This window comes from Rutidosis leptorrhynchoides, chromosome 2 (assembly GCF_046630445.1).
Source record: "Rutidosis leptorrhynchoides isolate AG116_Rl617_1_P2 chromosome 2, CSIRO_AGI_Rlap_v1, whole genome shotgun sequence".
Classification (NCBI taxonomy): Eukaryota; Viridiplantae; Streptophyta; class Magnoliopsida; order Asterales; family Asteraceae; genus Rutidosis; species Rutidosis leptorrhynchoides.
In genome coordinates, this window is record NC_092334.1 from 30,374,204 (window position 1) to 30,446,292 (window position 72,089).

The following is a 72,089-nucleotide window of genomic DNA, read 5'->3' on the forward strand; positions in this document are numbered from 1 at the left end:
TAGCTAAAATGAGAAAAATTATCCAATCTTGTTTTACCCATAACTTCTTCATTTTAAATTCGTTTTGAGTGAATCAAATTGCTATGGTTTCATATTGAACTCTATTTTATGAATCTAAACAGAAAAAGTATAGGTTTATAGTCGGAAAAATAAGTTACAAGTCATTTTTGTAAAGGTAGTCATTTCAGTCGAAAGAACGACGTCTAGATGACCATTTTAGAAAACATACTTCCACTTTGAGTTTAACCATAATTTTTGGATATAGTTTCATGTTCATAATAAAAATCATTTTCTCAGAATAACAACTTTTAAATCAAAGTTTATCATAGTTTTTAATTAACTAACCCAAAACAGCCCGCGGTGTTACTACGACGGCGTAAATCCGGTTTTACGGTGTTTTTCGTGTTTCCAGGTTTTAAATCATTAAGTTAGCATATCATATAGATATAGAACATGTGTTTAGTTGATTTTAAAAGTCAAGTTAGAAGGATTAACTTTTGTTTGCGAACAAGTTTAGAATTAACTAAACTATGTTCTAGTGATTACAAGTTTAAACCTTCGAATAAGATAGCTTTATATGTATGAATTGAATGATGTTATGAACATCATTACTACCTTAAGTTCCTTGGATAAACCTACTGGAAAAGATAAAAATGGATCTAGCTTCAACGGATCCTTGGATGGCTCGAAGTTCTTGAAGCAGAATCATGACACGAAAACAAGTTCAAGTAAGATCATCACTTGAAATAAGATTGTTATAGTTATAGAAATTGAACCAAAGTTTGAATATGATTATTACCTTGTATTAGAATGATAACCTACTGTAAGAAACAAAGATTTCTTGAGGTTGGATGATCACCTTACAAGATTGGAAGTGAGCTAGCAAACTTGAAAGTATTCTTGATTTTATGTAACTAGAACTTGTAGAATAAATGAAGAACACTTAGAACTTGAAGATAGAACTTGAGAGAGATCAATTAGATGAAGAAAATTGAAGAATGAAAGTGTTTGTAGGTGTTTTTGGTCGTTGGTGTATGGATTAGATATAAAGGATATGTAATTTTGTTTTCATGTAAATAAGTCATGAATGATTACTCATATTTTTGTAATTTTATGAGATATTTCATGCTAGTTGCCAAATTATGGTTCCCACATGTGTTAGGTGACTCACATGGGCTGCTAAGAGCTGATCATTGGAGTGTATATACCAATAGTACATACATCTAAAAGCTATGTATTGTACGAGTACGAATACGGGTGCATACGAGTAGAATTGTTGATGAAACTGAACGAGGATGTAATTGTAAGCATTTTTGTTAAGTAGAAGTATTTTGATAAGTGTATTGAAGTCTTTCAAAAGTGTATAAATACATATTAAAACACTACATGTATATACATTTTAACTGAGTCGTTAAGTCATCGTTAGTCGTTACATGTAAATGTTGTTTTGAAACCTTTAGGTTAACGATCTTGTTAAATGTTGTTAACCCAATGTTTATAATATCAAAAGAAATTTTAAATTATTATATTATCATGATATTATGATGTACGAATATCTCTTAATATGATATATATACATTAAATGTCGTTACAACGATAATCGTTACATATATGTCTCGTTTCAAAATCATTAAGTTAGTAGTCTTGTTTTTACATATGTAGTTCATTGTTAATATACTTAATGATATGTTTACTTATCATAATATCATGTTAACTATATATATAACCATATATATGTCATCATATAGTTTTTACAAGTTTTAACTTTCGTGAATCACCGGTCAACTTGGGTAGTCAATTGTCTATATGAAACCTATTTCAATTAATCAAGTCTTAACAAGTTTGATTGCTTAATATGTTGGAAACATTTAATCATGTAAATATCAATCTCAATTAATATATATAAACATGGAAAAGTTCGGGTCACTACACTTCATTCGGGGTACAGGTCTATTGTGTCAAAAATTATGCGGCTAGGTTATTATTGGCCCACTATGTACGCAGATACCGCGCGAATAGTTACGCAATGCGAATCTTGCCAAATACATGCACCTATCAGCAGGGCACCTGCGCATCCTATGATACCAGTCTCCTCACCATGGCCATTCTACAAATGGGCAATTGACATAGTCGGACCATTTCCAAAAGGCCGAGGTAATATTATCATTTATTTTATACCATATGATATTTACGTCAGTATCTTACGCATACACTGCACACGCAGGAAACATCAAATTCTTGATTGTTGCAATCGACTATTTCACTAAGTGGGTTGAAGCCCGCTGGCAGCAATTTGAGGAAAGAGGGTGCGAAATTTTGTATGGGAAGACATTGTTTGTCGATTCGGCATACCAAATGAAATCGTTAGTGATAACGGTACACAGTTTGCTGGGAATCCTTTTCGTAGTTGGTGCGCGGAGCTTAATATTAAGTAAACTTTTACTTCCGTTGTGCATTCGCAGGCGAATGGTCTGTGCGAAGTCACCAACCGGGATATAGTAGCCGGAATCAAAGCTAGATTGGGTCATGATCGAATTGGTTGGGTGGATGAACTGCCAAAAGTTTTGTGGGCGCATAGAACAACACCCAAAGCGAGCACTGGTGAGACTCCTTTCAGTTTGATCTATGGATCAGAAGCTGTTGTACCCGCAGAAATTGGGGTACCAACGTTCCGCATACAGAATTTTGACGAGGAAAATAACTCAGAAGCTTTGCGGGAAAATCTTAATTTGTTTGAAGAACGCAGACTCTCTGCTGCGGTAAACGAAGCCAATAATAAGCAGAAAATCGCAAAGTACTACAATCAGCGTGTGCGTTCGCGCTCTTATAAGTGCGGGGACTTAGTTTGGCGTCAGAACGACGCAAGTCATGCGGAAGATACTGGGAAATTGGGCCCCCGTTGGGAAGGTCCATATAGGGTAGCAAAAGCAAGCAACACCGGGCATACCATCTCGAGACATTAGATGGAAAACCCGTAAAACGCACTTGGCACGCGACATTGTTGAAAAAATGTTATATGTAGTTGGATGGACCTGATCACTCCTATTTATTTTAGCACATTATTTTTTCTTTGTATTTTCCGTCCGTTTGGATGTGTCGCGGTTGTAATCATTATTAATGCCAATTAAATATTTACTCGCGCATACTTTTGATGTGTATTTCTCTCTTTTTTATATGCGTTTCCTGCCTACTTAAGGGGTGTCCTCTAGCCCCTGTGCGGCAGAAGCCTGTTTGGTTACAAGGCTATATATTAACAGTAGGCGAAGGGAATTGGCTTTCCCCTAGCCAAGCGCCACGCAGACTAGATGGCTCCCAAGTCGACTTAAAACTACAAGCATTGGTTTGCTTGTGCGTAATTACTCTCGCATTGGTTTGCTTGAGGAACTCTCAAGTATAAAAGCATTGGTTTGTTTTTAGTTGTGTTGCTTACCATACAGCTAAAGTGCACCTCTAGCACATGACAAAGCAACAACGCAGTAGCTTTTGAGTCTAAATTATTAAAGGTAAAATTGCTAAAATATTGGTTTATTTTACGCAGTACCTGCGTATTCGCATGAGTTTTGGTTAACTATGCGCATAGGCATGCGGTCCACCATTTGTTTTGATTCGCGATATATAAACAATTAATACACAACGCATGCACAAAATAATATCATATATTACAACTAAGGTTATTACAGTCATTGTTTAACATGCCTGCCCAACACGGGACTTAGGGCGCAAATAACGTAATTACAATTGCCTGCCTAAGCATAGGACTTACGGCGCAAATGATTACAAACAAAATCTAAAAATCCTCCTTGAGAAACCCATCAATGGGCATATTGGGATCCACAGCGAACGCGTCTATTAGGGGGATCGGGATGGACTGGATGGCCTGCTCCGCTTCTAGGAGCGCCTCAGCTGTACCCTATTTCAAATGTTTTCGCACAACCTCAGGGTACAGTAGCGTGAGGTCGCAGCCTTTGATCATCTCAAGCATGACCTTGTTATTTTCATGCTCTTTCACCGCATTGACATAGGCGTTGAACTTTTCGGTGACGGGTCCCGAGTCCATTACCTTCTGCGCGATGACGGGAAGGGAGGTGCGAAGCTTTGACAAGTATGCCTCCGCTAGCTCGCGGCCAGTCACCGTATCATCTATCTCCCTGCGCACCCTTTTCAGTTCCATCCGCAGGCGCTCCGTCTCCCCCTTAGCCTGGTCAACCGCCCCCACTAGCTCGCGGTTCTTTTTCCTTTCATCAATCTGCGCGGCCTTTGTCTCCGCCGCAGTCACCTCCACTGCCTTGCGTGTTTCTTCCACGGCATCCCTGTCTTTCTTGATCTGGTCAACGCCCGCTTGCAGCAGTCCCAACTCTGTTTCTTTCCGCACGGCCACCTGATACAAATTGGTGGAGCGGCGGGCCTGATCCGCAAACATACCAAAGAACACAAGGCCGTTCTGGACGAAGGCATTGAGCGCTTGGTGAAAGGGTAGTGCGACTAGCTGAATGCGGAACTCAGTCGGAAAGATTTGTTGCAAAAACGCACACTGCTCTGCGGCATTCTCGGCGAAGGACTGGTGAGCTACGCCAGGTTTGCCAATCGGAAGCTACCGGGCGGTGGGACTAGCGTAGAATCAGAGTCAAGGTGTATCGCCCTGTCCCTGAACGTAGCGGTAGCCTCCAGTTCTGGATTTGCCTGCGGCGGCGCCTGCTGCGTCTCCTCAATATGCTCTGCATATCAGTAACTTGTTAGCACGTGAAGTTAATTATATGGTGTTTACGAGAGAAAAGAGATGCTTACCGGTGATAGGAGGAGGAAGATCTGCGGATGCTGGATCGACGGGGACAAAGTTGTCATTCCGCATGTCCTCCTTTTGTTTAGGAGTTAGCTTCTTCTTCTTCTTCTGCTTGGTCTGGGTGGCTTCAGCAGCCTTGCACTTGTTGCCCGAGGTGGCAGGTGCTTCCACCTCATTCTCGCCAGTCTTCTCTTGCTCAAGCGGCTCGTTAACATTTTGCTTGCGGAAGGAGATGGCCGCAATCTCCTCTGCGGTAAGCACTTTCTTCATCTTCATCTCTGCAAGCATATGTGCAATATTAAACCATGTATGTATACGCTAGTGGTTAAATATTCATATGCATTTATACTATTCCTACCCTTGCCATTCGGCGCGATTATGGCTGGACGCATGTTCTCCTATGGCCAGTGCGCGGATATCCTTCCCAACCGCAGCATAATGTTCCCATAAGGCCGGTGCACAAGCTGTGTGTTAGCGCACTCCGCTAACAGCTTCGTTTCCTCGTCATCAAGGACGGGGGTTTTGTTTACGTCCTTGGCCATGCTTTCGCACCAGATAAGCGTTTGCGGAAAGTTAGCTCCAACAACAGATTGGTCAATGAAAAAGAAAGTTTCTTTCCAGTAACCCGCATTCGATTTTGGGGTTTTGGTGAAGTTTTGATGGGCGAAGAATGTGAACCAGGATTTGTGGTGGTTGGCTAAGCGGTATAAATGGCAGAACACCATAACTAATGGCACCTTGTTGAGTGCAACGCACCACATCTTAAACAGTACAATCTTCCCTATCGCGTAAGGGTGTAATTGCCCTAACCCTACGCCAAAATGATCTAAAACGCCCAAAAAGAAGTCAGAAGGGGGCACCCTAAAATTGTCATGCTTAAACGCATGCTCATATATAGCTACCTTGTTCTCCGGTGGTGAATGAGCACGTTGATTAGACTGGGAGGCACCGGATTATACTGTGCCAACGGTGGGTATTGTTTAACTAAAGAATCAATATGCTTCTGCTCTATAATAGACACTACACTATCTACATATGTCTCGTTAGCCTTAGTCATTTTCTATGAGTAATCGGAGAACGACTAACCTTTAGATGTTGGCCGGAATGTTGGAATTTGATCGGAATTCAAATAGGCAGCGTATTGAGGAAGCTTGAGGTAGAAAAATGGAATTGTGGGAGAAACAGGTCTATTTATAGTGCAACTTGGGGGTCATGGGGTGAAACGGGTTTCATCGTGGCTGTACACGTGTAACGCAATCAACGATTGATGTTTTTTGCACGCGTGTGGGCGCCAGTTCGATGTGTCCTGTGTTGAGCGCGTGGCTCACACGTGCCTGCCAAGCTGCCACTTTACGTCTTGTCAGCCGAATGGGTTTCTGCGACAGTGATAGGCATTTAATGACATCGAAACGCACGCGGAAAATTAAATGCTAGCCGTTTTCTTGTTTTTTCTTTTTCGCTTAATAGTTTGATATCATATGTCTTGCGTCATATAACATCAAACTGGGGGGACATAATGATACCGCAACCCGCATGCGCATTCCATCCGTATGCGGGCCCTTGATAGCATGCGAATGCGTATACCTTGTATGTGGTATAAGGCATGCAGTTATGTATCGAATGCCTTTGTTCCCGGTACGGCAGTTACTTGGTCATCAAGTCAATATCTTTTCCATAATTATATTCGTGATTCGGGGGAGTTAGTTATGGACGAGATTATCATTATCTTAGATGATTCTAGAATTAGGGTTTGCCTATATATACAAACCATTATTATCATTCTAAGGACACAATCATGTTACGTAACCATCATCTGCTACACGTCTTACGTAACTAGCATCATCTAGCATCTTCTCAAGGTTAACATGTTAGTTTCTCGTTAACTAGCACCTACGACCTTACTTGGGGCTTTCTGATTGACGATCGTTATCGAAGGTGGACTTAATCACTTGGCCACCCCGCCGACATCATCATGTCGGCCAGGGTTATTCACGGTAGCCGGACCGGAGAGCCTTGTTCTAAGATCCTTAATCCTCACTTTAAGCATTGAACATGCATATTAACCCTATGGTTAAAATATGCATGATCTTTGAGTTAAGGTTTTTCCATGACCAAATCGTAAGGGTGCAAATACCGATCACGACCTATTTTCACAATGTTGGCTCTATTTTCGAGTTAACAGCAAACGTCGATTTATTGGCGTATTGAATGCCGTTTAGAGCCTAAATTGAATACCAGACATGATTTAAAACTCATGAAAATTTGATTCTACCATTTTTAATGGCGTCTATTTTTTTTAATTTTATTTTACTACGGAGTATTTATTTAAAAAAAATCTTACTTATTGGACGGAGGTTATGACACCCTGCCAAATTCTCATATGACTGTGTGTTAATCATCAGATCCCACAATAGTTACGTTAAACAGAAAAATAACAGAAAAATGAAAGGAGGACACAAGAAACCGATGAGTTTGATTGTAAAATAATTAAATTTATTATTATTATTTATCGTTAAATCTTAATATAACTAGTGAAATGACCCGTGGAATCACGGGTTTGTTTAAAGGAAACATTTTAATGATATATTTTAGGTATTAAGTGAATTTAAACGCTAAAGTCATTTAGTTTAATGACCCGACGGATTCCGCCTAAGAAACTTCTCGCTGTTTTTACAGACACATTGATGTACTTAACTTGGTCGGAATAAATTAACTACACATATTCTCTCACCATCATCTTTCAATTTTCATCACAATTACTATTTTTCTTGTCATAAAAGCCTACATAGAACCTTTTATTGAGCGTGTATTTCGCATACATATATAACATAATTAATCTCATAAAGAGAACTAATGTTTGAATTTGAATTATATTGAATAATAATAATTAATGACCGACGAATTCCAACTAAGAAACTTCTCGTTGTTTTTACAGACACATTGATGTACTTAATTTGGTCGGAATAAATAAACTACATATATTCCCTCACTATCATCTTCCAATTTTCATCACAATTACTATTTTCTTTGTCATAAAACCCTATATAGAACTTTTTATTTAGACGTGTATTCCGCATACATATATAATATAATTAATCTCGTAAAGAGAAGTCATATTTAAATTTGAATAATAATATAATAATAATTAATGATAGTGAATTTTTTTTCCAAAAAACATGAAATAAATAAATAAGTAGATTTAATTTAATTAGTCATTACTTAATTAATAACATCACCTTAAGGGCTTAGATTTTTTTCTTTTCTTTTTTTAATTTTTTCTTAATAAAGGAATTAGCCTAATAATGATATTATCATCATTTTAATTGAAACTATAGATAATAATCATAATCATAAATCTTAAATAAATCTTCTATATTACTAATCCGGTATGATAAGTCCACGTGGCGCTTCCTGGTTACTCCTCAGCATTTATAATTTTCTCAGAATTTTGAATTAAAAAATTCAATTTTTATGTGGGACTGACGCGTGTCTAGCAGCATTCAATTTCGTTTTAGGGTTTTAACCCTTTTCATTCTCCTTCAATTGAAACATTCAAACCATTCTCCTCTCTCTCTTCAAACTATCAAACCGTAATCAGATGCAATTCAATCACAATTGAAGATTCATCCATCGTTTGAATTATGGCTTCCAATTTCATAAATAGATACGTTCTTTTTCCTTTCATAAACTGTTGATGCAATCGGTTGATTTAGGGTTTCCAATTTCATAAACTGACGACGTAATCTCTTGAATCTCATATGGAGATGTTGAATCGGTTTGAAGGTACCAATATTACAACATAATCGTCAACGATTATTAGGGCTAATTCCATCAGTTTCATCGGAACCGTCAGTTCACCTCTTAAACCCTTCACTTCACCCATCGGATTACAATTTGTTTACACGCAATCCAAAGTTGAGTATCCATCCAATTCCAACAAATTCATGCGTAAGTTTAATTTATGCATACCTAGGGTTATAGGTTTTGTTTAATTGTTAGCAATTATAATTATAGTTATTAGTTGTGACTGTTTAGTTATGCTTCTGTTCAATTTGATATATATTATGACAAGTGATGAATGCAGGTAGATACCTAAATTGTGTAGTTTTTATTGATTTTGGGAACAAATTTGGCGAATTCAATTCCTGGTGAACCCTAATACATTGAGTTCAATTGTATTTAAATCGATTTGAATAATGATTACATCAGCTCTTGATATCTGACATAAGAAGTTTAAAAGACTAGGAAAAAACATGATTTAGCTTGATATTAAAATGAGAAACTTTATACTATTCAATCTCTGCATTAATATGTGTTGTAATTTTAGTTCATGTAATTCGCTGCAGTTAAATGTGGCAAGTAAAAGAGGGCAAAAGACGATTAACGCTGGCATGTATCTGTTTTTTCAGGCTTTTGGTGATCAAAGGTATGAAATTTATACAAATGATGCTATAATTTTAAAGGTATGACGGTTATGATCTATTCAGCGACTTTCAATCAACCTTTAAGCTTGGTTCTGAAAAAATTTCCAGCTTGACATATCGATTTGTCCGTTGCAAGTATGCACTGTTTTATATTTCTATGTCAATTGTTGTTTTCTAATGTGTTCAAAGGTGAGTACATTAAAAGATATGTCCCGCTTTATAAATATTCTTACACTTCTCATTATGCAAAATTTGAATTTGTATACGGGTTCGGCAGAGTAATGAGTCAACTTGAAGAAAGCCGTTATTGGTGTAGTGTCAAAGTGGGCGGGGTTGGTGACGATTGAAAAAGTTTTGATTATGATTTTTGGTTCGGTCGAACTGGGTCAACTTGAAGAAACCTGCAACTTTTTCTACCGAAATTTAATTTATATAAAATACTATTATTCAAAATTTTCTACCAGAAGTCAATAAAGGTCGAATTTAATCGACTATTTTTGTTAACTTTGTATACAAAAACATTTATTTTTTGCAGCAGCTGATTGTGATTTGTTTTAAGGTTAGTACATGGACTTTACTAATGAACCAATACAGATCACCATATAAAAGGAAAAAAATGTTTTTTGCTCTGATTGTGATCAGCCCTAAAGTTGTTTTGTATTTTAGCCCTACAGTTGGTTCAAAATAAAATTATTATTTTTTCCCTACTAATGGTGATAAGCCTTACAGTTATTTTTTACTACAGTTAGTTCAAAACAGATCTAGGACGAGAGACAACTGAACTTAAGCCATCTACAGTTATTTCTCATTGATATTTGGCTCAGTCCCTCTTTAGTTGTTTGCCATACTTACATCAGGTCAGTCCTTACTTTGATCTTTGTGTACTACTAAATATGGCTGTTTCACCTCTATATTAATGTCTGGGTCCCATTTGGTTATACGGAGTACTATTTTCGAACGGGTCAAATGGGTAAAATAGAAGAAATTAGTGAAAAAAGAGATTATTGGTGAAATGCGTTGTGCACGTTAAATGGCCTGCAAAATACTGATAATCGTGTTAAATTGTTTTATTCAAAAACCTACATTATGAATGTGATTATATGATTTTCACTAATTAACAAAGATTTTAACATACTCATATCAACAACAAAAAAAGAAGTTAAAGTTAGCTGAACAAATGGTTATATGTGTCTTACGAATAAGTGTCCTACCATCCTATACTTACAAATGGTTATACTCACGTGTTTAGCATTTCCAACCATCCTATACTTAGCGAAAGATGTAAACCTAAGTTTGATCAAAAAAATTTTAAATGTTCTCACCATTATTAATGTACGTAATTTTTTTGAAATGTTCTCACCATTGGAGAAAAGAATTTAACAAGGTTAGTTTTAAAATCCGAGTATTTAGTCACTTTCTTTAGTTCTGTTGTGTTTTGTCCTAGATAAATCACCGAAGGCTTTCATGTTACCAAGATTATAAAAAATTGGCCAATCAGTTACTCAATTAGTATAGGAGTATTACTTAGTCGTTTTTGATTTTTTCATGTTATGCGAGTTGAGTCTGGTTACTGCAATTTCATACAATGATAGATAGATTATGATTTGTACTCTTATAGAGATGGGGACCTTTCCACTTTGGATACTGGTGAAAACCATAACATTTTACACGATCCGTATTTTAACGTCAAGGGTGGCAGTAGCTGCAACAACAAATGAGCAGAAGGAGTATCTAATTATTGGAGGTAAAGTGGGCGGGTTAAGATGCTATTTTTTAGTCAATGTAGGTGTATAGTTGGTGTTGGATGGTTACAACACCTATTTTGTAGCTTACTCTATTTCTGATAGTTCACGTTTTGGATACTAATAATGGCCCAAAATGACTGACTGAATGTTAGGCGAAGTTCGTGGATGTAACTCGTGGTAAAAAAATGTGATAAAGACAATATTAAACCTTATAGTTTTACCTTAGCATTTTTAAATCTTTATACTATTGAACAGTTGGTGTGCGTTAGTTAATATACTTTGAGATAGACATTATATATAGGTTTTGTTATTGTATGTTTAGAGTTAGGTTAATTTATAGTTGTTTTCGAATTACTTGTTACTTGAATGTTAGGTTCTTTCAAGCTTATACTGTCCTGTTAGATAATAGTGCTTCGGTTTCAGTGTTTCTTGATAGATAGTTCTTTGAGGCATTTTTTTCAAACAGTTGGTATACTTTAGCTAATACATATTTTTTTTTAAAAAAAATGATAGGGTTAAGTTACTGTGAAGGAAGGGAAGACATGGGAAACAACTCCTCTTGACATAGCGAAAGAGTTATCGGAAAGCTTAGCTTCAAATGCATTGATTTCTAAGGTTGATGGAGTGTTGCGGGATATGACAAGACCTTTGGAAGGCGATTGCGAGTTAACAATCTAAATTTTCTATAGTAATGAGGGACGTGACACGTTTTGGCATGCGAGTGCTCATATACTTGGGCACGTAATTGGCTTAAAAGTTAAGTCTGTTTTCTGAGTATAGAATGGATGGTTAATTTAACTGTATATCTTTTATTTTTTTGAACTAATTGTAGGCTCTCGGAATGACATATGGCTGCAAATTGTGTATCGGGCCATGTACTACAAGAGGAGAGGTACCTTCTTATTTCTCATTTAATTGATTTGCTAATTTGAAGTTAAATGCACAACAATCTTTTTTTTTTTCACTTAAGGGGTCTTACCTTTATTGTGATAATATTTCACTTTTAACTATGGCTTTAATGGGGGTTGATTATGTTTAAATAATGTCGAGGTCATTGTGTTTGGTTTTTCATGGAAAATTGCAATTAGCAGCAACTATTTTTCACTTCATACATGATTTGGTTCTTTTGTTTACAAATAAAAATTTATTATGAAAAGATTGTAAATTACAAATTTTGTTACTTTGGGTCAATTCAACCAAAGTTGTTAGAATCTTAATGAAGTTGGACGTTGTTTATCGTCTATTGAAGTCACGCTGTCCCTTATGCCGGTTTCTCATGAAATTTTTATTGTGACAGGGTTTCTACTATGATGGTTTTTACATATTCTTCTACAGAATATACTGTTTAATATACTTTTTGATTTATTTGTTGTAAATCCATGACATCATCGTACTCATTTAGTCTAGAAATGCTTAAATCACTTGATGATGAAGTGATGTTGACTTTGAGAATGAAAACTTGATTGTGAGTGGTACAAGCTTTCAATTCCAGGATTCCTTTGTAGGTATTTATTTTGTGTCTCCAATGGTAAGTAATTTTCTCATGAGACTTTTGTAGTTATATAAAAGATTATTGATGATACATTGATCTCCTTCGGTGAGATATTATGGTAAGTAATCTTCGTTGTATCTCTTCTCCGTTATTTTCTACGTTCTTTTCTCTCCATTCATGCTTTGCCAATTGTTTTTTAAGTGTTGCTACTAATGTCTTCGACCGCTATTGATTATCAAAGCCTAACTTATCCAACACTTGAAAATTTTCAGGGAGGCAATTCAAGCGAACACGGAAGTTTTAGTACGACACTTTAGTTCGAAATTTGAGCTAGCGTATACAATTCAAGTTTGAAGTTTTTGAATACTGATATAACGGATACGATACAAGCGTTTAAAATTCATCGTGTACTTTACAACAAATCATGTTTACATCAATACGTAACTTTATGTTTTGTAACCAATCTATGTATGAACTATAATTTATCAAAGTTTTATTAATGTGTGTTGTTTACAAAAAGATATTTTACTAATTTAACCACAACACTTTTTTGATAAAAACGTTATTTCATGTATAAGTTTAAAACCAATAATGTTTGCGGGTGAGTCCCCGTGCATCGCACGGGCTCATAAATCTAGTAAAGTTTATAATTTACGTAAACGCTTAATAAACTCATTAAAGAAACCGACCCGGTTGGTATATCTGCTCAGCTTGACAGCTTTGGCCTCGCGTCATGCCTTTTACGCTTAGCTGTCCTGTCGACTGCACCTCAAATAAACAAAAGTACTCCCTGTTTATTTTCAAGTTTATTAAATTTGATTTCTGTTATAAAAGTAATAATTGGATGATAATTTTATTATTATTATAGATATTGCATAGTATATTTTTTGAGTATAAATAGGTGTGTTGAGTTAGAGTTTATTGTATGTATTTTTTGGTTAACAAAAACACTCTCTCTCTCTAGATTCCAAATGCCACCAAACTCTCATTGTACATTTTTCTATAAATAAAAACCAATTACTCATACCTTTTGTTCAACCTTTGTTTTCTCCGTTTTACAGTATCTCTATCTCTATATACCTTCTACAATCAAGAACCACTAAAGGTAGTTATAAGCCTACTGAATTATAACACGTTATCAGCACGATTATCTCAACATTTATACTAAATATGGTTGGCTCTGCCACCTAACTAATATATGGTCGGTTATACCACCTAAATGATATATGGTCGACACTGTCGCCTAATTTACATTTATGTTATCTAACATTTATTTATGTATACTAACATTTACATTTATGTTATCTAACATTTATTTATGTATACTAACATTTACAGTTATGTTCACTAACATTTATATTTATGTTATTTAAGTTATATATGGTCGGTTATACCGCCTGAATTATATTTCTGTAATCTAACTTTCATTAACTTCACTAACATTTATATTTATGTTATTTAAGTTATATATGGTCGGTTATACCGCCTGAATTATATTTTCTGTAATCTGACTCTTATTAACTTCACTAACATTTATATTTATGTTAATAAGACCTCATGATTGTACGCAACACGTCATTTGACAACACGGTACTTTATGTACGCAACACGTCATTTGACAACGCGGTACCATGGGTCGAGATTAATTCCGATCAATACGAATACGATGGGGTCTTTATATGTTATCTATCATTTATGATTACTTATGCAATTAATCATTATTTATTTCATGCATACTAATGTTTATTCTTAAAAGTAAATCTTAAAAGTTAAAAATAAGAAAAAATAGTTTGTATTTTTATTAAAAGTAAATCTTAAAAGTTAAAATAAAAAAAAGTAGTTTGTATTTTTATTAAAAGTAAATCTTAAAAGTTAAAATAAGAAAAAGTAGTTTGTATTTTTATTAAAAGTAAATCTTAAAAGTTAAAATAAGAAAAGTAGTTTGTATTTTTATTAAAAGTAAATCTTAAAAGTTAAAATAAGAAAAAATAGTTTGTATTTTTATTAAAAGTAAATCTTAAAAGTTAAAATAAGAAAAGTAGTTTGTATTTTTATTAAAGGTAAATCTTAAAAGTTAAAATAAGAAAAGTAGTTTGTATTTTTATTAAAAGTAAATCTTAAAAGTTAAAATAAGAAAAAGTAGTTTGTATTTTTATTAAAAGTAAATCTTAAAAGTTAAAATAAAAAAAAGTAGTTTGTATTTTTATTAAAAGTAAATCTTAAAAGTTAAAATAAGAAAAAAATCTTGTCCTTTATATTACTCATACGCGTTTTGATATAGTGACTTTATTCGTTAACGTCAACTAACGACGTTACAACGGTCATATATACATAACGGTTGTTAACGTCAACTGACGACGTTACAACAACTATATTTTTCAAATATAAAATAAACATCTCCGTTTTCACATTTTCACAAATCAATCTTCATTTTTCAGATTACTACTCTCAAAAAAGTTTTTGTAAAAATGATTCACACAAGGATGATTTTTTCTATTGTATTGGTCATATTAACTATCATCATTATTGCTAATATACCACCGGGTGAACCTATATTCTATCCTGCCCTTGTGGTTTTATTATTTGTAATCATACCATTATTCTGTTGTTTGCTGCTTATGAATTTAAAATGATTCTAATTTCATTTTATTATTTGTCTATGAATAGAAGTTGATTATGATTATGATTTATGTTATTCATCTTTATGATAATAGAAAATGTCGAATTTGAAAAGGCTTAAATTTGCTCATTTAGAACAAGTGGGAACAACTACTTAACATGGGTTATGAATGTAGAAAAACATCTCGAATCAAACTGTAATTTAGAAACCCTGAATGAAAATAACAATTATTCCGAACAAGAGAAAGCAATAGTAAGTATTTTTCTTAGCAAACATATTAACGAGTCCTTAGAATCTACATATTATATGATCGAAAATCCAAGTGTATTATGGAAAATACTAAAAGATAGATACGATATTAATTATCAAAAAATAAAATAAAAAAATAAAAAAAAATAAAAAATAAAATAAAAAATAAAAAATAATAACAGTGATCCATGAAAGAATAAAATTAAAGATATTAGTAGACGCTCTTATAAGAATTCCGGAGATTCTTATTAATGATCTGGTAACGTGGATCACCAGTCTAGTATTTCTTGAATACATGAACATCTTGTTTAGCTCTACAAATAAGTCCCAAAAGAAAAGAAAACGAGAGTGAATCTGTTGACAAATCTTGATTAAATTAACCCTGAGCTACCTTGAGACTTGAATGGTTTGAATTTTCTAAGATGCCTAGTTTTTTTTTTTATGTATCATTCATAAATAAATGGTTTTAGACCATAACGCATATGTTTTATTAAGTGTTATCTTTTATGTACTTCAGATTATAACTTGTTTGCAGGTAATATAATTTGATTATCTTGCTGAAATATAACTCATTATTTGCATATCTTATTTGAAGTTTTAGTATGAATCCTGCAGAAATACAACATCAATTAAATGGTAAAGACCTATGTATTGCAGATAGTAGTAACATACACACTATGATCAAATCTAAGAAATATTTCATTGATTTAAATCAAATGAAGGAATTATAAATACTATATCAGCTCTTGCAAACTTGATATAAGAAACGAAAAAGGCAAAATTTCATATTACCAAATGGTACGAATTTTTTGGTAAACAATGTCTTGTTTTCTCCCAAATCAAAGAGAAATTTGTTAAGTTTCTCTGATATATATCATAATGGATATGATTATCAGTCAATGATAATCGAAAATGAGAAATATCTATGTAGCACCGAAAAGCGCATAGGATTAAAAGCGCATATGATAAAAAGCGCATATGATGAAAAGCGCAGCGCATATGATTAAAAGCGCATATGATAAAAAGCGCATATGATGAAAAGCGCATCGCATATAATTAAAAGCGCATATAATGAAAAGTGCATATGACGAAAAGCGCAGCACATATGATTAAAAGCGCATACGGTGAAAATGATATATGATGAAAAGCACATATGGTGATTAATGAAAATCACATATAGTGATTAATGAAAAGCACAAATAGTGATTAATGAAAAGCACATATAGTGATTAACGAAAAACACATATGGTGATTAATGAAAATCACATATGGCGATTAATGAAAAGCACATTGAGAAATAATCACCAATGTTTCTTGAAAGAATTCAAGGGTATATATATGGACCAATTCATCCATCATGTGGACCATTTTTCCAATAGACGCATCTAACGCATGGTCTCATGTTTGTGTGTTATCAAGCCATAATATGGCATTTGCAAAGTTTCTTGCACAAATTATTAAATTAAGAACACATTATTCTGATTACACCATTAAAAGGATGAGACTTGATAATGCTGGTGAGTTAACATCTCAAGCTTTTAATGATTATTATATGTCTACAAGGATTGTTGTTGAACATCCAGTTGCTCATGTGCATACACAAAATTGGTTTAGCTGAATCAATAGATAAACGCTTACAGCTAATAACTAGACAATTAGAAATGAGTACAAAACTCTCAATATTTATATGGGGACATGTAAATTTACATGATGTGACATTAATTCGCATTAAATCAAGTGCAAGTTATAAATATTCTCCATTACCAACTTAATTTTGGTGGAGACCAAATATTTTCCATCTTAGAACATTTGATTGTGCAGTGTATTTTTAATTGAACAACCACAACAAATGGTTCCTCAAAGAAGGATTGAAATATATGTTAGATATGAAACATCTTCAATCATAAGATATATTGAACCCATGACGGGTGATGTTTTTACAGCAAGTTTTGTCAATTGTCACTTTAATGAAACATTGTTCCCTATATTAGGGGGAGAAATGAAATATAAATAAAATGATGTTTCATGGTGTGAATATCAATTAAGGAATATTGATCATCGCACAAAAGAATGCGAAAAGAAAGTTCAAATATAATGCATATGCAAGAACTTGCAAATTAATTACTTTATGCATTTAAAGATACAAAAAAATAAGTGACTAAATCATATATACCAGCAGTAAATGCTTCAGCTAGAATTGAAATTACAAAAGCTGGCAATAATGTCACTCATGAGTCTTTGCTACGGCAGAAACGTGGGAGACCAATTGGTTCCAAAGATAAAAATCCTCGAAAAAAAAATTTGCTGATAATGAGGTAAAAGAAAGTGTTCAACAAGAACCACAAATCAATACTCCTTCTGCAGAGGATATTGATAAATGTAAATACATAAATTGCAATAAATTATGCAATATTATGAAACTGAAATGAAATGAAAAATCTTGATGAGATATTTTCATATAATGTTACAATGACATCATGAATAAAGATGATGATCTGGAACCAAAATCTGTCATTGAATATCAAAATAGACATGATTGAGCTCAACAGAAAGGAGCAATACGAGCTGAATTAGAATCACTCAATAAAAGAAAAGTTTTCGGATCAATCGTTATCACTTTTAAAGATGTGAAACGTATGGGATATAAATGAATTTTTATCCGAAAAAGAAATGTGAAAATGAAGATACAAGGCAAAACTAGACTTGTAACTCAAGGTTTCCCACAAAGACCAGAAATGAATTATGAGGAAAAACTTATCCTTATGTAATGGATACAATTACTTATTAGATACTTAATCAACCTGGTAGTTACTTAAATGCATCTCATGGATGTTGTTACTACTTATCTATATGGATCACTTGATAGTGATATATATGAATATACCTGAAGGGTTTAAGGTATCAGAAACATCTAACGCAAAACCTAAAGAAATGTATTCCATTGAATCACAAAGATTTTTATATGGGTTGATACAATAGTATAACGGATTAAGTGATTACTTGATAAGAAAAGTGTATACATATAAACTTATTTGCACATGTGTTTTAATTATGAAAACAATGACCATATATATATCGTAGTTATTTATGTCAATGGTCTTAATATCATAGGTACCAAAAAAAGAGATCCATGAAGCCATTCAACTTCTAAAGAAAGAATTTGAAATGAAAGATCTCGGAAAAACCAAGTATTGCCTTGGTTTACAAATTGAACATATTCCTAATGGTTTACTTGTACATCAAACAACATATACTGAAAAGATTTTAAAACGTTTTAATATGGACAAGGCAAAACCATTAAGTACTCCTATGGTTGTTAGATCACTTAATGTTGACACTGATCCATTTCTTCCCTGTGAAGATCATGAAGATATCCTAGGACCAGAAGTACCATATCTTAGTGAAATTGGAGCTCTTATGTATCTTACAAATTGTACAAGATCTGACATTTCTTTTGCAGTTAATTTGTTGGCAAGGTTCAGCTCAGCTCCTACCAAAAGACACTGGAATGGGATCAAACACATATTTCGATACCTTCGAGGAACTACTGATTTAGGATTATTTTATTCTAACTAATCGAAACAAGATTTGGTTGGTTATGCAGATGCAGGTTATTTATCTGATCCACATAAAGCTAAATCTCAAAATGGATATGTATTCCTAAATGGAGGTACCGCAATATCATGGCGTTCTCAAAAACAAACACTTGTTGCAACATCATCAAATCATGCCGAAGTAATTGCATTACATGAAGCCAGTCGGGAATGTTTTTGGTTGGATCAATGACACAACTCATTACTGATTCTTGTGGACTAGAACGCAATAAAAGTTCAACAACTATCTATGGAGATAATGTAGCTTGCATAACACAGATGAAAGAAGGGTATATCAAAAGTGACCGAACAAAACACATACCCCCTAGATTCTTCTCATACACTCAAAATCTTATTAAGGACAACCAGATTGAAATGAGATATGTTCAGTCCAGCAAAAACTCTGCTAACCTTTTCACCAAAGCACTTCCAACTGCTATTTTCAGAACACACGTTCATAATATTGGCATGAGGCATGTTCAGAAGATGTAACAACTCAGGCGTTGCCTACTTGAGGGAAGTCAACTCTATGCTGCACTCTTTTTCCCTTAGCTAAAGTTTTATCCCAAAGGGTTTTCTTTAGCAAGGTTTTTAACGAGGCAGTACTAGTTATTCACTAATAAAATTATCATCCAAGGGGGAGTGTTATAAAAGTAATAATTGGATGATAATTTTATTATTATTATAGATATTGCATAGTATATTTTTTGAGTATAAATAGGTGTGTTGAGTTAGAGTTTATTGTATGTATTTTTTGGTTAACAAAAACACTCTCTCTCTCTAGATTCCAAATGCCACCAAACTCTCATTGTACATTTTTCTATAAATAAAAACCAATTACTCATACCTTTTGTTCAACCTTTGTTTTCTCCGTTTTACAGTATCTCTATCTCTATATACCTTCTACAATCAAGAACCACTAAAGGTAGTTATAAGCCTACTGAATTATAACAATTTCATTATTATTATTTATATTTATTTATTTTTTTTTTTACATTAACCGGAGTTAATTAACAATCGGCGATCCCACCATCGTCTTTTAAATTAATTCTCCGATCCAAATTTCGCACGTACTCACACCACCATTAAACACGCACAGTAATCAACAATCAGACGTTATTCATCTTCAAGTTTCGATTGGATACAAATTTGGGGCATACAAACCTACTTTAACAGTCAACCAAGATTAAAACTCGTTGAATTCCTAATTCCTAATGTTATAAATCCAAACCCTAATTTTTTTATAATGTTAAATTACAACTCGTGAATTTGATTTGATTGAAGAAAATCATGTGGTTTTCGTTTTGGAGATCCAAAGATCGCTTCACTTTAGATGAACTCAGGTAACTATATTGTACATTATGTAATTTTCTATATCTACATATACGGTTTTAGCTTGAATACTTACCTAGGGCAAATATTGAATGCTTGCAGATATAAATTTATGATGATTTAGTGTGCTTAATTGGTGTAGTACATCTGTTATATGGTTATGTGTTTAGTTGGAACAACAACAATTTATGTCCGTTTGTAGATACTTTATGACCCTATTGACGCCATACATTTGCAACCTCAATATGATTAGATTATCAAGAAAAGATATATCTTCGTTCTCTTATTGTTTGGCAACAGATTAACAGCTCAATATTGAGGGAACAATTATATATCGTCGTAACTATACGTTTTGCTGTATAAGTTATCTTGTTCATTCTTTTAGTGGAATATACATCATTGTTATCCATACAAATGTTGAGAAATTGTCAATTTTGAGCACACATGTATAGCCATCACTTTAATTGTTGAAAAGTGAGCCAAAAGCCAATTACTTTAACATGAAAAATATGTATCCCATCTCAGCCGAATATGCATGGTGATTACAAACTTATGTTGATTGCAAACTTAGGTAAGCCGTATCCCAGATAATACTTTTATATTTCTACATGGGTGTAACCAGCGTGTATACTTTATGAACCTGCACACAATGTGAATTTGGTGCTCATATGTCACTCTCAACTTGAGCATCCGTGCTGCAAGGTGTCTGCATATAATTTGAAAAGATGATTGTTTGGATTACTGATTGTTAAATGTAATAAGTAAAATCTCCATCTGTATTTTTTCTTTTGTAGCAACCGGCTAAAGTTAGTTATATACTTGTGTTGCACATAAATTGCAATTCAAAAAATTAGCATCAAGGCCTTTGTATGAAATACTGAAAGTTAGCTAAGTTTTATACACGGTTCATTACACCCATCCGCGAGAAAGATTGTATCGTATCGTGTATAATGATACGCATATCCGCAAGACTATGCGGATTACGCATCCAAAGCCCCGAACTGCACACTAATTGTCATATAAGACATATGGCACGGGTATAGTGGCACTCTATGCGCCTATACCATCTGATGTGAGTTTCGTATACTTGCATAGGGATTCGGTACATTCTAGAAGAATGTACGGTATAATCAATTCGGATTCTCTTCCTTAAATAACAAAAGTTAGTTGGGATAAGATCGCATTTAGTTAGGGAAGAGATTCTATCGAAACTCTAATTCGTGAGCCTATAAATACATAGCTCATAAACCCTAAAAAAGGCATTCGGTTACTCATACGTAACAAAAGCATACACATCATCATCGTACGAACAAGTTTCATACGATCTCACACGTAAAGACTTTCAGGTATGTCTCGAACTATAAAACCTTCATGTCTTTGGGCCACTCAACCCCGTATGCTGGGTTGTTGGTGGACTCTCCAATCGGCCACCCGGCCACCCTGTCGGAATCGAAACGATACCGATGTGGGTTATCCACGACAAGCGTTGGAGGTCCGAATGTTGTTAGTCTTTAAACCCTATCATGCACTCAAGCGTAGGTTCACCTTGACCTCGTGAAAATATGCTTGATCAGTGTATGATGCTTAGTTTCTAGAGATAAAAAAATGATGGTTGAGAAAATCTTTGTAATAATTTATTTCTATGAAGTAATTTAGGATCAGCAACAAGAATGTTGCATCTGTACGCATTTAAAATAAATGATCTATTTGATGAACATAACAGGAAAATAGATTGTAGAGATACCTACACTAGGAAGGATTTAGATGATTAGATAAATTTTATACAACATGAAGAGAATTTTAAATTACGAAATTCTGAAACCTTATACAATGATTGTTGATCAGTAGATATAACATTAAAACTTGAATTGCTGTTCTGTCATCTGTGTCTGTGGATGAAGTTAGAAGACGATTAATGGTAGCTAATAGGTAATGAAGTTATAATCGTAGCTATGGGTACTTATAAGAATGCTTTTAGATACATAGGTGGAGAAATAGAAATACATTTAGGCAAATACAGTAAAAAGGATTCAGTTAATTCGGTTAATTCTTGTTGAGTGGGAGATATATATTTATGCACAATTGGGTAATACTCAGTTTTTAAGTTCTTCTGTTTTGTTTTGCTATGTTTCTGATAATCTTATTATAGGGATCCAAACCATCATATGATTGAATATTTGGCCTGGATCTCGTAATGTACTGAATATCCATGTTATGTAAACATTCAAATTCTAAACCATGATAATGTTTCTAGGCATTTAACAAACTGATCTTTGTGCCCATCAATTAATTTGCTTCTGCTGCTGCAGATATTTAACCGACCAGCTGATGAAAGTTCAGTTTGTCAATGATGTTAACAAGGTAGAGTTCTTATTTTCATTCTCCCGGATTTTTTGTTTTTTTTGTTTGGAACTACTATATGTTCAATAGAATGTTTTTTGTGACCTTACTTATCCTTATGTTATAATAGGATTTTGTTATTGAGGCACTGAGGTCAATTGCGGAGTTGATAACATATGGCGACCAGCATGACGCAAATTTCTTTGAGTGCGGTTCTTTAAAAGTTTCCTTTGCTCATACTTTTTGTAGTTACGATGTATACTGTCATGTGCATATGAACAAGTTGTTTATTTTATTCCTTGATGCCTATTTAACAGGTTTTTTATGGAGAAGCAGATTATGGGGGAATTTGTACGAATACTAAAGATCAGTAAGAATGTTAGTGTTTCAATTCAGCTGCTACAAACAATGAGTATAATGATTCAGAACCTGAAAAGCGACCACTCCATATGTAAGTTGATGCTCTGATCATATATAAAGACGAATATCACAGAGTCACACATATGAATAGAATAATGTTATTTAGCTTTGTTTTTTTAATATACTTTGCTGGGTTCTGTTACTAAAATGGTATTTTGGAAATTATGCAGATTATTTGTTCAGTAATGAACATATAAACTTCTTGATAACTTATTCTTATGACTTCCGGAATGAAGAACTACTGTTGTCATATTATTTATCATTCCTCAGGTTTGCTATTGTTTAGCTTCTCTGTTGGTTTTTAAAAAGTACCCTATCCGCTTATTTGTTGCTTCATATGTTGAATTATAATTCTTTTATTTATTTCTGACAAATTTGAATTGTGCGTATTGAAGAGCAATCAGTGGGAAGTTGAACAAAAATACCATATCGCTGCTTGTTAAGACGGAAAAGGTTAGTTAGTCTGTCTATGTGGATGAAGAAGTTTGTCCCTCTTCATGTTTTAACACATATTCATCTATTTTCTTGTGTATGTAGGATGAAATAGTTGCATTTCCTCTTTATGTCGAGGCAATTCGATATGCTTTTCATGAAGACGGCATGAATCGTACTGCAGTTCGTGCATTGACATTAAATATTTATCATGGTTAGATACTTTCTTACATTTGATTCCCAAAGTACTGTGAGTACAGTTATTCTTCAGTATAGTTCTTACCCATGTTTTTTCTTTCTCAGTTGGAGATGTATATGTCAATAAATATATCGCCAGCTCACCCCATGCCGATTACTTCTTGAACTTAGTTAAATTTTTTAGAGATCGCTGTATCAAGTTAAATGGAATGGTCTCAGCAACTACTGAGTATGTATACTTTCTTGGTCTACATTTTTATTGTATTATTTTTCATCAAGAGTTGCACATAGATTGTGCCTATGTTAATATAATCATTTTTTTTCATTGAGATCTATATCTATATCTATATCTATATTTGGTGATGACACAGGAGCCAGGATCCAGAATCAGTATCTAGCATATTATCTGCAGTTGATGAAGTTGAAGACAATCTATACTATCTTAATGATGTTGTGTCTGCCGGGATACCAGATGTCGGGGCGTTAATCACAGACAGCATGTTGAAACTACTCATTTTTCCATTGCTACTTCCTTCATTAAGAATCGAAGTTTCAGATGTATAAGTTTGTGTTCATTATATGGTTTTTATTTATGTATAATGGAAATTTTCTTTTACTAAACATGGAATCTTATAAATTTCAGGGAAAGAAGTTCAGTCCTGTCACTTCTCTTTTTTTGCTGGTGTGTGTATTGCGGATCCTTAAAATTAAGGACCTTGCAAATACTATTGCTGCTGCGTTGATTTGTTCTATTCAACCCGTTTTGCCAAATTCAGAGGCTAAACTTAATGGGTTCAAAACAGACCATGATGAAACTCATGAGACCGATGGCAATGATGAAAATCCAAGTGGAAATTTGGAGTCTAGTAGCTTGATAGTTTCTATTCCTAGTTTATGTACATCGTCAAGTGTTCAACATTATTGCTCGGGTTCTGCTTCAGTTTTAAGGTATGAACCGTCAATCATATTGTACAATTGATTAGTGTAAGACAAACTAATGAACACGTTAATCTGATCCACTAATGTTGGCGGTTACGTTTGTCCCTTGAAGCATTTTTTTTTTCTTACTTCTCCTGTATCTACAATTTGACATCCCAAAGTAGTTCATAAATAATCTGGTGTATTTCTTTTGTTTTGTTTTTTTTCTCTGTGTTAGGGATGCTTTGATATCTTACATTACGAATGGAGATGATATGGAAGTTGTTGGCTCTTTGAGTCTTTTGGCCACATTCTTGCATACTAAAGGTTGTACTTTATTCACATTGTAGCCTGCTACTTGATGTGTTCTCATCTTTTTATTTATTTATTTATTTATTATTTATACTGAATCTGCAGAGCTTGATGAGTCAATGCTAGATGCTCTTGGAATCCTTCCACAGCGCAAACAACATAAGAAGCTCTTGCTGGTTTGTGCTTATGATTTTTTCACTTACAGTCTCAAGTGTCTTGTCATTTTCGGCATGTGTTTATAATCACAAGTCATAATGCTGAAATGCCTTGTCCAATTTCTTTTTTTTATTGACTATTTCATGTTATTTTACTTGGATGCTTTAGCTCTAATCTGTATTAGTTACTTTGGGATAACCTACAATGCCGTCTTTTGTAGAACCATAAGTACAGATGTGCACCATTATGTAAGTAGGATATAATAAGCCCTGTTTTATTTATAGTTTTAGTTAAGCTGACAATTCCATAGTTTACTTGACATTCATAGGTAGGACACAATTCCTTGATCTTAGTTTCGTAAGTACAAAAATGCTCCATCATAATGCAGACTCATTAGATTGATTCGATTCCTTAGTTTGCTTGACATTCATTTATATTTCCGGAGTTGGACTTAAACCTTAATAAGGCACTTAAAGTGCTCATTATAGAGTTTGCTTTCTACAAGTGCTGAAAACCTAATATTCAAGTAAGGGAATGTAAGTATAACTATTGAAGTTCAAGATGCTCATGTAGCAGGATATATGTTTTTTTGCCTTGCTTAACTACCTAATTATTGTTATATCCTGATCCTGATCAACTTAAAATGCTGTAATGTTGCTCAGTCACTGCTTCTTAGTTTAATATACGTACGTTCAATGCAGTTGTAGGATTCGAATGATAATTGATTGTCAATAATGAAATTACTACACGTACGCTCAATCATCTTAAGTTCATAATTGCAGAAAGCCTTGGTTGGGGAGGACTCCGGTGAAGAGCAACTTTTCGCTTCGGAAAACTGCATATCAAAGGATGGTAGTGACAGTGAACTTAATATTTACCTACAAAGGTTAAAGGTATAATACCTCTCATTAATTTTGTACAGGAGTAGCTTACTGTAATTTATATATATTATTGGCAAACTAGAAAAAAGGTTGCTTATTATGCTCATTTCTTTTCTTTTTTCTGAAAGAACAAATTTTATATAACCCAAAAAAGGTGGAGAACACCAAAGCCGGGTCTCAAAGACAGCCCAAAATTATGCTCATATCTTGTTTTCTCAACTATTTATTTTCCTTGTTCAATGAGTTCTCGCCTTTTTGTAACTGTGGATCCTATTAACACCTTAATTGTTGGTGACAGGACCAGTATGAAGTGTCTTGTTCCTATCAGGAAGTTGGAGAAAGCCCCCGTGTACATAGATTTCTAGTACTTATCGTTCCTTACTCTTTATCTATTAGTTGGCATGATGGCAACTTTTTGGAATTTTGTACTCACAAATGGTTTCCGCTTGGGGTTAAATCTTTTTTTTTTACCAAGGCTCATTTCATATATGATGGCAGTAAAACGGGTAGCTTTTGGAATAGGATGATATGCGGCGCTTATTCGCTAAAAACCTGATATTGAGTGTGTCAAACCATGACAATTGTTTTTTGTAGGAATCTGAAATTTCAAGTGAAATAATGTAGGAGGTTTTTATACATTAAATCACACTTCAGATGACTTTTGACCCACTTGATCTGTTTTCTATCAATCTTTTTTTATCTGTTTGACCCATTAGAGATAAAAGGTGATCTGAAGTGGACCCATTTCATGGTGTAACCATAATATCTTAAAGCTCGAGTTAATTTTGTCAATATGTATATCCTTGATTTCAGGTACTAGATGCGTTGATTAGTCTATTTTGTCGAACAAATATATCGGCAGATACTCTATGGGATGGTGGTTGGCTTTTAAGGCAATTGCTTCCTTATAGTGAGACCGAGTTCAACACTCAGCATCTCCAATCCCTAAAGGTTAGTCGAGTATATCTAATTATTCATGAGCTTTTTTGACGGTTTCTCGACGTCTATGCATATTTGATGTTGAATATTCTTCTTTACTTCACCACATGGTAATTGTATGGAGAAATTAATTCTTAAGAAAATTGGATATGAATCTGAGATTGTGACTTTCTGTAACGGTCATACGAGTCTTCGTATAACAACTAGAGTTGCAATATAGACGATTTAGGTTAGGAAATGATGTGTTGCTGTAAGTTATTAGAAAATTATGTAATAATTAGGACCTTATTTAAAGAAACGAGACAAAATCCATCGACGTGCATATAGTTTAAGCAAAACACTTGTATTTTTAAATGTAAAGTGGATTCTTGAAAAGGGTTATGGTTATTATTATTATTAGTAACAGTAATATAACAGATGTGCTCTTTCAGTTTCATTCCCCTGTAGCTTATTGACTTAAGTGTGTTTCTATGTACAAGCTAGTTATACATACACCTAAAGATTTGTGCGTAGTGACATTAAATTCTTGCTTTCAGGAGTCCTGTAAGAAGTGTCGTACCGAACTTATTGTCGAGCAAAGAGGATCGTGGCCTGATTTACTCATACATGTGCTATGTGATGAGTGGAGAAAATGCAAAAGAGGTACTTGATAGCAATTTCTTGACATTTTTTCTAAATAAAATGTGTTTGTTTTTAATTTGACCGTTCAATTTTTAATTATAGCAATTGAGGCTTCGTCCCCTCGAAGGGAACCCAAGTCAATACTCTTCTCAACAAAGAAGTCCTCGCCAAGTGGTATTATTTCTGATATACTCAATGACTTACGTTAGATGAGCAATTTAAACCCACTTTTCATTGATTGGGTCACTTTCAATTTGTTTGCATTCTTAAGTTTAGAAAAGAGGGTTGAACCTCTTCAAAATTTATTCTTAGTGCTAACAGAAACAACCTCCTGATTTGTTATATTCAGATATTTCGATCACTGTTGTTTTTGTGATCTTAAAAAACTCACTATTTATTTATAAAATTTTGAAAGGAAACTAAGTGTTACAGCTATCCAAGCCTGTTTCGACCTATATTTAAAGGTTCTTTTTCAACCCAAACCGATTTTGAACGTTTAAAAATTCCACCCATTTTGCTGACTCTGAAATTGATGATTCTCTATATGTGCTCTTTAACTTCGAAAATGATTGTATACTTGCTTCTTTTTAGATGTGATGCCTATTGACTCATCTTTTGCTGCTGGGGAAATGATGTACCATCGTGTTAAGGTTTTTCTCCAACCCTGTCCGTTATATTTTAATTTGGTGAAGGATAACACAAACTTACATTTTTTATTTTTATTTTATAATTAGGTGTTTGTGCTTCTTCATGAGCTTAAAATTTTCTCAACGGGAAAATCGTTACCGGATCAGCCTCCTATTCTCCCTCCTGCCGATTTCCCTGAAATTTCCCGAGCAAAATCTGCTGGTCTGACTACAATACCAAAACTGAGCACCGAGTTAAATCTTGGTTAGTCTTCTTCACCTGGTTATCAACAATCGTTTATGGTTTCGACTTCTCACAATCACACATTTTTAAACGTCAACAGTAGTTAGATTTGCATACAAGGGTGGCATGCTAGTTAACTATATTTAAGTTAGGCCTATTTGGTGCTTATGTGGGGGTAGTAGGGGGTGCATCATGTACATACAGGTCACACTTGCAACTTTGGGGCATATAGATAAATAGGAAATATGTGAAAATTACTGAATGGCTCGGGAGAGGAATATGCAAATGTGTATATTCTCAAAGTTGCATGAAAAGTAATAAAATACCAGAATTTGCATAAAAAGTTATAAAATGAGAATAAACAAAACAGTGTGTGAATTACATACATTTCAAGCTTCAATGAAGGGCCTAATCTGCCCAATCTCTATAAAGCATCATACATTACTAAGTGAAATGGGTTCTTAACAAGTAGTGTTCTGGGTCACCCGGTAATATAACTTCCATTGACAAATTTGTATCTCACAATTTTTGTTAAAATATATGTCATGATTTTCCATTTCAGTTGATTCAGTACCATGTAGAATTGCTTTTGAGAGGGGTAAGGAACGTCATTTTAGTTTTTTGGCGATATCGATTGGAATCTCTGGATGGATAATTCTTGCCGAAGAATTGCCTCAAAAAACTCGTTACGGAACCGTTCGGGTTGTTGCACCTTTGGCTGGATGTAATGTAAGTGTGTACATGTGTGTTTATAAGGTAAAAGATTGCTAATAGTATTTTACTTCATTTATACATTGTTTTGCAAATTTCTGACAGCCAAGAATAGATGAAAGGCATACAAGATGGCTACACCTTCGTATTCGTCCATCTACGTTACCCTTAACCGAGACTGAAAAAAACGCTGCAAACCTTAAACTAAAGTCAAAGTCAATGGTTGATGGAAGGTGGACCCTCGCGTTCAAGGATGAAGCCTCTTGCAAGTCAGCTTTGACCATGATTCAAGAAGAGATTAACTTGCAATGCACCGAAGTCGAGAGAAGACTCGCACCTTTGTTATCCGATGAAGTGTGAAACAATTCAACAACCAAATCATATCAAAACAACATTATTCGGACTATGACAAATGCCTTTTGACCATACAAATAATGTCTTGCGTGCGTTCTAACATGTAGCCACCCATCTGTAAATGTCCAAAAGACAACCTTGGCTCAGGTATATAGGAAATTTATTAAGATATAGATCACATGTTATGTCGTATGTTTGTAAAATTGGTTGTCAATTAACCTGATGCTGCATATTTTGTAACTATATTCTCTTATACCCCATAGGCATCTTTGTTTGTTGTTGCTTATGTGAGAACAATGTACCTGTACTAAATCATAATTTCGATTTGGGTTCACAGCATACATCTTTAAGATCAATTGTGTAATGTGTGTATTTTTAAGATCAAGTGTGTGATAACTGGGCTTATTATGTATTGTTGGGTATAATAAATTACTAATACCCAAAATTAGAGTTGTAACTTTAGTTATTGTGATTACATTCTAAGGACGACTTGTGAGAGCATATAAATACAAGTCTCCACACGATATCATTAAACCTTGGATTACAACACATACTAAAAGTCGAAACACTTTCCAATCACGCTTCCCTCACAATTCTCTCTTAACACATTAGAGAGACTTAGAACTAGAAACCGAGAACAAGAAAGCCGTGGAAATTTGTAACGAAATTTTTATTGAATAATATATACTCGAGTTACAAATCTGCTTCTCATCTAATTCCTTATCATTATATATTCATAACTAGGTTAATATCATTCATCCTCATACCTCACTATTAGCGGGATTGGGTATTGTTGAATCATATCATACATCAATAGTATCATCGTGTACGCTAACTTCATATAAACACAAAATTGACTTCACGAATTACGCTAGATTAGAGACATGTGTGTTTACATCTTTTATTCGTGGTATTCTATTATGTTTAGTATTGTTGTAGTCATTCAGTGTATAGTGGTGTATGTCATGAATGTTTGTCTTTAATCCAATGTTTAATCATTATGTGTGCTCAAAGCGATCAATATCGGCTGTATTATGGTACAGTTTTAATTTTTTCAACTATTTAATATGCTATTTCGGTTATTTCAGCAGATTTGAATTTGCCCTAGTAGCTGAATAAAATTAAGGATGTAAGTATGTGATACTAACATTATCTTATAAAACAATATAAAGATAAAGATGATGACATTATTCAGATTTGTCAAAATTTAAGATACACTACAAAGACATGTATCATTTTAGCAAGAGCAAATTTTATTGTAAGGTAACATTTTTAACTCATTTTTCTATGAAAGATAACCTAATTTCATTCGGACTATTTAAAAGATGGTTTACAACCACGGGGGTGGTGCTGAAGTGGTAGGGCTTAGTGACTTACCCTTTCAAAGTGGAAGTCAATCTCATGGGTTCGAATTCATGGAACTGAATAAATTAATCCCTCTCGTGGCCATTGAGGTTCGCCCGCAAAGAGGGTAGTCGCCCTAGGATATAGGTCGGCTCGCAAAACAGGTCGGAAACCCAGGTATACCAAAAAAAAAAAAAAAAAAAGATTGTTTTACTAATTGTTAATTAAAAAGAAAAGTATCATTACTTTTAAGTTAGAACTCCGTTTAAAAACTAACGATAATCCATTTTTTGATTCACATTTCGTACTTGATTAATGCAGTTCTCTCGGTCAAAATCTAGCAACGAGTATTTACGTTGGTGAAATCATGTTTACGACAATAGCGACGGTAGTGGGATTGGTTCTATTCGCGCATTTAAAAAATATACATGTAAGTTCCATACTTTCATATACTTTACGAGCTTATTCGATTTGGGTAATTAGTCAAATTGTAATGTATCGTTAATTTTATAAAATGTGAATCAAGAAATGGAGAATCGTTAAGTTTTTAACAGAGTCTAATTGTCTAACTTAAAAGTGACGATACTCTTGTACTTTTTATTGCAATTGAAAAAACATTCATTTAAATTGTCCAAAACGAATACCAAAGGACCTTTGGCCTAGCGGTAGGAGCCCCTATGACCTTGAGGCCATGGATTCAATTCAAGGTGGTGGACACTATTATGTAAATATTCATGTAAAATTCGGGTTGAGTGTGTGAGTTTGCTTTTGAAAAAAAATAGTTCAAATGAATACATGTTGTGAAATTGAAGTAACAAGCCCCGTTTGGTTCACGGAATCACAAGTGAATTTGATGATATTGTAATTGAATTCCTTAGATCGATCCGTTTGGTTGACATATTTTAGAAGAAATTAAATTACTTGAAATCATGAGATTCTTTCATTTATGAAATGTTAATTCCTTTAATATGTTGATGATTTGAATTCTTTCCAACAATGAATCTATGAAAAATCAAAACATCCTCAAATATTTACGTTTATATTTTATGTACATTTAGACGCGCGCTTTCACATCGCGTTTTCGTCGCTCGTTTTCGCGACGCGTTTTTCGCAACGCGTTTACGATGCGCGTTTTCGCCACGCGTTTTCGCCACGCGTTTTCGACAGCCCGTTTTCGCAGCACTTTTCGCAACGCGTTTTCAATTCGCGAATCTTAAACTTCAATGCAAGTATGAAAATGAAATTCGGAAACGTAAAATATTTTGTATAACGTTCTAGTTATTTTATAAAATGGAATGACTTTTTTTCTCCGTTGGTCCTTCAATTATACACGAAATTGCAATCCGAGTCAATCAAGTTTTTTTTTTGGATTTTCGAGTCCTTAAAATTGCAAAATTTTGCAATCCGAGTCCCTCCATCTAACTTCCGTCTAAATTGGCCGTTAACCTTTGACATGTGCCATGCATGTGAGGGTAAAATCATCTTTTTACTCTTTTCTTTGATTTTTTTTGCTTCGTTGGTCCTTCGTTTATACACAAAATTGCAATCCGAGTCCCTCAACTTTTTAATTCTAATTTTTATCTTTTTTTTCTTTTATCTTTAATTCATGCTTTTTATCTTTAATTCATAAGGACTATCCGTATAATTAAGTCTAGCTAAAAACATGTAATTTGTATTTCATGTGTGGACCATGGCTGTAAGTTAAAATCACGTAATTTCAATTTCATGTATGGACTACAACTCCATGAGTGTTAGTTAGAAATATAATTTCCTTTAAGTGAGCTTCCTCTTTTTAATGCCTGGTTGTGTGTAATTTTAAGTAGAGGAAGTTTTGTTATGTTTTGTAATATCATCGTCTCATCTATTGGAGTTTTAACTAATAGATTCTACCGACATTATTATTCGTTAGTGGAGTTTTAATTAATAGAAGTTACCGGTATATAAACGGTTAACTAAATTGTGAAAGATCATAAAATTACTAACTAGAAACTTACCAAAGTTATACAAGGTGTAGCTTTCAATAAGCATACGGACTCATTCAAATACTAATCTACCGAAATATATTACGCGATCCAATTTATAACTCAAATGTATAAATTTTGTTAGCCTGATTTCGTAAGTGCACATATGCTGCTAACTTCGGCATATACAAATTCCGGCAATTCGGTTCTTGATCAGTGAATCAAAAATGAAACAAAAACGAAACAATAGTAACAAAACACAAGACCGATCCTTACAAAAAGTAATTTAAACCATGGCTTAGCCAAAATCGCTATTATAACCATCGATTTTGTGGTGAGAAATAAAAGGAAATACCTGTATGTAGGACAATCGAAAATCTATTGTGCGATATTAACTTATTTTCATGATAAGATTTTTCAAGAACTTTATGATACAAAATGACAATATGACGCTTGTCAAACACATATGAAATCTTCCATCGTATGAATTAAAATATGAATTAAAGATAAAAAGTATAAATTAAAGATAAAAAAAGATAAAAATTCGAATTAAAAAGTTGAGGGACTCGGATTGCAATTTTGTGTATAAACGAAGGACCAACGAAGCAAAAAAGTCAAAGAAAAGAGTCAAAGGCGATTTTACCCTCACATGCATGGCACATGTCAAAGGTTAACGGCCAATTTAGACGGAAGTTAGATGGAGGGACTCGGATTGCAAAATTTTGCAATTTTAAGGACTCGAAAATCAAAAAAAAACTTGAGGGACTCGGATTGCAATTTCGTGTATAATTGAAGGATCAACGGAGCAAAAAAGTCAAATGGAATTCAATTTCATTCGATGTTAATAAAAAAACACACTTTTTTACTTTATATGGATTTTATCAATTCTATTTCCTTTAAATTTCAATTCTTTTAATACATTCCATTTCTTTCAAAAAAAAAAAAAAAAAAAAAAATATTCTTTCAATCAAACGGTGCCTAAGATTACCCTTTTACTGTTCCTCTTTTATTTAACAATGATTCCCTTGTGGCACAAATTATTTCATTATTCTTTTTAAGTAATACGGAGTACAGTAATACAATACGAGTATGTTTTCAAAGTAATCAGTTTAAAACAAGCTAAATTATTGCTTTTAAAATCCCCGCCCATTTTCTCTAAGCCATCAAATTTCACTGTACGCTTCAGTAATACGGAGTACGGAGTACTGTATTATCTTCATCTTCAAGCTACTACTTTCACTTGCTGCAATTTCTTTTACATTTATCATCCTTACTACGATTTAACGTTAACATGTCTTCGATTTTGTAATTTTGTAAGTTTAAGCTTTTTTTTTTTGGATAAAGTGTAAGTTTAAGCTTCGTGTTTGCAGATTAGGGTTTGATTTCATCCTTCATCCACATATATCTGTATTTGTGTTTCACAACTTGGATTTGGAATTTGACACATGAATTTCTCTGTTCTTTCTAATTCTCTGTACAATTTTCTAATTCTATTTTTTAATTTTTATCTATTAGCATATCGTGTCGTCTCAGGTATAGGTCAAAATTATAGAAAAAGTCAAACAATAAGGTTGATCAACCGATACATGAAGACGATAAGGCAATCATTGTATTATATTGAAGAAATTTTATCATAATTCCTTTTGATTTTAGAAGCCTAAGGTCTTGTCTGATATTTATATGTGTCTATCTTCACTTTACTTTGCTATCATCCTACGCATGCTATGTGTTTGATGAAATGCCTAAACGAAAACTTTGATTTTATGCAGTTTAAGGTTATAATGAAACTGATATAATCACATTATTACTAATCTCTGGAGACTTTAGCCTTTACCTAGTTACCTCATAACAATATATTTATTTCCATAGCTGCAATTATTATGGCATTATTATTATTGTAGCTTCAGTGGAAAGTGGAAACAAATGTGTTGCGTGTTTACGTTTTGATGAGTTACATATATTTTCTGAACATATGGACTTGCAAGTACAAAAGTTTAGATTATTTAAACAATTTGAACGTAGGTGTTTCAGGCATAAACCTAATTAGCCTCCTGCTTTTGTTTTTCCTTATTGGCTTATTGTCATTTGTGAATCATATCATATCATAATAATTTGTTAACTTGGTGTGTTAAAAACTATGAATGACAAAGTTAACTGTGTATATTTACAGTTAGTATCATTTTAACGAAAATATATGATTAGTCTCATAAATTTCAACTGTGTATATATACAGGACCTCAAGAATTGATTTACTCCGTACTTTACTATCACTTCATCACTGAAACCTAAGGTTTTGTTACATCAATGGCGATTGGTCTCAGCTGGTTAGTTAGTTGCATTTATTGATAGTCCTACTTTTTAACTGTTATCATTCGTCCTCTAAATTTGATTTTTTATAACTAATTTTGCAGGATCGTTGGATTATATTTGATGATTCTTGCATATCTGATGTATCCTTTTATAATTCAAATTCCTTCATGTTCGTGTGTTTAATGCTATATCTATGTATTTTTATGTATACAGTCTTTTTGTTTTCTTGACGATTGTGATTGATAGATTTCAAAGTGCTGGGAACGGGAAAGATTATGATCGTTGTAAATTGCCGATTCATACGTGGAGAGTGGTAAGTTATTTTAATTTTCTAAATTATTACTAGTGTTATTTCATTTTTAATTATAATTGTTATAAAGCAATTATTACCGATAAATATCTTTTTTATCTTCTTCCTTTGTTGTTAGAAATGCTGTTAGTTTGTGATGGATTATGAATATTAGAGACTGATGTGCTGTTAATTATTTTGATTTAGGTTGACTATACGCTTGTTTTCATTTTTTGCTTGTTGATGATCGTGGATTACTTTATTGTAGCTTCTATCGGATTGTACGCTCTCTACATTCCCCTAATTTTTTTTATTATTTATATACTGTAATTCATTTGATTAGTAACAGTAACAGATAACTGAATTATGAAATATGTACAGGGATAACGGTCGCCAACTAACAGGCAAACGTTTTATTGCAAGAGTTGTGGTTGTATGTGTTACGTATGCACTGTTGTATCCATTTCTTTGGGTATCGACTGTTGTTGGGGCCATTTGGTTTGCTACTGAATGGGAGTGTGTGAGTTCTTCTTTATTAATTGTTTCTTTAGTAAGTTAATACTGGATGTAGTATTATTAATTAATGTTAATGTGGATTATGATTGTAAATTTATTGTAGTTGACTGGTAACCAGATGTGTAGTATTGTTGAATGGTTACTTTATACCTTCGGTGCACTCATCTACATTGCCTGTATATTTGGGAGAAAGGTAGCACATAATCTTGCTTCTTATAATCTAATTATTATACTATTGTACAATGTACTACTAGCTTAAATTGTATATTCTGTTATAATAATAATAATAATATAGATATGGATAGTCAATTTTGGTGTATACATATAGTCAATTTTGGTACACAAAGTATGTATTTTTATATTGAGATTTTAGGCTATAAATACTCATGAATGCAAGCATTAAACTTGCACCATTTCTCACACTTACAAAGTGTTTCTTTCTTTCTCTCCATTATCATCTTTGTTCTTACACTTCATTATTAGTATTCTAAATCAAGAATCAAATCACTAAAGGTAGTTATAAGCCTACTGAATTATAACATCAAGAATCAAACCACTAAAGGTAGTTATAAGCCTACTGAATTATAACATCAAGAATCAAACCACTAAAGGTAGTTATAAGCCTACTGAATTATAACACGTTATCAGCACGATAATCTTAATACTAAATATGGTTGGCTCTGCCACCAAAATGATATATGGTCGGTTATACCACCAAAATGATATATGGTCGGTTATACCACCAGAATGATATAGGTCGGTTATACCACCTGAAAAAATATATGGTCGACACTGTCGCCAAATTTTCATTTATGTTTACTAATATTTATATTTTTGTTATATAACATTTATTTATGATTGCTTACACATGGTCGACACTGTCACCTACTTATCATTTATGTTATATTAAATTTATGTTTAATGTTTATATACTTATGAATATAAATTGACTCTAATTTATCATGATGTTTGTTTTAATTTTTGATAATAGAAAATGTCGAATCTGGAAAAGCTTAAATTTACTCCTTTAGAATCAACTGGAAACAACTACATGCCATGGGTTATAAAAGTAAAAATGCATCTTAAATCAATGGGCATTCTTGAAACCATAAATGAAAACAACACTTGTTCTGAAAAAGAACAAGCTACGGCATGTTGCTTTATTCATCAACATATTGATGAATGCTTACAAAATAATTATGTGACTGTAGAAGATCCCCATGTTTTATGGGAAGGTCTCAAAAGCAGATTCAATAATCAAAGAGAAATTTTACTTCCAGCTGCAATGGAACAATGGAGAACATTAAGGTTCCAAGACTTTAAGAAAGTAAATGAATACAGCTCAGCTCTGTATAATACATGTTCACAACTTAAATTCTGTGGACATGAAATTAGTGATGCAGACATGATGGAGAAAACTTTCTCCACAATGAATGCTGCAAACATCACAGTGCAAAGAAATTTGAGAATGCTAAAGTTCAAAACATATCCTGAACTTAATTCATATCTCTTAGTTGCAGAGCAAAATGATGAGCTATTAATGAAAAATCAGCAATCCCGTCCTACTGGTACACTTGCAATCCCTGAAGCAAATACTGTAAATAATTATAAACAGGGACAAGGACGCGGGCAAGGTCGTGGTTATAATAACCATCACCATCATCATGCCAAAAGCCATAACTATGGTAGAAACCATCCTTATGGTAATGGTAATGGGCGTGGACGTGGTCGTGGTCGTGGCCGTGGTGGTCAAAGAAATAGTAATCCACGAAAATATAAATATCAACCACAAAACAAGCCCATTAAACAAGATGTTGAAGAAAATTCTTCTAAAAATTCTGAAGAATCTTGCTACAGATGTGGTAGAATGGGCCACTGGGCTAATACTTGCCGAACATCTAAACATCTTGTTAAGATGTATCAGGATTCGCTGAAAGGTAAAGAAAAGGAAGTAAATTTTGTGGATAATATTGATCCAACAGTCACTGAGAAACCATCTGATTTATATGAAGATTTCTTGAATGTTTAAGTTGTGTGTCTTTTGAAAAATAAACGATTTAATATCGTCTGTCTTTGTCATTATGTTTGCTAAATGTTTCAGTACTATCTATTTGCGTTTAAAATATTGTGTAATATTAATGTACTCACTATTTATTTCTTATATATGAAGTTCAATATGAATTTTGATGGAATACAACATCAATCAAGTGGTGGAGATCTCTGTATAGCAGACAGTGGAACTACACACACTATACTTAAATCCGAGAAATATTTTATTGATCTAAAACCAACGGAAGGAACTATACATACAATATCAGGACCTGCTAACTTGATAAAAGGGATAGGAAAGGCAAATTTCATACTACCAAATGGTACAAAATTTTTAATAAATGATGCCTTATTTTCTCCCAAGTCAAGCAGAAATTTATTGAGTTTCTCCGACATATACCTTAACGGGTATGATTATCAGTCAGTGACAACAGAAAATGAGAAATATTTAAGTATCACTGACAAGAGTCATGTGGTTGAAAAACTGCCAAGACTTAGTTATGGATTACATTATACACATATAAATGTACCAGAAATACATATGGTAGTTAACGAAAAATATATTGATCCTGGTGTATTCAGTTTATGGCATAACAGATTAGGCCATCCAGGATCAACAATGATGAAAAGGATTATTGAATGTACTCATGGACATCCACTAAAGGATAGAAAAATCCATCATGATACAATGGTTCCATGTACATCTTGCTCTCTTGGAAAATTGATAACTAGACCCTCACCACTTAAGGTTGAGAAAGAATCACCAATGTTTCTTGAAAGAATTCAAGGTGATATATGTGGACCAATTCATCCACCATGTGGACCATTTAGATATTTCATGGTTCTAATAGACGCATCTAGCAGATGGTCTCATGTTTGTCTGTTATCAAGCCGTAATGTGGCATTTGCAAAATTTCTTGCCCAAATTATTAAATTGAGAGCTCATTTTCCTGATTACACCATTAAAAGGGTGAGACTTGATAATGCTGGTGAATTTACATCTCAAGCATTTAATGACTATTGCATGTCTATAGGAATTGTTGTTGAACATTCTGTTGCTCATGTGCATACACAAAATGGTTTAGCCGAGTCATTGATTAAACGTTTACAGTTAATCGCTAGACCATTGATAATGAGAACAAAACTCCCTGTATCTATATGGGGTCATGCAATTTTACATGCTGCTGCATTGATTCGCATCAGACCAAGTGCAAGTCATAAATATTCCCCCCTACAACTTGCTTTTGGTCAAGAGCCAAATATTTCCCATCTTAGAACATTTGGTTGTGCAGTGTATGTTCCAATTGCGACACCACAACGTACAAAAATGGGTCCTCAAAGGAGGTTGGGAATATATGTTGGATATGAAACATCTTCAATATTAAGGTATATTGAACCTATGACAGGTGACGTTTTTACAGCACGTTTTGCTGATTGTCATTTTAATGAAACATTGTTCCCTAGATTAGGGGGAGAAATGAAAAATAAAGAAAATGATGTTTCATGGTGTGAACCTCAATTAAAGTATCTTGATCCTCGCACAAAAGAATGCGAGACAGAAGTTCAAAAGATAATGCATATACAAGAACTTGCAAATCAATTGCCTGATGCATTTACAGATACAAAAACGGTGACAAAATCATATATACCAGCAGTAAATACTCCAGCTCGAATTGAAATTCCAAAAGCTGGCAATAACGTCACTCATGAATCTTTGCCACGTCAGAAACGTGGAAGACCAATCGGTTCAAAGGATAAAAATCCTCGAAAAAGAAAATCAGCTGATAATGAAGTAAAAGAAAGTGTTCAAGAAGAACCACAAATCAGTACTCCTACTGCAGAGGAGATTGATGATGTCAATACAGAAATTGCAATCAATTATGCATATTCAAAAATATTATGGAACCGAAATGAAATGAAAAATCTTGATGAGAAATTTTCATTTAATGTTGCATATGACATCATGAATAATGATGATGATCCAGAACCAACATCTATGGTTGAATGTCAAAATAGACATGATTGGGCTCAATGGAAAGAAGCAATACGAGCTGAATTAGAATCACTCAATAAAAGAAAAGTTTTCGGATCCATCATTCTCACTCCTATAGATGTGAAACCTGTAGGATACAGATGGATTTTTGTCCGAAAAAGAAATGAGAAAAATGAAGTTACAAGGTATAAAGCTAGACTTGTAGCTCAAGGTTTTTCTCAAAGACCGGGAATTGATTATGAAGAAACTTATTCTCCTGTTATGGATGCAATTACTTTTAGGTACTTAATCAGTCTGACAGTTTCTAAAAATTTAGAAATGCATCTCATGGATGTTGTGACTGCTTATCTATATGGATCACTTGATAGTGATATATATATGAAGATACCTGAAGGATTTAAGGTACCAGAAGCATCAAATGCAAAACCCAAAGAAATGTATTCGATTAAATTACAAAGATCTTTATATGGGTTAAAACAATCGGGACGTATGTGGTATAACCGATTAAGTGATTACTTGATAAGCAAAGGGTATACAAATAATCTTACTTGCCCTTGTGTTTTCATTAAGAAAACAACATCCGGATATGTGATCATAGCTGTTTATGTTGATGATCTTAACATCATAGGTACAAATAAAGAGATCCATGAAGCCATTCAACTTCTAAAGAAAGAATTTGAAATGAAAGATCTCGGAAAAACCAAGTATTGCCTTGGTTTACAAATTGAGCATATGCCTAATGGTTTACTTGTACATCAAACAACATATACTGAAAAGATTTTGAAACGTTTCAATATGGACAAGGCAAAACCATTAAGTACTCCTATGGTTGTTAGATCACTCAATGTTGAAGCTGATCCATTTCGTCCATGTGAAGATCAAGAAGACATTCTTGGACCAGAAGTACCATATCTTAGTGCAATTGGAGCTCTTATGTATCTTACAAATTGTACAAGACCTGACATTTCTTTTGCAGTTAATTTGTTGGCAAGGTTCAGCTCTGCTCCTACCAAAAGACACTGGAATGGGATCAAACACATATTTCGATACCTTCGAGGAACTACTGATTTAGGATTATTTTATTCTAACGAATCAAAACAAGATTTGGTTGGTTATGCAGATGCAGGTTATTTATCTGATCCACATAAAGCTAAATCTCAAACTGGATATGTATTCCTAAATGGAGGTACTGCAATATCATGGCGTTCTCAAAAACAAACACTTGTTGCTACATCGTCAAATCATGCCGAAGTGATTGCATTACATGAAGCTACTCGAGAATGTTTTTGGTTGAGATCAATGACACAACTCATTACTGATTCTTGTGGACTAGAACGCGATAAAAGTCCAACAACTATCTATGAAGATAATGCAGCTTGCATAGCACAGATGAAAGAAGGGTATATCAAAAGTGACTGAACAAAACACATACCACCTAGATTCTTCTCATACACTCAAAATCTCATTAAGGACAACCAGATTGAAATGAGATATGTGCAATCTAGCAAAAACTCTGCTGATCTTTTCACGAAAGCACTTCCAACTGCTATTTTCAGAACACACGTTCATAACATTGGCATGAGACATGTTCAAAAGATGTAACAGCTGAAGCGATGTCTACTTGAGGGGGAGTCAACTCCATGCTGCACTCTTTTTCCCTTAGCTAAAGTTTTTTCCCACTGGGTTTTCTTTAGCAAGGTTTTTAACGAGGCAGTAATTTATAGTTGATCTTCAACAAAATAAAATTGCTATCCAAGGGGGAGTGTTATAATAATAATAATAATAATATAGATATGGATAGTCAATTTTGGTGTATACATATAGTCAATTTTGGTACACAAAGTATGTATTTTTATATTGAGATTTTAGGCTATAAATACTCATGAATGCAAGCATTAAACTTGCACCATTTCTCACACTTACAAAGTGTTTCTTTCTTTCTCTCCATTATCATCTTTGTTCTTACACTTCATTATTAGTATTCTAAATCAAGAATCAAATCACTAAAGGTAGTTATAAGCCTACTGAATTATAACATCAAGAATCAAACCACTAAAGGTAGTTATAAGCCTACTGAATTATAACATCAAGAATCAAACCACTAAAGGTAGTTATAAGCCTACTGAATTATAACATATTCTTGTCTTTTGCAGTGGTTAAAAAGAAGGCGATTTCATTTAAGACATCCTTCACCTGGAATTCGTGTTTCAGAATTTAAGGTAATCTCTACAAATTCATATCCTTCTTTCCATTTTTATCAAGTAACTTTCAGCAACTGTTGTGAAAAACTTATCTGCTGCATGAAATTACTGTTATATGTGTTACTTTTTTGATAGATATCTAGAGTTATTTCTTCTTTCTAAATTTAATAGTTCCCTGTGTGATTGGTTTAGTTTCTAATATGAATGTTCTTCACTTTTTTATGTGTTTATGCTTTTACTGTTTGTTTCAACTGTTGTTCTCTTAAGGTGAATGACTCTACTGGGAGTTATATAACAAATAATCGTATCTGTTTTTAAGGTTTTTGTTAGTATGATTCGTCAGCCGAATGATTTGGCATATGAAGCCTTTGTTCGGGCCACGATCCGTAATCAACAAATTCAGATGTTTGAATCCATGGTAACATCTATATACTGCAAGTCTCTTACATAATTTTTTTTTTGTTTTTTTTTGTTTTTTTGTTTTTTTTTTGTCTCTTACATAAATTTAATCACGTTTAATAGTAGTGTTACACTCTCGCGCGCGCGCGCACACACACACACATATATATACATATATATGTATATATATACTTTAGAATGAACCACAACTTTGAGCCGGAAAGAATGTTTGTGTGCTATATGATTTAGAAGATAAAACAATTAAGGAGGTTGTAAGCATTAACTTCTATAAATATCCAAGTGTTCAACTGGTACGATCAGTTTCCTTTTAGCTAATGCTTTTATTTGACTGTTAGGGATGAACAATAGCCCAAAGCCCTGCACAACTCATTTATTAGTACAAAGACAGTTATCGCATACATATATCCTCATCGATAATCATTGGCAGATGATTTAGATAATAAAAAATTATGTACTCATCAGATAAATGAAAAAAAGATAGCGATTAGGATTTGTTATAGCCTCTAAATGGTTCAAGTTTGGACCCTTTTGATGTGCAATCGAAAACATATCTGGCAAGAACTTTGTACTTTACCCATGTAACCTATTCAGGATAATATACACACACACACACATATTCACACACATATATACTTGAACCATTTAGAGGCTATAATAAATCCTAATCGCTAAATCATTCATGTAACTATCGCGTTTATACACAATTATTGTATTTTTTTTTCAATTTGTAATTTGTATTTGTATGTACTTGGCAATATTGGAGGCGGAGTTGATTCGTGGGCTTCCGATGTATACTCTCAGAGAGATCCCGACAGACTGCAGTGACTGTCCGATATGTTTGAAAGAGTTTCGTATTAACCAAAAGGTAAATACTGGTTTCTATTTTATGTTAAACAAATATATATAATGCATGACACCTACACTAAGTAACAAATTTAATATTTAGGTTCGTGGCCTGCCTTGTGCTCATATATTTCATAAAAAATGCATTGCTACTTGGCTTCGAGTCAATATGAGTTGCCCTCAGTGCCGTTGTGTGGCCTTCCCTAGAAACAACGCATCATCTGTGCCAGGTGGTGCTGAGCAATCAGCTGACTCAGCAAGTCAATCTGTGAGAAGTCAACCATATAGCGCGAGTTATGTTATAAGGATGCAAAGTTATCTTGTGCCAGTCCATACAGGCGATCCACAGCCAAACTGGTATGTTTCCTTGAAATTTTGATCATTGATTTGAAGATATTATTATTATAAACATATTTACAGATAACTAAAGCCGATAATATCAGTATGTTGTTCAATTGTTTCTTTATATTCGTGATCTCTAGTGTTTGTTTATTTGTGAAAATTCATTTTGTGAATGTGTATGTGCAGTACTTTAATTTTTATAAAAGTGATTGCATAGTTGTTTAATTGCCAATTTGTTAGATTCTGACATATCAGTGATGTTTGAGTACATGTTAAAGTTTACTTGCGAGTTTATAATATATAGTGTGGATGATATGTCAAAAATTAAATGTTTAATGTGTTTAATCGAGAAAAAGGTTGACATTTGAACCAAGTATGTGAATATGAACATGGTGAACAACTATTCAATAAGGATTAATGTGCACAATTATTAACTTATGAACTATGTTCACATGTGAAACTTTTTTTTGACATCTGAACATTTCCATGTAGATGATTATTATCTGAACTTGTATATGAACATGTTGAAAACGACAACACACGTGATTCGTTTAAAATTTAATTATGTACTGGTTTGTTTTCCTTGTCAACTAGTAAGTCATTTTTAATAGTGCTATAAGGTTTTCCACAACCATTATGTATCAAGCTGACATTGTTTTGGTATTATAACTCCAGAAAGCAATATTCATTGAATATATGAAGTTACAAATATTGAAAAAGCTGATGCAGTCAGACTTGAATTGAAATCGCGTATAAAGAAAAAATCGGTAGATTTTGGGGTATTCCGTATTTGTTATGCGACATATGGAATCATATGATCTTGATGTGAAAGGTCAAAAACAGAAGACAAGGTTGAGACAAAAGTATGCATTGAAGATGAAGGTATATTTGTATGCAGATGTTTATGCAAGTAAAATGCTACAAAAACAGAGTATCAGTTTGCTATTATTTACCGTTTTATTTTTGTGTGCTAAGTTTTAGTTCCGGTTTTTGGGAAGTTTTAAAATTGTTAACGTTTGTGAAACTTTTTTTTCCTTCTTTTCTGTGTGAACTAGAATCTAGTAATTTTGTCTCGCCACGATTTTGAAGGTGGTGTTTGCTAGAATCAAAGCATTAAAGGAAGTCCTTTGCCGATCATTTTGTTTTAAGTTTTGTGGTCATCCTTTTTGTTAGGTTGCATATTTGTGTCTGTGTATGTATGTATGTATGTCAAATTATGTGGTGTCCCTTAAGCATATTTATTATGAAACCAGATATGATTTACAGTAATCAATTTCCAGTTTTATGAAATTATGATTAAACGATTTTGGTAAAGTTATGGATTAAATAATCAATATTGCATGATAAGTTTGTCCCTGCTTAACAAATGTAAGTTCTTATTATTGATAGATGTAAATAATTCTGTGTGTGTATTGCATAAAGATTGCAGCCGTATATATGGCCAAAGATTACAACTGATTTCCTAGATTATGGACATGCTAGCTATCTCCTAATTGACTTGGTATAATTTCTAAACATAGTACAAGTCAATAATAATTAGTATCTATACTATAAATAATATATAACGATAATATCGCCAATACAGCCCCTCAGTTTGAGCGGGCGAGAGAGCAAACGTTCAAACTGCTCCGGAATTCTTCAAACAGAACACGGGGAAGACCCTTGGTAAATATGTCTGCTATCTGAAATCGTGTAGGAATATGTAGTACGCGAACCTGACCACGAGCAACTTTTTCACGAACAAAGTGTATATCCATCTCAATGTGCTTAGTACGTTGATGTTGTACGGGATTGCCGGATAGAAAAATTGCGCTAACGTTGTCACAGTAAACAAAAGTAGCTTTAGTGACGGGACAACGAAGTTCGAGTAATAAATTTCGTAACCAACACGATTCGGATACCACGTTTGCAACACCTCGGTATTCGGCTTCGGCACTTGAACGAGAAACAGTTGGTTGACGTTTAGCAGACCATGAAATCAGATTACCACCAAAAAATACACAATATCCAGACGTTGATCGTCGCGTGTCCGGACAACCACCCCAGTCTGCGTCGGTGTAGGAAACTAATGATGAAAGTGGCCCTTTGGTTAAATGTAAACCGTAGGATAAGGTACCCCGAAGATAACGAATGATCCGTCGTAAAGCTTGCATGTGACATTCCTTAGGATCATGCATGTGTAAACATATTTGTTGAACCGCGTATGAGATATCGGGACGGGTAAAAGTCAAATATTGCAATGCACCGGCTAGACTTCTAAATTCGGTAGGATTGGAGTAAGCAGGCCCGGTATTGATACTCAATTTGCCATTTGTATCCACGGGTGTTCTAACAATGTTACACGAATTCATACCCGCACGTTCAATGATTTCTTCGGCATATTTTCCTTGGTTGAGAAACAGGCCATTCGTATGTCGAGTAACGGCTATACCGAGAAAATAACTTAGTGGTCCTAAATCCTTCATGGCAAACTCATTAGCAAACAAGGACAATAAGGTGGTGCGAAGCTGTGTTGAGGAAGTAACAAGGATGATGTCATCTACATATAGCAATAAATAAGCAGTTTCATTCCCAACGTTGTATACAAAAAGAGAGTGATCCGATTGACTATGAGTGAAACCAATTGATGAAGCGAAAGTAGCAAAGCGTTGGTACCAAGCACGCGGTGCTTGTTTCAAACCGTAAAGTGACCGTTTTAACAAACATACATGATCCGGTTTTGTAGCGTCACGAAAACCATAAGGTTGATACATATAAACCGTTTCGTCTAGAGAACCATGTAGAAAAGCATTTTTAACATCGAGCTGGTTAATGTGCCATGACTTGGATAAGGCGATTGACAATACTAAGCGAATGGTGGCCGGTTTTACAACCGGACTAAACGTTTCATTACAATCAATACCAACGGTTTGTGATCTACCGTCACCAACCAAGCGAGCCTTGTAGCGTTCTAATGATCCATCCGATTTATATTTGTGCCTGAAAATCCAAATACTACGAATAACATTCATGTTAGGTGACCGGGGTACAAGTTCCCAAGTCTTATTATCTATTAAGGCATTGTATTCATCAAGCATGGCCATGTTCCAATTCGGGTCGGATAAGGCTTCTTTAGGTGATTTAGGGATAGGAGAAATGGACGTAGAGGAAGAAAGATTAAAAGGTGTTTTTGGTTTGTGTACACCTGTCATGCTTCGAGTAATTATGGTACGAGGAGGTGGTAGTGAGTTGACGGCAGTAGGCTGAGCAGGAGGTGTAGAATTATGGTTTGATGTAGGAGTCTGAGATTGAGATGTGTTTGATAATGTAGAAGAAGATGGCGTGGGTGAATTATGGTTTGAAGGAGAAGGGGATTGATTTGTAGGTGTGCTAGGTACTGTAGAAGGTGGTGAAAATAGTGGAGGTGTATTATTGTCATGAAGTGGATTAGTAGTAGTAGGGAGAACAGTGAGTGGTGGGGTGTCAGATAATTGGTTTAGAAGTGGGTCGACATTTGGGCTAGTGGATGTAGTATTGGGCTGCGTGTTTGGGCTTGTAGAGGTGGTAGTGGACTGAGTGGATATGATAGATGGATTAGTGAAGAATGGGTGAATGGAATCTGTAATGAGATGATAGTTAGGAGTAGATGTAGGTGTTTTGTTGGCAAAAGGAAATTTTGTCTCATCAAATATCACGTTACGAGATATGATGAATTTTTTTGATGAAGGATCATAACACTTATAACCACGATGGTTGGGTGGGTAGCCTAGAAAAACACATGGGATAGAGCGAGCTTGAAGTTTATTGATGGTGTGAGATGGAAGTAATGGGTAACAAAGACAACCAAAAATGCGTAAGTGAGAGTAAGAGGGTGTGCGATGATAAAGACTTTGAGTAGGAGAGTGGAAGTTTAACGTTTTAGTTGGTAAGATATTGAGTAAGTAAGTAGCCATTTGTAATGCATGAGGCCAAAATGAAAGAGGAAGAGATGCGTGAGATAGAATAGTTCGCATGATATTGTTGATGGCACGGATTTTTCTTTCGGATTTTCCGTTTTGAGAAGAAGAATAAGGACAAGAGAAACGAAATTGCATGCCATTTTGTTCGCAAAATTGATGAAATTGCTTGTTATTATATTCTGACCCGTTATCACATTGAAAAGACTTTATGGATTTTTCGAATTGAGTTTGAATGTATTTGGTGAAATGTAGAAATGTGGGATATACGTCAGATTTGTTAATTAAAGGGTATGTCCACAAAAAATTGGTGTGATTATCTAGAAACAATATGTAATAACGATGTCCGTTTGTGCTAGGGACCGGGGATGTCCATAAATCACTATGTATAATATCAAAAGCAGATAAAGTTGTAGAAACAGATGTAACAAAAGGAAACTTAATTTGTTTACCAAACACGCAAGATTGACAAACCGAATGCAACGAATGTTTATTACAAGAAATAAATTGTTTATTATTAAGACTACGTAAGACTTCATTTCCTGGATGACCAAGACGGTGATGCCATACGTTGGAAGATAAAGCAGTAAATGTAGATGGTGGAGATAGGTGGCGTAGCATGGAGTTGGTGAAGGGATATAGGTCACCCGTACTGTTACATCGTAGAACCGGCTTGCCCTCCGGAAAATCCTTCATAGTAAAACCAAAAGGATCAAATTCTAAGGAAATATTATTATCAGTTGTTAAACGACGAACAGATATAAGATTTTTAATAAGGTTGGGTGAATGTAAAATATTACGTAGGTAGAGTGGGCGAGATAAATTTGAAAAGGTAGAATTACCGAACCCTTTAATTGGTATGCCATGGCCATTCCCAACAATAATATTATTACTTTGCCTTAAAGGATAATAAGACTCGAGGTTACCTGAGTTCGCGGTCATGTGTGACGTGGCACCGGTGTCCATATACCAAGTATCATCGGGTGGGTTAAGCGTCATAGTATGCATAGCACTTTCGATATCAGTTGGGCTATATCCTGATGCGTTGGAAGCAGTAGCAATGTGAGCCTGTTGAGGTCTTGGGCCAAGTATTCCAGGTTGTGCATGAGTGGGCCTGATCCAGTTTGAAGTTGGATAAGGACAGGGAGGTGTGGCCCAAGGTGATGGATTTGCGGCAGCCCAATGAGGTTGGGAATAGGCCCAATTTTGTGAGTTGTTCCACTGATTAGAGTAATTTGGGGAAAAATTGCTCCTTCCTCGGCCACGATTGTTACGACCGCGATAGGTGTTCGATCCCCTTCCTCTGCCACGATTGGAATTGTAACGATACTGAGGATGATGATATCGATTAGCTTCAGATGCGTGAGATGAATCGGCGGCTGTGGATTCCGGTAATTTGGTGGCGGTGGTGATTAGAGCCGAATCGGCAGTGGTGGTGGTATTGTGAGCAGCCTGCTTTTGTTTGCGAGTTTCTTCGAGAAGCAATTTGGATCTAGCTTCATAAAAGGTAGGTAATTTGCGTTTTTGAGTGATATAAGTACCGACCGTGTCATAGTTGTCATTGAGACCCGCAACCAATTGTAACACCATTCGATTATCGGAAACCTTATCACCAACGTTGCGTAGTTGGTCGGCAAGAACTTTAAGTTGCTGACAATAGGCTGAACAATTTTCGAAGTCATCAAGACGAAGAGTTGTGAATTGTCTCTGAAGGTATATGGCTCTTGTATTTTTATTATCATGAAACATGTCTTCCAAACGAGTCCAAGCATTGGCGGCTGTGGATTCATCTTCAAGTATGTTATCTAGCAGTGCAAGAGAGATGGTGCCATAGATCCATTGAAGGACTATGGCATCTAATCGAGACCAGAGAGCGGCTGCGGAAGGATCAGGATTAACAGTGGTGCTGGAGGACGAGCCATCATCTTCAACAGGTATAATATGATCAAGAACATCATAAGCCTTGCAATGAGTTTTGAAAAGCTGAGCCCATGAATTGTATTGTGCGTTATCAATGTCTAAAGTAATAGGTATCATGTTTTTGATATTTGTGACAGATAAAGCAGGATGGAATTTGTCTCCCATTGTAAACGGCAGAAACAAAATTCAGAAGAAAAGAGGGATAATCGGCTGTTAATGTTGAAAGAAAGGAGAGGGATGAAGAAGGCCTGATACCATGATAGATGTAAATAATTCTGTGTGTGTATTGCATAAAGATTGCAGCCGTATATATGGCCAAAGATTACAACTGATTTCCTAGATTATGGACATGCTAGCTATCTCCTAATTGACTTGGTATAATTTCTAAACATAGTACAAGTCAATAATAATTAGTATCTATACTATAAATAATATATAACGATAATATCGCCAATAATTATGCATAGTTATACACTGTTGGGGATTTAAAGACACATTCAGGTTATTTTGAAGACCATATGTATTAACTGTTGGGGATTTATCTGTCCAAATGTGCATGCTCATATGCTCTAAATTGACCAACATAGTACTTAGTACTAATAGTTAATACTAACACGTAAACGAAACAACATAAATAATAAATAATATTCTTTAAATTCAACAACATAGTACTAACAACACAACATCTAGTTACATTGCAAAATAAAGCAAATAACTAGCACGTTATATCTAAATTGACTGATTGACAAAAGAAGGCAAACATACAAGAATAAGCTGCTAGCATATGAAAAACGAACCAAAAGGCCCTAAAATTAAAAGTCGTGAAGAAACCCATCTTCAATCTTCAACATTTAACCATGATTGCTTCAAAGTTCGAACGATGCCCTCTCAAATCCAACCACAAATTATTGCAGTTTGACAAAAAAAAAATATGGGTTAAAGCTCTCAAATCCAACCACAAATTATTGCAGTTTGACATAAAAAAAATATGGGTTAAAGTTATAGATACGCCTTATACTTTCATTTTTGTTCCAATGTATGTTATATAACCAAAAAATACCAGTGTAGGTCACACTTTCAAAAAATGTGCTAATGTAAACAAATGGTGACTGGTTACCTGCTAAACGGGTAAAATTATTTATTTAACATTTTTATGAATTTTATATGGCTACAAATAGGTAATATACTTTCAGTTTTGTTTTGATATAGGCTATAGAAAATGATGATTTGTCCTGATGTATCACTAACTTCATTCTCCACAAAGATTACACGTCAACTCGTTTTTTTATCCAGTTGATAAGTTCAGTGTGTTCATGTTAATACACTTTTTGAAAATATGTGACCTACAATCGTATTTTTTTTTGGATATAGCCTAAAGGTAAAACATTTAACCATGATTGCTTCAAGGACTTGGATGTGTTTTTCCTTCTTTTATGTGTGAACTAGATGCTAGTAATTTTATCAGAATCTAGTAATTTTAGATGTGTGCTTCACATTATTCTAGATTCCGGAGATCCAATTCCTGTTAATTCGACCCTTAACCACGCGATGAAAATAGCTAGAATTATTGTCCCCAACCCAGAGCCATTCAATATTTGCTTTTTGTTTAAGGAGTCGTTCCTCTTCTATAACATCTTCTTTAAAATCTTTATGGATTTTACTCGCTTTCTCCCTCATTGTAACATCATGTGGGTTTCGGTCGAGCTGCAGTTGCGCATCATCTAAATCCTTTCGAATGTTGACAACTCTTTTATTATGAGATCCCCCTTTTCCCAGATTAATTTCCTCAGAGACTTTTTAGGTCCTTTAAACGTTTGACAACAGCATACATGTGACGACCCGGAAATTTCCGACCAAAATTTAAACTTAATCTTTATATGATAACATTATTCCGACATGATAAGCGATAAATTTTGACAAGTTTTAAAACTTTTGAAATAAGTTTCATACAAACAATTGACCAATCATTTGTTCGACGATTCACGAACGTCATAACTTGTATTAAACATATACTTATATATATATATATATATATATATATATATATATATATATATATATATATATATATATATATATATATATATATATATATATATATATATATATATATATATATGGATATATGGATTATATCTAACTTGAATATATGATACGTATCTCATTAAGTATATTAATAATGAGTTTTATATATAAATTGAGACTACTAACTTAAGGGTTTCGAAATAATTTATATATGTAACATTTAACGACGTAATAACCCCTATATTAAAATGAATATATATGTATTGTATTAAAATGTATTAATACACTTTTGAAAGACTTAAATACATATATTAACATACTTATACTCAACAAAGATAGCTATACTCATATTCTCATTCAATTTCATCAAGAATCCTACTCGTATTTATACAGTATTTATACGTGTATTATACGCAGCTTCTAGAAGTAATTACAATTGGTATATACCAATAGAAATTTTCAATAATGGAATAATATGTCATGCATGACCTAATGGTTTTTAACTTATACTAGATATTTTTCACAAAATGACAAATTACAACTAGTATATAAAGACACCATATTTGATCAAATTTTTACCATTTCATTTTCTAATTTTTACTTCATGTTTACTTAAACACATACTCTCTCTAGTTCTAGTATCCCTTTCTTTGTTCTTCATCTATTTCTAGCAAGTTCAAGCTTCAAAATCAAGGTATTAACCTTACCTAAATTCTTGTTCAATTCATATGTTTATAGCTATCTATATAAGAATTTATAAACTAGAACATAATTTAGTTGATTTTAAACTTATTTGAAAAACTAATCTAATCTTTCTAACTTAACTCTAATAACACTTATTTATATGTATTATGATGTTATATTAAGTTAATATAAGAACTTATAACTTGTACAAATGAAGAATACCTTGAAACTTAACATATATCGTTTAATCTCCATTCGGTAAAAAGCGGGCTATTTTGGGTTGGGAATTAAAAATCTATCTTAGACTTTGAGTTCGAGGCTAAGACTTTGGAAATATGTTAATATATGTAAATAAGACTTCCAGTATTTTTTCATGATTTTAGACAAAGTGAAAGTATTTTATAAAAAATCATATATTGGGTGGGTGCCGGGATTCTTCCAAATCTGTCCACCGGCACAAAAAGAGGGTAAAACTCTGAATATTAATACACGGGCTGACCTTTTCGAATTGTTTTTGAAAAATTAACTTCTTAAGGAATCCATAGCAATTTGATTCACTTTAAACGGAGTTGTAATGAATATTTGGCTAGCAAAACAAAATCTGCTAAAATTAACGTTGTATGGACGAAATTTATATTGTAAAAACTATATTAACCATATCCTTGCTAACTTTTCCTATATCCTATATATATTTGGACATGTTATAATTAGTATAACAAAATATTATAATCTTAGTTAATTCCGAGATTGTATATATATAATAATCTTGGTACATTTCATGACAATAAGTATACAATACGTTTTGATAAATGCTAAGACAATAAGTATACAATACGTTTTGATAAATTCTAAGACAATACGTATACAATACGTCTCTGGGTTGATGCAAAGACAATACGTATACAATACGTCGTGGGGTAATTCTAAGATTATATATATACCGATTATTGGACTGTTGGACATTTCGGACTATTTTGGACTACTAATAAAGGACTACTAACATAAAAATGTTAAAAATTAATATATAAGTATTCTATGAACTTCTTTTATTTTATTCACATGTCGTATTATTATCGGAATCATTATTATTGTTATAGGTTCGTGAATCCAAGGACGACGACCATATTTTTAATAAGTTGAAAACTTATTATTAATATACTTTTACTACCGTGAGTATATAGTCCCATTTATAAACTCTACAAATATTTTGGGATGAGAATACATGCATTTTATGTTTTACGCCATAGACACGAGTACTTAAAATATATTCTACGTTGAGTTGTACCACTTTGCATCAAGGTTGTAAAACTCGCGACTCGGGGAGTACTCGGTCGGAGGTTTTTGAGGAGTAATCGGCGACTCGGGGAGAACTCAGAGGAGTACTTGGATGTTGACTTTTATTGACTTTTCTAATATAAATAAATATTTTTAATATATTATAGATATATAATATATATATTAGCTATAACCAAGTATTTTATAAATATATATGTTAAATATATAAAGTTTTGTTACATCTAAATTATTTTTTTAATTGAAAGGGTTAGAGTTGTATTTATTTGATAATGAAATTGAAAGAAAAACTGAACTTGAACTCTTGAAGTATTGAAATCTATAACAACTGAAGTTTAGGGGGTTTAAATGTAAATTAAAAATAATAATATACTCCTTCTGGATGTGAAGAGAGAGAGATGCACGCTCCATTTCTCTTTTCTGAAAGTTTCTGGATTTAAAAGCAAGTCTATCTCTCTCTCCTCCCTTAAAAAGAAAGAAGATAAACAAGTTTCATTTGGTTTTTAAATCGTTCAGATCTACAAGGGTCTGGTTTCAAATCATTCAGATCGACACTAGCTACTGGAATCGTTCAGATCGACGTTAACAACACAAATCCGGAGTTCGAAGATTCCGATGGGAAACAACGATTCTCCGATTTTGAAACCATACAAATCCTCAGTCGCCTCCTGTTTTCCTTCCTTATCTTTTCACGTTTCAGGCAAGATCTTAGTTTTCCGACGCCGTTGACCACCGTTTGACCGGCGTTGACCGAGTAATTGGACGAGTTAGACACCGATTACTCGTTTTGTTCTTCCAACTGAGTAATCGCCGATTACTCGGCCGAGTTGGCCGAGTTTTACAACCATGCTTTGCATATCTTCCCTAATAGCTTGGTAACTAATATTTACATGTTGTAAGAACATGTATACGCGAATCCTATTGATAGATCTATCGGGTTTGACAACCCCAACCGGGCTAGTCGCTCTAGTATCGTAAACAGTTGCATAGTACTTCGTTTTTACTACACTTGGTACAGTGTAGGGAGATTTCATAATAAAGGGAATATGCCACATTAATGGTTAAGTATGGTTACCGAAGCACTCAACAACTTATAGAATACTTTTATACACTTGCGAGTGTACATATATTTATAACTATGAAATCTTGTGGTCTATATTTATATCGATGCTAAACCTATATATCTCACCAACCTTTGTGTTGACTGTTTAAGCATGTTTATTCTCAGGTCCTTAAGAAAGTCTTCCGCTGTTGCATTATCTGAGCAAGCTGTGCATGGAATCTCATGCTTTTGTTTAAATGAAATATTGCATTCAATAAAACCTTTGTCATGTTTTATATTTGACTGTTATGTCAAGTGTGTAGTATTTGAAAACCGGTGTATTATGGGGATTATTCCTTAAATAATCGCCCAATTGTTTAAAACATGCATTATGTATAATAATGGTGTGCTTTTTATAAAATGAATGCAATATTTTTCTAAAACGTATCATATAGAGGCCAAATACCTCGCTATGGGACCAATGAATAACGTACTGCATTTATAGTAATATGGACGGGTCCTTTCAGTTGGTATCAGAGCGGTGGTCTTAGCGAACCAGGTCTTGCATTAGTGTGTCTAACGGATAGTTATTAAGATGCATTAGTGAGTCTGGACTTCGACTTTAACTGCATGTCAAAAAGTTTTGCTTATCATTTCTAGTCAGAAATCATCTGCTTATCACCCTTAGAAAATTACCTGCTTATCATTCTTAGTCTAGACACATCTTACTGCATTGATTGCATGAATAGTGTATAGACGAAATTCATATCTTAGCGTATCTGCTAATTCATATCTTAGCGTATCTGTTACTGTAAACTTTGCCTAACATATTCCGTAAATTCCTCCGTAATCTATGAAATCTTTTGCTCTCTCTATATATAGATATTCTATGTAATTAGAATACCATCCGATAGCCGGAAATCATTTCATATCGAAAAATCCTTTATTCAATCGTACGAAATAGAACTCTCCACTAGTTCAAGTCCCTCGAATTCCGATATGGAGATTCATTCGAGCTCCGGAAGCAGTGTGACCGGAATGGATCAACCAATAGCCATCATCTATTTTGGATGAATTGGGGATGGGTTCGTAGTCTACTTAATCATTGGAGACAAGAAGAAGGTAATCCCTTCCATCCACCACATTGCCCTCTTGGTGAAGAACCTGAAGCACTTACCGGCGAACCTGTTCGAGACACTATTTTCTCTCTCATTTCCAGAGTGTCTCGTCACGATTACATATTATCTCACATTCTAGATCTTATTCACCCACTCGTCCGAACCACCAATCATCTCAGAGTAATAGAAGAAGTCGGTGAGCTTCGCGCTCGGGTAATGATTTTGGAGAATATGGTACAAAGGTTACAAACACCAGCAACGGCACCGGCAACAACAATACCATCACCACCACCAACAACAACATCCGCATCCCACACCTCAACATCATAATCTGTACCTCGAGCATCAACATCACACACACCATAGATACCAAGGAGTACCAACAACAATAACCGATGAAGTATTAATCTATAACTTCATTGGAGAAACATTCTGTGGCAATTATGTAATCTCTAATGTTAGAGATTATTCATTTCTAATTCCAGCCTAAGATCAAATGAACTTAACTCATCAAATCTGTATTACATCTAAAGAAAATATACATATATTTTCATAAAGATTGTAATAAAATTCTCTGGTACAAAACATTACATGTGATTTTTTTTAACGGGTAGGTAATACCCGAGAGATATATAAAAATTCACAATCAATATGTTATATCCTTAGATTCTGATTCAGCAAATCATCAACTATACTCACTACTTTCACAACTTTCACAACAATATACATTCTTTCATAGAAATCAAAACAACTATTTTCATTCAAATTTGATTACATATTCTAATTTTGACAAATCAAAATCTAAGTCAAGATTTAACAGAAGACATCACTCTTAGATTCCTACATCTTTCAAAGCTATACATTGACTTCAAAATTGTGCTAGAACATCATATGTATATTAACGATTACAATCTATGTTCAAACTCTCCGAAATTCCTGAAGACACTCTAAATAATGAGCAATCGAGATGATGATCCAACCACATGTTACCCACAGTTATGTACCTGAAAAACCCTCGAAACCAAATTCATAGTTTAACACGTATCCGTGTCAGACCCTTTGGCATTTACTAGCTAAAACAACTTTTCAATCTCTTTTCAAAATAGACAGTTTTGTCACAGCTCCAGCAAATCACCTTCAATTGTTTATTCGAATAAGCCTTACTATAACGATTACCCTTCGTCATTGTTACCGGGGAACCTTTCATATCTTGCCACATTAGCAGAAAACTTATCAGCAACTTCATTGATCTTTAAGCCTCTTCGAATAATCACGATACTTATTCATTGAAACTTTATCAGGTACTCATCTACATCTTGTAACAATAATTGCCATATCAAGTACCGGGAAATCAGCAAATCAGCATTTTGAATCTCGCAGCATTTCTACATCAACAGTTATATGTATACATATAACATTTATCTCTTAGAATTATGATCTTCCAATCTGAAATTCTGAAAATCACTCTAGTCTACGAATCAGTTCTTTAAATTTTGAGAAAGCTAATAAAGCAGCGAAAACTGTTGATGACTTTAACAGTCAAAAGTTTGATGATAAAGAGTAGTGTATTGGCAAAGCTCAGAAAAAGAGAAGGTTTATAACTGGAAAACGGATTGAGCAAAGTATGAAGGAAGCTGTGGACAAGTCACAAAGACTAAATCTTCCTGCAAAGGATCCAAATGATTCAGTTCCTGCCAAAGTCATTAACGAATACCTTACTCCTGACTCTAAACCCTTGCGGACAATATTCTTCATCATCCTCTGATATTAGAAATTCTAATATATCATCATATCTTTCATTATAAATATCCTCCATATTTCTGAAGATATTTTCATAACTATTCTTATCTGAAATCTTTTATCTCTTCGCGATATCAGTGTTACATCAGAAGGGAAACTGTTTTAAATTCTAAATTCTGAAACCTCCGAGTTTGAAATATGAATGTTTTTGAAGTAGTGTTGGGAACTGATGCATGAGTTAGTATAATATAATGACACTTGATCAACGTGATTATATTACAGTAAGTCATGCTGAGTTTCTAAATGGAACGTGATGATTCACAGATCATAACATCATCATGTGCTATGTTACACGACTCTTGTATTCTATTTAACTCTTAAAATATCAAGAAAATATTTCTTGATGATTCGGTCTTTTCCAGGGTATTCTGGTAATTTAACAAATCAGAATCGTGTCATTACCATTTCTTTCTTAGAACATTAACAATGTTCATTCCGAAATTTATATCTGCGAATTCTGGACCATTACAAGTAGTGCTTAATCACAAGAAGAAGAAACGAAAGGACAAAGCTCCGAAACAGAAATTGGAGTATAAATCGCAGCAAATAAAAGAGAGCATTAACTGGGGATGACAATGATTATAGAAGACAGAAGCAGGGACATCGAAATATAAGGGAAGATATAAAACCCAACAACCCAGAAACTATAAACCGTATATATCGATACAAATAGCAATATAAAGACACGGGAGAACTAAAAACACTATAAAACCAAGAGTATAGTAGAAGTAAATAGATTCTTCCAGAGGAAGATGAAAAAGAAGAACGACAGATATGAAAGTGAGGAGTATATCAAGAATTAGCACTGGATGAAGTGTAACGACCCGGAAATTTCCAACCAAATTTAAACCTTAACCTTTATATGTTTCCGACACGATAAGCAGAATCTTTAATGTTGAGTCTAAAAAGGTTCGAAATCTATATTTGGATAATCAGTTACCCTTTTACCATGTCTGACGATTCACGAACAATTATGTATATTAGATATATTACTTTACATGAACGTATTTGATTAACAAGACTTTGATTTAAGAACGTAAATGACCAAACTACTCAAAAGAATATATTAAATAATTAATAAATATAATCTAAATAATAATGTATAATATTATGTACAAGTTAATATATAGTTATTATATAGATGTATATAGATATTATTGACATTATTAGCATTATTATAATTAGTATAATTATAATTATTATTATTGAAATTAATATCATTAATAGTAATATTTAGTGGTATTATTATCATTAATAAAAATTGTTGATATAAATAACAATATTAATATCAACTTTATATCAATTATTATTATTAATTACACTACTAAACATGTTATTATTAGTAGTTAATAAGATTAATTAAATATATACAAACATATATAAAAGCAGATATATATATTAAAATCTGTTATTAAAATAACTCATATTATTATATTTATCAAATATTATTAACATTATGATCACTATTATAATTATTAATAATATGATTGTTATAAATAATATAATTACTATTTTCATTATCATTAATAAAAATATTATTATTACTATTAAAAAAAAAATAATAACATTTAATGAATAAGATTAATAATAGATAGAAATACAAATACATATTTGCAAATACTTTATATAGATATAGATATAGATAAAAACAGAAAATACGGGTATAGACTTATACGCATACTGATGGATACAGATATATTTATTCATACGCTTAATTTATCTGTTTCTTATTCCTGTTAAACCGTGAAAATTGGTCGGGTTCATCCAAGATACAAACACAATCTGTCACTATCTGTTACAGCATTGATCAATCTCTTATATTACATGATATCTGTATAACACGCATCTGGAGAACCGAAATTTTTTTTTAAAGCCGTGACCCATACCCGCCATCTCTTTCTCCCTCTCCTCTCACACAACCATGGTTCCACCTTACACCACCACGGCAATCACGAGACCACCCTTACCTTCTTGCTTGATCGTCATCAACCCACCACCGTGAGCCACCTCCGACCACGCATAACCACCATACAACTATCACCCCTTAAACACACCCGAAACTAGTAGTGTACTCTTAATTTCTATTCGACCTATAACACTAAACCATGAACAACCTATTGCAATACTTCATCACCGACATCGTTTGATTCCTTCTGAAATACTACTTTTTCCACCTTAAATTGAAAACCGAAATTATTTGCTGTTATATTTCTTGTTCTTCTTTCTTTCTTCTTCGTCGATGATCACCATCACTAAACCCCTTGAATTCTATCTTCAAACCCGTACAGCAGCATACTATGTTCCTGTGTTATTTTCGAGACCCCAAACCTCCATTAAAACTGTTGTTGCTGCTTCGTTTCTATTACCGACGCTGCTGCTATTTTTTGTCTTAAAACCGCCGGTAAACAACCACCTCATGTGAAGTTCTTGCTTCACTTTATCTTTCTGTTTTACGTCTGAATTAAATTACACCGCTAGTGCTGCGTAATTGTCTTCTGTTCAGCAAGTAATGGGAGAATGGTGATGATTTGATGCGAAAATGATGATGATAACGTCCAACATGATGAACGATTTTATGTTAACAATAAAGTCTCGTTATTGATAGATAATGGTATGAGTAATGAGTTGTAAAGGGGAAACAATGATTTTACTTTGTGTGTCGGTAGTACCAAACGAAACCCTACCACAATCTTATCAAACAATTTAATCTAAAATGTGATCTGGGTTGTAAGCTTTTGGATCGGTTACATTACTGGATTTGTGATACGAATTGGGCCACAACAATGATAGGGTTATTGTTTGGGCCGTGACATTAGTAGGGTTATAAGGAAAAGACATAAACAGAATCATATGGATTATATATAAATATAATCTGATTAAATCAGAAATGAAAGCATGGAGGAGTGGTCTAGGGAGTAATTGGGTGTGTGGGAGGTCACGGGTTCGAGTCCCGTTTCAGGCATTTATTTTTGGACGCTAATTAAGGTAGTTATTATTGTTATTATCACATTATTATTATTACAAGGATAGGTATTATTATCACATTATTATCATTATAAAAAAATAAATATTATTTTTATGACTAATAAAATTGTTATTATTATTATTATTATTATTAAACTTATTATTTTTATTAAAAACTACTATTAACAGTATCATTCTTAAAATTAATATATTTATATTATTAACAATGTTATTACTATTATTATCATTTTTATTAAAATTTTCATTATTATTAAATTTTCATTTTTTTTTTACATACAAAAATACTTGATACATAATTATATTAATATTACATAAAATATTAAATAGACATTAACATTTATTATATAAGTATTATATAATTAATAGGTGAAATTATTTAAATTCAATTGTGTGTTAATATATATATGTGATATAGGTTCGTGAATCCGAGGCCAACCCTACACGTGTTCAATGATGTTATATGTATTTTTACTACAAAATACAGTATGGTGAGTATATAGTCCCTTTTAAACTTTAAATATTTTTGGGCTGAGAATACATGCGCTATTTTTATAAATGATTTACGTTATGGACACAAGTGACTAAAATTATGTTCTACATGGGTTTGAATCAAAAATCCCCTAGCTTGGTAACTTTAACTATTGGTTTATGAACTGGTAGGCGCGAATCCTAAAGATAGATCTATCGGGTTTAACACCCCCATCCAGTAGGCTGCACTAGACATAAGAACTAGTGGGCGGATGTTTAGTACTTCGAGGATTATTTATACACTTGCGAGTGTACATATCCATCTTTGCGAAGATAATTTATTATATTATTGTTAAGGTTAGTTACTGAGGCCTCAACATAAGCAGAATGATTTTATACACTTGCGAGTGTATTATATTTTTATATATGAAATCTTGTGGTCCATAGTTATAACGCTGCTAGCATCAAACCTATATATCTCACCAACTTTATGTTGACATTTTAAAGCATGTTTATTCTCAGGTACAAATTAAGTCTTCCGCTGTGCTTTTGCTCATTTTAAGGACATTACTTGGAGTCGATCATCGCAATGGGACCAGATGTTGACGACTTCATCCAGATGGATTGGGTCGGGTCGTCTCATGAAGCATATTGACGAATACTTTAAAATATGAGTTGAGGGAGAAAGAATAGAAGGTGTGAGTTGTAAGGAAACGAAGGAGGTGGATTTATAGTGAAATATCCGACACAGAAATCAAGATGGGTTATCGCATTAATTCGAAGAGGATCATAATTTCCTTAATTTCCAAAGAATCAAATCTTATTTAGATTTCAAAGATATTCTTCTAAAACTCCTTGAATTCCAAAAATCAACCGTGGCTACGTCACCGGATAAGACGAACATGTATTTACTCATTTTCACTCTTTTGCGATAGCTTCACTCGTACTCTTCACAAAATCAAATTGATTTATTTATATTACCCAATGATGATAAAATTCTAATTTTTAGCTCTTATGCGTCATGAAAACATACTTATTGTCAGCCATGACGATCCCACTCAAATTTCGGGACGAAATTTCTTTAACGGGTAGGTACTGTGACGACCCGGAAATTTCCGACCAAAATTTAAACTTAATCTTTATATGATAACATTATTCCGACATGATAAGCGATAAATTTTGAGAAGTTTTAAAACTTTTGAAATAGGTTTCATACAAACAATTGACCAACCATTTGTTCGACGATTCACGAACGTCATAACTTGTATTAAACATATACTTATGTATATATATATATATATATATATATATATATATATATATATATATATATATATATATATATATATATATATATATATATATATATATATGGATATATGGATTATATCTAACTTGAATATATGATAGTTAAGTATCTCATTAAGTATATTAATAATGGGTTTTATATATAAATTGAGACTACTAATTTAAAGGTTTCGAAACAATATATATATGTAACATTTAACGACGTAATAACCCTTATGTTAAAATGAATATATATGTATTGTATTAAGATGTATTAATACACTTTTGAAAGACTTAAATACATATATTAACATACTTATACTCAACAAAGATATCTATACTCATATTCCCATTCAATTTCATCAAGAATCCTACTCGTATTTATACGGTATTTATATGTGTATTATACGCAGCTTCTAGAAGTACTTACAATTGGTATATACCAATATAAATTTTAAATAATGGAATAATATGTCATGCATGACCTAATGGTTTTTAACTTATACTAGATATTTTTCACAAAATGACAAATTATAACTAGTATATAAAGACACCATATTTGATCAAATTTTTACCATTTCATTTTCTAATTTTTACTTCATGTTTACTTACACACACATACTCTCTCTAGTTCTAGTATCTCTTTCTTTGTTCTTCATCTATTTCTAGCAAGTTCAAGCTTCAAAATCAAGGTATTAACCTTGCCTAAATTCTTGTTTAATTCATATGTTTATAGCTATCTATATAAGAATTTATAAACTAGAACATAGTTTAGTTGATTCTAAACTTATTTGAAAAACTAATCTAATCTTTCTAACTTAACTCTAATAACACTTATTTATATGTATTATGATGTTATATTAAGTTAATATAAGAACTTATAACTTGTACAAATGAAGAACACCTTGAAACTTAACATATATCGTTTAATCTCCATTCGGTAAAAAGCGGGCTGTTTTGGGTTGGGAATTAAAAACCTATCTTAGACTTTGAGTTCGAGGCTAAGACTTTGGAAATATGTTAATATATGTAAATAAGACTTCCAGTATTTTTTCATGATTTTAGACAAAGTGGAAGTATTTTATCAAAAATCATATATTGGGTGGGTGCCGGGATTCTTCCAAATCTGTCCACCGGCACAAAAAGAGGGTAAAACTCTGAATATTAATACACGGGCTAACCTTTTCGAATATTTTTTGAAAAATTAACTTCTTAAGGAATCCATAGCAATTTGATTCACTTTAAACGGAGTTGTAATGAATATTTGGCGAGCAAAACAAAATCTGCTAAAATTAACGCTGTATGGACGAAATTTATATTGTAAAAACTATATTAACCATATCCTTGCTAACTTTTCCTATATCCTATATATATTTGGACATGTTATCATTAGTATAACAAAATATTATAATCTTAGTTAATTACGAGATTGTATATATATATATAATAATCTTGGTACATTCCATGACAATAAGTATACAATACGTTTTGATAAATCCTAAGACAATAAGTATACAATACGTTTTGATAAATTCTAAGACTATACGTATACAATATGTCTCTTGGTTGATGCAAAGACAATACGTATACAATACGTCGTGGGGGTAATTCTAAGATTATATATATACCGATTATCGGACTGTTGGACATTTCGGACTATTTTGGACTACTAATAAAGGACTACTAACATAAAAATGTTAAAAATTAATATATAAGTATTCTATGAACTTGTTTTATTTTATTCACACGTCGTATTATTATCTGAATCATTATTATTGTTATAGGTTCGTGAATCCAAGGACGACGACCATATTTTTAATAAGTTGAAAACTTATTATTAATATACTTTTACTACCGTGAGTATATAGTCCCATTTATAAACTCTACAAATATTTTGGGATGAGAATACATGCATTTTATGTTTTACGCCATAGACACAAGTACTTAAAATATATTCTACGTTGAGTTGTACCACTTTACATATCTTTCCTAATAGCTTGGTAACTAATATTTACATGTTGTAAGAACATGTATACGCGAATCCTATTGATAGATCTATCGGGTTTGACAACCCCAACTGAAATGTCCCGTTCTTATTGATTAAAAACGTTCCATATTAATTGATTTCGTTGCGAGGTTTTGACCTCTATATGAGACGTTTTTCAAAGACTGCATTCATTTTTAAAACAAACCATAACCTTTATTTCATAAATAAAGGTTTAAAAAGCTTTACGTAGATTATCAAATAATGATAATCTAAAATATCCTGTTTACACATGACCATTACATAATGGTTTACAATACAAATATGTTACATCGAAATCAGTTTCTTGAATGCAGTTTTTACACAATATCATACAAACATGGACTCCAAATCTTGTCCTTATTTTAGTATGCAACAGCGGAAGCTCTTAATATTCACCTGAGAATAAACATGCTTTAAACGTCAACAAAAATGTTGGTGAGTTATAGGTTTAACCTATATATATCAAATTGTAACAATAGACCACAAGATTTCATATTTCAATACACATCCCATACATAGAGATAAAAATCATTCATATGGTGAACACCTGGTAACCGACATTAACAAGATACATATATAAGAATATCCCCATCATTCCGGGATCCTCCATCGGACATGATATAAATTTCGAAGTACTAAAGCATCCGGTACTTTGGATGGGGCTTGTTGGGCCCGATAGATCTATCTTTAGGATTCGCGTCAATTAGGGTGTCTGTTCCCTAATTCTTAGATTACCAGACTTAATAAAAAGGGGCATATTCGATTTCGATAATTCAACCATAGAATGTAGTTTCACGTACTTGTGTCTATTTTGTAAATCATTTATAAAACCTGCATGTATTCTCATCCCAAAAATATTAGATTTTAAAAGTGGGACTATAACTCACTTTCACAGATTTTTACTTCATCGAGGAGTAAGACTTGGCCACTGTTGATTCACGAACCTATAACAATATATACATATATATTAAAGTATGTTCAAAATATATTTACAACACTTTTAATATATTTTGATGTTTTAAGTTTATTAAGTCAGCTGTCCTCGTTAGTAACCTACAACTAGTTGTCCACAGTTAGATGTACAGAAATAAATCGATAAATATTATCTTGAATCAATCCACGACCCAGTGTATACGTATCTCAGTATTGATCACAACTCAAACTATATATATTTTGGAATCAACCTCAACCCTGTATAGCTAACTCCAACATTCACATATAGAGTATCTATGGTTGTTCCGAAATATATATAGATGTGTCGACATGATAGGTCGAAACATTGTATACGTGTCTATGGTATCTCAAGATTACATAATATACAATACAAGTTGATTAAGTTATGGTTGGAATAGATTTGTTACCAATTTTCACGTAGCTAAAATGAGAAAAATTATCCAATCTTGTTTTACCCATAACTTCTTCATTTTAAATCCGTTTTAAGTGAATCAAATTGCTATGGTTTCATATTGAACTCTATTTTATGAATCTAAACAGAAAAAGTATAGGTTTATAGTCAAAAGAATAAGTTACAAGTCATTTTTGTAAAGGTAGTCATTTCAGTCGAAAGAACGACGTCTAGATGACCATTTTAGAAAACATACTTCCACTTTGAGTTTAACCATAATTTTTGGATATAGTTTCATGTTCATAATAAAAATCATTTTCTCAGAATAACAACTTTTAAATCAAAGTTTATCATAGTTTTTAATTAACTAACCCAAAACAGCCCGCGGTGTTACTACGATGGCGTAAATCCGGTTTTACGGTATTTTTCGTGTTTCCAGGTTTTAAATCATTAAGTTAGCATATCATATAGATATAGAACATGTGTTTAGTTAATTTTAAAAGTCAAGTTAGAAGGATTAACTTTTGTTTGCGAACAAGTTTAGAATTAACTAAACTATGTTCTAGTGATTACGAGTTTAAACCTTCGAATAAGATAGTTTTATATATATGAATTGAATGATGTTATGAACATCATTACTACGTCAAGTTTAGTAGGTAAACCTACTAGAAGTGACAAGAAATGATCTAGCTTCAAAGGATCTTGGATGGCTTGAAAGTTCTTGAAGTAGGATCATGACACAAAAACAAGTTCAAGTAAGATTTTTACTCGAATTAAGATAGTTTATAGTTATAGAAATTGAATCAAAGTTTGAATATGAATATTACCTTGAATAAGAAAGATAACCTACTGTATATAACAAAGGTTTCTTGATCTTAGATGATTACTTGGAATGGATTAGAAAGCTTGGAAGTAAATTAGTAAACTTGAAGGGATTTTTGAAGTGTTCTTGAAGTGTTCTTCCTATGATGATTATAGCTTGATTCTTGTAGTGATTTTTGATGAAGATGATGATTAACTACTAGAAAAATACGTTCATAATAGTGTAGGTGTGTTGAGAGAGAATTAGAAAGAGAATTGGAAGTGAAATGGAGTGAATGATGAGTGGTAATTGGTGAGTGGTGAGTGGGGTTAAAAGGAGTTCTAGTTAGTTGACTAGCTCATGGTAGAAGTTAAAATTGATTATTCATACATGACATAATCAAGAGTGGAATCCCATGCTAGTTCCTATTGGTATATACCTATAGTAAGTACGTTTTGAAGCTGTGTATAATACGGGTAAAAATACGACTAGAATTCTTGATGAAAGAAAAGAATGGGAAAGTAACTGTAACCATTTTCGTTAAGTATGAGTGTTTTGATATATGTATTGAAGTCTTCCAAAAGTATTTTAATACATCTAAATACACTACATGTATATACATTTTAACTGAGTCGTTAAGTCATCGTTAGTCGTTACATGTAAGTGTTGTTTTGAAACCTTTAAGTTAACGATCTCAATTAATGTTGTTAACCCATTGTTTATTATATCTAATGAGATGTTAAATTATTATATTATCATGATATTATGATATATTAATATATCTTAATATGATATATATACATTTAAATGTCGTTACAACGATAATCGTTACATATATGTCTCGTTTCGAAATCCTTAAGTTAGTAGTCTTGTTTATATGTATATAACTCATTATTAATATACTTATGGAGATACTTACTTATCATAATCTCATGTTTAACCATATGTATATCCATATATATATCGTCATGTCATTTTTACAAGTTTTAACGTTCGTGAATCGCCGGTCAACTTGGGTGGTCAATTGTCTATATGAAACATATTTCAATTAATCAAGTCTTAACAAGTTTGATTGCTTAACATGTTGGAAACATTTAATCATGTAAATATCAATCTCAATTAATATATATAAACATGGAAAAGTTCGGGTCACTACAGTACCTACCCGTTAAATAAATTTCGTCCCGAAATTTTAAGCTGTTGAAGGTGTTGACGAATCTTCTGGAAATAGATGCGGGTATTTCTTATTCATCTGATCTTCACGCTCCCAGGTGAACTCGGGTCCTCTATGAGCATTCCATCGAACCTTAACAATTGGTATCTTGTTTTGCTTAAGTCTTTTAACCTCACGATCCATTATTTCGACGGGTTCTTCGATGAATTGGAGTTTTTCGTTGATTTGGATTTCATCTAACGGAATAGTGAGATCTTCTTTAGCAAAACATTTCTTCAAATTCGAGACGTGGAAAGTGTTATGTACAGCCGCGAGTTGTTGAGGTAACTCAAGTCGGTAAGCTACTGGTCCGACATGATCAATAATCTTGAATGGTCCAATATACTTTGGATTTAATTTCCCTCGTTTACCAAATTGAACAACGCCTTTCCAAGGTGCAACTTTAAGCATGACCATCTCTCCAATTTCAAATTCTATAACTTTTCTTTTAATGTCAGCGTAGCTCTTTTGTCGACTTTGGGCGGTTTTCAACCGTTGTTGAATTTGGATGATCTTCTCGGTAGTTTCTTGTATAATCTCCGGACCCGTAATCTGTCTATCCCCCACTTCACTCCAACAAATCGGAGACCTGCACTTTCTACCATAAAGTGCTTCAAACGGCGCCATCTCAATGCTTGAATGGTAGCTGTTGTTGTAGGAAAATTCTGCTAACGGTAGATGTCGATCCCAACTGTTTCCGAAATCAATAACACATGCTCGTAGCATGTCTTCAAGCGTTTGTATCGTCCTTTCGCTCTGCCCATCAGTTTGTGGATGATAGGTAGTACTCATGTCTAGACGAGTTCCTAATGCTTGCTGTAATGTCTGCCAGAATCTTGAAATAAATCTGCCATCCCTATCAGAGATAATAGAGATTGGTATTCCATGTCTGGAGACGACTTCCTTCAAATACAGTCGTGCTAGCTTCTCCATCTTGTCATCTTTTCTTATTGGCAGGAAGTGTGCTGATTTGGTGAGACGATCAACTATTACCCAAATAGTATCAAAACCACTTGCAGTCCTTGGCAATTTAGTGATGAAATCCATGGTAATGTTTTCCCATTTCCATTCCGGGATTTCGGGTTGTTGAAGTAGACCTGATGGTTTCTGATGCTCAGCTTTGACCTTAGAACACGTCAAACATTCTCCTACGTATTTAGCAACATCGGCTTTCATACCCGGCCACCAAAAATGTTTCTTGAGATCCTTGTACATCTTCCCCGTTCCAGGATGTATTGAGTATCTGGTTTTATGAGCTTCTCTAAGTACCATTTCTCTCATATCTCCAAATTTTGGTACCCAAATCCTTTCAGCCCTATACCGGGTTCCGTCTTCCCGAATATTAAGATGCTTCTCCGATCCTTTGGGTATTTCATCCTTTAAATTTTCCTCTTTTAAAACTCCTTGTTGCGCCTCCTTTATTTGAGTAGTAAGGTTAGTGTGAATCATTATATTCATAGTTTTTACTCGAATGGGTTCTCTGTCCTTTCTGCTCAAGGCGTCGGCTACCACATTTGCCTTCCCCGGGTGGTAACGAATCTCAAAGTCGTAATCATTCAACAATTCAATCCACCTACGCTGCCTCATATTCAGTTGTTTCTGATTAAATATGTAGCGACCCCGACAAATCGTCAAGTGACGGCGTCGGCTACGTGGGTCCCATTACCTGATTATAAGTCTTTAAGATAACGTTTGACCAAAATATGTCGCCTTCATTTCAACATAAAGATTGTTTCAAAGTTTACAAGAATTGTTCAACCAAAAGTTAAGTTACAACGTTATAAGTACGATTGAAATCTAGGCGACACGGTTTAAAGTAAAGTCAAAAGACGCTCCATGAAATGCATGTATACTCGACATCGGATGCAAGTATCAAATAGTAAGCGGAAGCATGTTTCACATATCGTGCAAGACCTGAGAAAAACATAGAAATCTGTCAACGAAAACGTTGGTGAAATCATAGGTTTAAGTAAGTAGTGAGTAAAAGTAAAGTAAGCCGAACCACAAGGTTTGCAAAGTTGAAATAATAGTAATACATTCTAAAAGTTAATATTCACGAGCACCCAATTATCAAAGCTTAACATTCCGTCCGTTGAATACCCCATAAATTAGTGCTAGAACTACACTGTTCCCGAAAATATATTTCATCCGTAGACGGTAGCGAACCGTCAAAGATGAGGGTTGTCAAACCCATATGGCCATATAACATAAGTTCTCGCTTACACCATCTGATGTAACTAATGATAATCGGATTGAGGATTTCTGTTCTAAACTCGTATGTAGAATGTTTGTTTTCCCGTTCTTGTGTTCGCTTAGTTCAAAAGAATCGTTTATGTTTTCTCATCCCAAAAGTAAGTTCGAAAGAGTAAAAAGTGGGACTATGATCTCACCTTGAGTGCAAGAGTTAATAAAGTACTTCAACAAGTAGACGCGTGCAAAGACAAAGCTAGTCTTGACCTAAACATATAGGTTGTATCAATAACGGTAAACACAAACGGTCAAAGATGTTCAATTAGTCCTATGGCTCGTTACGACTCGATTAATATAGCATGTGAATCAATTTGTCAAGTTTCATGCACGATACAAGTAGTTAAGTATGTTAGAACGATTGTATAATCGTTTGGTTAAGTTTGACTAAAAGTCAAACTTGGTCAAAGTCAAAGTCAACGGGGTCGGGTCGGGTATCCGACAATTTTACCAAGACGAGAAGTCATATAAGAGCCTAATAGTCAAGTTTCATGTTAAACGGAGTTTTAGTTAAGCGGAAACATTTTTGTGACATTTAAAAACAAAAGAGAGTGGCCTGGGGCTTTTGCGCGGCGCGCACTGGGTTGCGCGGCGCGCACCCAAGTGCAATTTCTGGTCAGAACTCAACCAAGAAGGCAAACATCTGGGATCTCTGATTCTGCGCGGCGCGCGGGTAAATGCGCGGAGCGCAATACCTGGGAATCATGCAGTTTGCAGAAAAATGGTCCAAGTCACGAACCAAAATACAATATAACACATTTCATGCACCGAAAACACTTAAAACGCATAACCTATATCATTAGAAAGGTAATTCGACAAGGAAAACAACTAAGCACATTTCATCAAGCAATTCATCACTAACAACAACCAAAAACCGCATTAAACGTTCATAATCAAAGTTTCAAGTTCTAAAACGCATTTTATGATTCGGGCAACCAATTTACATGTATGATATGCCGTTTTGAAGGTAATGAAGCATACATTACTACTAAACACTAACAATTAACATTCCATGACATTCAAGCATCCAAAAATTCATGTCAAGAACTATCAAACCCTAGTCAAACATCTCAAAATCAATAATCATGTTTTTGAAGTTTTCTTAATCAACCTACACATCAATTTGAAGCTAATGATGCTAGTAACACATTTAATACATGAACTTTAACAATTAAACAACTTTTAATCATCCAAAATCAAAGATTAAGCAAGCAATTTTCATATTCAAGCTAGTTACACCAAAAACAACAAATCGAGCATACAAATTACATACACGACATCACAATGAGCCATAGACACTAACTAACACCATTTCAAGTCAAAAACACGAATTTAGAGAAATCTAGAGTTTTTGAAAATGTTACCCAAACTTGATGATATTGGTATCAAAATGTAGAGGATGAAGAGAGGATCACGAAAATGTAATTTGTTTTGATGTTTGCTTCTCCAATCGGATTTAGATGATGATTTTATGTTTGAGGGTTTTGAGTTCAAAAATGGGAAGTAGAGAGAAAGAGGAGGATGAAGGTGGGAGGTGGAGATGAAATGAATGGATGTGGTAAGTGAGTTGACTAGTTGACCTAGTCAACTAGTTTGCCCATTTGGCAATCTCGGTCCCTCGAGTTTCAAAGCGGGTGCGGGAATTAACCCAACGAATATTTTAAAAACGTTCGAGTAACGGATGACTTTAAAATTAGATAACGAGAATATTATGAACGTTAGTTAACGAAAGATACAAATTTGAATAACGAAAGATATTATATAAAAAAAAAAGACGGTGTTAAAATAAATTTAACGGAAAAACGCGAGATGTTACATTATCCACACCTCAAAAGAAATTTCGTCCCGAAATTTAGTTGGAAGTAATAATCGATACCTCTCACTCGAGACCGGAGATGTCAATGCTATGAATAAGTGAAGGTACGTCCTTGAGTGTTCTCATGAATTTGGATTTTTACGATCCCCGGTTTCAACTGGTTTTCCTATGAAGAGAAGTTTGTCTTCAATAGTTGGTGCATTTAGAAGAATTGCACGTTCCTGTTCCGCAGGACACGTTTCTATGTTTGTTACACGAAATGTAAGGTAAACGGAAACTTAATTGAGTCGGAAGTTCTAAACGGTAGGAAGCGGTTCCAATACGCCCCAAGGTTTCAAAAGGTTCAATATTGCGGCTATAGCCTTTCTCGATTTCCCAAAATGGATTACACCTTTCCAAGGTGCGGTTTCTCAATATTACGCGGTTAC

At 33.5% G+C, this 72,089-nt stretch overlaps 2 protein-coding genes across 3 annotated transcripts; both read left to right on the plus strand.

The window, feature by feature from the left end:
• The first annotated feature begins 19,908 nt into the window (after window positions 1-19,908).
• On the plus strand, window positions 19,909-29,710 carry LOC139890676 (protein TRANSPARENT TESTA 9). 2 transcript variants are annotated; one of them, XM_071873581.1, is made up of 21 exons: window positions 19,909-20,246; window positions 22,545-22,596; window positions 22,706-22,782; window positions 22,893-23,026; window positions 23,166-23,265; window positions 23,391-23,448; window positions 23,533-23,641; window positions 23,731-23,854; window positions 23,997-24,183; window positions 24,269-24,573; window positions 24,782-24,870; window positions 24,961-25,031; window positions 25,794-25,904; window positions 26,191-26,256; window positions 26,706-26,843; window positions 27,368-27,473; window positions 27,555-27,626; window positions 28,044-28,102; window positions 28,187-28,343; window positions 28,885-29,051; window positions 29,139-29,710. In XM_071873581.1, exons 1-21 carry the CDS (start codon window positions 20,194-20,196, stop codon window positions 29,391-29,393), a joined length of 2,490 nt encoding a protein of 829 aa, XP_071729682.1. In that variant the 5' UTR covers window positions 19,909-20,193; the 3' UTR covers window positions 29,394-29,710. The 2 variants fall into 2 exon arrangements, with proteins under 2 accessions (XP_071729682.1, XP_071729683.1); XM_071873582.1 differs by having other exon boundaries at window positions 23,797-23,854.
• Window positions 29,711-33,960: 4,250 nt separating this feature from the next.
• Window positions 33,961-44,850, plus strand: LOC139890677 (E3 ubiquitin-protein ligase SIS3-like). Its single transcript, XM_071873583.1, has 12 exons — window positions 33,961-34,005; window positions 34,926-35,016; window positions 35,104-35,142; window positions 35,249-35,315; window positions 35,499-35,572; window positions 35,673-35,811; window positions 35,911-36,000; window positions 42,003-42,068; window positions 42,370-42,468; window positions 43,234-43,335; window positions 43,417-43,670; window positions 44,331-44,850. Coding segments are annotated over exons 2-12 (951 nt in total). The 5' UTR covers window positions 33,961-34,005; window positions 34,926-34,996; the 3' UTR covers window positions 44,332-44,850.
• Window positions 44,851-72,089: the final 27,239 nt, after the last annotated feature.

Excerpts from the sequence above, each read along its gene's own strand:
- LOC139890676 (XM_071873581.1), top strand. The coding sequence starts at position 20,194 with ATGTGGTTTTCGTTTTGGAGATCCAAAGATCGCTTCACTTTAGATGAA. Across the intron at positions 23,642-23,730 it reads GACATTAAATATTTATCATG|TTGGAGATGTATATGTCAAT; the intron begins GTTAGATACTTT and ends TTTCTTTCTCAG. Across the intron at positions 23,855-23,996 it reads ATGGTCTCAGCAACTACTGA|GAGCCAGGATCCAGAATCAG; the intron begins GTATGTATACTT and ends GTGATGACACAG.
- LOC139890677 (XM_071873583.1), top strand. The coding sequence starts at position 34,997 with ATGGCGATTGGTCTCAGCTG. Across the intron at positions 35,143-35,248 it reads ATGATTCTTGCATATCTGAT|ATTTCAAAGTGCTGGGAACG; the intron begins GTATCCTTTTAT and ends TGTGATTGATAG. Across the intron at positions 42,069-42,369 it reads TTCGTGTTTCAGAATTTAAG|GTTTTTGTTAGTATGATTCG; the intron begins GTAATCTCTACA and ends TCTGTTTTTAAG.